Source organism: Erpetoichthys calabaricus, chromosome 4 (genome assembly GCF_900747795.2).
Source record: "Erpetoichthys calabaricus chromosome 4, fErpCal1.3, whole genome shotgun sequence".
In the NCBI taxonomy this organism is placed as follows: Eukaryota; Metazoa; Chordata; class Cladistia; order Polypteriformes; family Polypteridae; genus Erpetoichthys; species Erpetoichthys calabaricus.
Window position 1 is genome coordinate 147,505,458 of NC_041397.2, and position 72,089 is coordinate 147,577,546.

The window sequence follows — 72,089 nt, forward strand, 5'->3', positions numbered from 1 at the left end:
TCTTTCTTTGAGTTAAGCCTTCTGTTAAAATTGTGATATTCAAAACCTCACATTATGCCTGAGCTGTGGTAACCAAAGACTCTTACTAAAATGAAAATCATCATACAGGCAAAGAGTATATCATATGAACATTGGAAACATTTTAATGAGAACAGACCATTTAGCCTAACATATTTTATCATCCCTATTTAAATAGCATTAAGAGCAAACAGAAACAAAAAGATGAAGAGACTGAAAAACATTTGAACATCACAGAATGAGTAGGCATACTTCAGCTACACCAGACAATTGCCCATTTTCTTTAGTTATAAACCAGACATCTGTAAAGAGGTTTGCCTGAATGTTACAGTGTACAGGGTATTTGAAATTACTAGGTGAAAAGTAAAATGGAAACTATAGCATACAAGGTCTACTGTATTTGAAAGTGCCAAACAGTCACAATGTTTCTACTTTTACTGTTAGGGGAAGGAGGATAAGAGCCCGAATGACTTGAGCTCACTCAACATACACCGAATGGACTGTTATTGGAGCTAAAACCAAAAAACAGTTTTATATGAAAAACTATTCTAACTTGATTATCAGATCAAAGTCTGCAGAGATGTTAGCTCATCTTTGATTAACACCTCTAGCAATCAGGTAAAATTCATCAAGCAAACTGACGAAATGTTAGGTACCGGTAGATGTAGACCAACTCAGTCACTGAAGTGAGTGTCCTTTTAGTAGTTTATCGTGGCACAAAAAATGGCTACATGTTACATGTTGTTTGTTAGTCCTGCAAATAAAAATTTCACCCTGCACTGTATGTATGACAATGCTATTATTGTTTAGTATTATTTTAACCAAAAGAAAATTAAGAACTGTGTGTGACACTGTCAGTTAAATGATCCTGAAACCAAAATTTTTAAATGCTGTAGACAGTTATCAGCTCCAATATTTGTTACATTATGGTACAATAAGTGCATGATTTAGGTTTAAAAAAGAAAGATTGCTTTTAGTTATGAAAAAATGCAAGATAAACATAAGCTATGAACTGCACAGAAATATATAATAACCAGTGAAACATCTTTGGTCCTAAAGTAAATGCAAAAATTAACCTAGTTAAAGATAAGGAGGTGTTGATACTTTTTGAGTTTTCTAAATAGTTGCTTGTTTCACTTCTTGTGGAAGTTATAATGTATTTTATTACTTCTGGTGGTTTATACAGAGTGTCACGCACGCACGTCTAGGGGGCCGCGGAAAGACCCGATGAGCAGCGTACAACAGTCTGCCTGGGGATGGAGACGGGGCACTAACCTTTCTTTCTCTTGTTCCCGCAGAAAGCCAGACGCAGCACTGCCTTAAGCGTTCTCAGGACGCCATTTAATCCACCTGTAGCCACTTCCTCATTTCCATCCCTTCCTCTGGCCTGACTGTTGTACGCTGCTCATTGGGTCTTTCCATGGCCCCCTAGACGTGCATGCGTGACAAGAGCAAGCTGAAGTTTTGTATTTTGCCAACACATTCCTTTGTTTTCACTATGAAAAAATACAACTTCACAGGTGATCACATCGGTGATCTATCTTTTCTAACTACTGCTCTTCAAACAAACATTGATTTTAGGCAATGCTTACATATGGTCTGAAGTTCCTGTTATTTGACGATCTTCTTGTTTGTTGGAATGCATTCCCTCTTGTTTTACTTGTTGCATTCTGTATCTTGGACTATATCTTGCATGCCCATGAGTCATTGTGTTTGCCTGTCTCTCAATAGCTCTATATTCAGGATTACTTCTTGTTTCAGTGTATTGTCCTTCTTATTGTTTCTCATTCTTATTCACTTTAGCACATCCGGTGATTTTCTTGATGGTCAGTAGACGACCCTGCTCTGCTTCTTCTTTCTGCTATTCTGGTGGCTAGCAGTTTATTCTGCTATTGTTTGCTGTAAATATATGAACACAGGACATTTTCCTGTTCTTTATGCATGTTCGATAAAGTTTAATTTTTGGTGACTAATACTATAGATTCCAAAACCGGATGTTGTTTTCCTAAAAATGGATTGGTTGTGTGATGTAGTTATAATAGGCTCCAACTTTGGTACTTGCTTTATCCCCACATTCTAAAGACATGTATGTTAAATTTAGTGGTGGCTTCAAATAGTCTCTGTATAAAGATGTGCGCATGTGTATTGACTATAATGGCCTGGCACCCATGTCATGCACCCACTGCTTTTAAGAGTCTAAGTTGAAACTAAGCAGATATAGAGAATAGATGGATGAATACCCTGTTAATATAACATAAAGGAAATTACTGCAAGCATTTTCTTATGTAACTATTTATGATAATGCCAACTCTACAGCTTTTAAGCCAGTGATTGAAAATCAAAGTATACTGTAGGGTATTCTAACAGTCTTCTAATATTTGTACAACAGATTAAAAACACATGCACACATTTTTCCACTCTTAATTCACAAATACATGCCTTTGGTTCAAGGTATTCTAATTTGAAATTGCCTTAGTATGAGTAAGTACTGGTGCCCTATCCATAGTTGTTCTTGCTTGCACCCTTTGCTGACAAATAAGCTCAGTTTTGAGAAAATTTTGCACATAAGAGCAGTCCACATTATTAGTGTGCAGAACAAAAACAAATCAAAATCAAACTTTTTAAATTTACTGTATAAGCACACTCAGCACAGCTTTAGTATTTTTTTTAGTTTAATCTTTATTATTTTCTTAAATAAATAATTCTTCTTTCATCTAATTCCTAAACCCACTTAATCCAGATCAGGGTCATAGGGAGCTGGAGTCAATCCCAGTCATGCTGGGTAAAAGGCAGGAGATAGTACTGGACAGAGAACCAGTTCAATGTAGAGTTAAATAAATATGTACTTTTAAAAACTGAATTCAACTTTACAAAATAAACATACATTGCAAGTAAATTCAATGAAATGCCATCAAATGTTTTAAATTTAACTTTAATAAATATATGTAAGAAACTATAGCACATTAAATAGCTTTTTTTGCTTCATCAGTAGATTTGCACATTTATGACTGGAGTCCAGAATTCCTTATGAATGGTTATATAAATGAATCTGGTGTACACCATGAAAAAGACAATACAAAAACTAATAAGATTAATCATACATACAAAGCTTGCCATTTATTATTTTTTATTCATTTTCTCGCTACTCAAAGCACTTTACCTTGACATAAGGGAACCACTTCATCTGCCAGTAATACATAGTACCCACCTGGAGGATGGGACAGCAATAATTATTGTACCAGTACGCTCACCACACATTAGCTATTAGGTGGTGAAGGGGTAAGAGATTTAGCCAATTAGAGACAGGGGATAATTAGGGAGCAACAATGGACAAAGCCATAATGGGCAATTTTGCCAGACCATTGGGATAAACCCTACTCTTCTGAAAAGACACCCAGGGATCTTTAATGACTACAGAGAGTCACGACCTTGGTTTTATGTCTCATATATAGTTTGGCACCATTTTTACAGCAGTGTCCCCATCACTGCATTGGGGTTTGGGATCCACACACAAACCACAGGGCAAGCACCCCCTGTTGGCATCACCAACCACTCTTCCAGCAGCAGTCCTAACTTTTTCTCAATTGACTCCTATCCAAATGCTGCTGGGGCCCAAAATATGCTTATCTTCAGGTGGATGACCAGTTCTGAAGCACAGGTGGTATGGCGTTTTGGGTGGAGCATATCTTTTACCAGCACTGTTTAAAAATAAGGACTAAATTATACAGTTCAATGTTTGGTTTTTACATTCTTAATGTATACTAAAGCCTTAGTAGAAAAGCAGAAGAAAATAGTTCATTAAGGAAAAGGCAACGGATTTGGTCTTGATTTTTTTTTTATTATGTCTCATTGTGTATTTTAATCATTACTTGGTATAATACAAAGTTTCCAATAAAGCAAGAATTGTCATATAAAAATAATTACAAAAAAATTATGTTTGAAGCTAACAATGTGTGTTTGTGTGTGTGCATGTGTGAAAGAAAGCAGAGACAGCATCAGAGACAAGAGGACTGTCACATTTTTCATTGTAATTTCAAATAGATTCTTTCTTCATTCTAAACCATCTCCAGCTGGCCTAAAGGAAGTTAATTAGTAGCCCCACCAATCAATTAAAATCTTGTCCTGCTGGGCTTGGGAATAGGAAGAAACAAACTAAATGATCACTTAAACCTGCTTTTATACAAGCATTCAATCAAGGTAAGTTTCTTTTGTTAAGCTTACAAGAATAATGCCTCTACCAAAATAATGAAAAACTAGGCATTTTCCCATTCCTCTGAAACATTACTATTTTGCTTATTATGTATGATAATTACATCTTATGTAAAACACACTACTAGAAATTGCCTTAGTCACTGAACATGCAAATGCTAAAAGCACATGTAAGATAAGAAGATATACCCTGTACCATGAACAATGACTGTTCATTTTTATGCCGGGACTGGATAAGAATTTCTTCAATGAAATTTCAAAATGTCAATTTGCCTCCTGCAACAAATGATGGTGCACCACCTAAATAAAAAATTGCAAAATATACTGAATAGATTTAAAAAAATGTACAACCAATTTAAACATCTGTTCTTGAATACTTTATAATAATTTTATTTTAATGACAGAATCAAAATCTGTTTAAATTAAAAATCATAAATAACCCTGCCCGGGATTGGTTCCTGCCTTGTGCCCTGTGTTGGCTGGGATTGGCTCCAGCAGACCCCCGTGACCCTGTGTTCGGATTCAGCGGGTTGGAAAATGGATGGATAGAAACATCATTACCCATTTAATTCTAACATATTTGTCTAATTAACGGAATTTGGTGTTTTTAAGTTATTTCATGTGTATTTTGTAGAATGACTAGGAAATGCATGGAATGTGATGATTCTGTTATACTTCACCACAGATTATCAGGCATTGAATAAAATATCTACAAATTCTACAGTTTGATGTTTTTTCACACTCCGCTGTGATGAGGTTTCACCCTTGACCTCCTGGCTAAAGACAGCACACTAATTCAAGAGTAAGATGGAGTAGGTCTGGGAAAATGCCAGTTCTTTTAAATGTGACATACAGGCTGCAGCACATGGTTCATCATTTATATGAGTCGGAGTTTTCAGAAGTTTGTAACAGTGACTGAATGGAAGACTTCAACCTTTAAGGTTAACTGGTCACCTGAGTGCAGTATTTCCCAAAAACTCTTACACAAGATGTTTGGTAACCCAGAAGCAAAGTTATAGTTGTTCTGCCCCCAATAGTGATTCTTCATTTTGGTTGTAGGTGATCTCAAAGTATTTTTAACGGAACTTTGAGCCATAAGTCAAGTGCTGGGATGTATTATCATTGGGGGGAAGGTAGACAAGGTTTTTTTAAGGTAGACAACTGAGTACCACTCCATCACATAGACAGGTGATCAAAAACTGTATACTCAGGGCTGGCCAGATCCTAGAATGGTTGGAAAGGTTTTGTTTTATTTTGTACTTTGTACTTTCCTTTGTGTAACTCTCCCTGGAGTCTTTTATGAAATAAACAAAATATTTTTTTTATGTATTATATCTTCATTTCATTATTCTGGATAAGGAGGATAGCTAAAAGGCTACCATCCCTTCCTGTTACACCATTAACAAATGTGCTACAAGTTTCCTATTATCATCAAAACATCTGTTAATCTCCCATTCTTTAAGTTAAAATGTACAAAAATGACAAAAAACGTTGCAAAGGAAAGATTAGGTGTGTTGGCTATACTTTCCAAGGAACAGATAATTCATAATTGTAGGCTATCATTTATTCATTTCTGGAGAGCAACAGCAGGTGCTTCAAAATGGGTTTTGTCTAATGTGGAGATGATATCTTTATTCCAGAACTATTCCAACTATTTATAGTAATGTCTTGCAAATATATACCAAATATATACAGATCAATGCAAGAACTTTAACAAAAACAAGAAAAATAAGTGCAGGTGCTATAAAATTACAGTGACTCCAAAGCCAAAATTGATGACAAAAAATAAAAAGCCTTTTCTTCAATAGACATTTCATGAAGGACGGAAAGAATAATAATCAAAAACAAAAAGCGAAAAATCATGAACAACGACAATAATAGAAAAATGAGCACCCACAAACACAGAATACTTCACCCAAAAATAGATTAAAATCTGAAATAAACTGTCCTCACTAATACATGCAAATGTAAGTGTTGATCTCTCTGCTCCACTAACTTAGTAGTAAAGAAGTGTCTACAAGCCAGAAGATCAGTCAAAAGATGACACTTGGCAGTCTGGTCTATGGTTTTATATTGCTAGCCGTCTAGCCAATTATTACTCGCATCTTCTGTGATACCCCAATAATAAGCGATATCAAGTCACGCACCCTCCACCCTTCTTAAACCTTCACCTTACTCTGCACATGCGTATGTGTTTGCAACCATGTCACACTGGCTGCTTGTTCACCTCTGCAGGAAAGTTCACTCAGTGTTTTCATTCCTTATGTGCACATTTTCTCTGCCAGTAACCTCCTAATCTTAGTGCTTTGATCTGTTCTTCCTGCAGTGCCATCGGGCCACTTCAATTTGAAAGCACCCCTGGAGAGAATATAGTAAGCAGTCTAAGGTCATTGCCAAAAGACAGAGTAATCGACTGAACATAACCAATACACAAAACAGAGTCAAGGTTTCAAAAACAAGAAAAGTTACTGGCAGGTCTAATGAGACAATCCTTAAGCTAAACCTTCACATGGAGTTTGTCTTTTGGTTTTTATTTTTATCCATAAACTTGGACAGTTGTTGTTTTGCATCTCTGTCTTAAATACTTGAAAATGATATACCAAGGAATTGGTAAACAAGATGGCTACAACTAGAAAGAAAAACTTGAAATGGCAGTGACAATAAAAAAGATGGTAAGAATGACATCACAAAATTAAATAATAATATAATAATTTCAAAAAAATTGTAAATAAAATGGTGAAGCAAAGATAAACAAAACAGTTATATAATAATTAATAACAATTTAACCATAACCAAAAATGAAACTAGGAGGTAAAAATAACATTTTGGAAGGGTTGTGGAAAGCATACCCCCGGACACAGATAGACGTCTGTGACCAGAATGTCCAAAACACTTTTTTTATTTCCTTTAAGCACCACAATGCCTTCCTCCAACACTCTTTCTCTTTCTCTTTCCAACCTCCTCTCCCTTCCTCACAAGCTTCATCTCCTTCCTCCCAACTCTGGCTCAGCTTCTGGAGGGAGGCGGTCCCTTATATACCGACCCGGATGAGCTCCAGGTGCTCCCCCTGACAACACTTCCTGGTGTGTCGGAAGTGTCAAGAGAGCCCCCGGAAGCACTCCGGGTGCCCCTGGGAATTCTTCCGGCAGCACTTCCTGGTGTGGCGGAAGTGCTGCCATCCAGGACCTCACAGCTGTCTGGGCACCCCCTGGCGGTGGCCACATCCTCCGGTAGGGATGAGTGTCCCAGCTTCCGGTCCAGTGGCCCAAAAGCAGACCCAGGCGACTGCCCCCTCGTGGCCCAGGGTAGGTATTGTCCATCACGGGGACCATCCAGGTGTCCCGGCTGGGTAGGGTCCCCATCCATCTGGGACAGGGTAAAATGAAACTTACAATACACATAAACACAATTAAAACAATTTTATAATCAGGTGAGTCTAGTTTTTGTTCAATTTCTTGTGTTCATCTGGAAAATACTTTTGAATCCTACAAAAAACTGTACAAATTGTGCTATAAGCTTAGCGTTCAGTTCAACATTTTTCATGCAATCATAACCTGAAATATACATTTAATTTAATTATATTTCAGATGAATAATTTGTTTTTGTATTTCCATTATAGTAACACTTCCTCATTTGTAACCCTTCTTTTGGCAGATGGTGCTGTAAAGACATAATGCAAAGCATTATGACAGACTACAACACATGGTCAATTTCAATGAACTGTTGGAATCTTTATTACATTATTTTCTCTTTTCAAATAAAAAACGGTATTATTTTACATCCCTGTGAAACAAACACATTTCCTAACAGTAATACTGGAAATTAACAAAACAATTACAGCAAATATATAAATGCATACAGTTAAATATGTATGAATATTGAATTAAGGTCTTTTTTATTTTTTGAAAGAAATAATAATAAAAACAACAACAAACACAATCTTCTTCTTTCGGCTGCTCCCGTTAGGGATTGCCACAGCGGATCATCTTCTTCCATATCTTTCTGTCCTCTGCATCTTGCTCTGTTACACCCATCACCTGCATGTCCTCTCTCACCACATCCATAAACCTTCGCTTAGGCCTTCCTCTTTTCCTCTTCCCTGGCATCTCTATCCTTAGCATCCTTTTCCCAATGTACCCAGCATCTCTCCTCTGCACATGTCCAAACCAATGCAATCTCGCCTCTCTGACTTTGTCCCCCAACCGTCCAACTTGAGCTAACCTTCTAATGTACTCATTTCTAATCTTATCCATCCTCATCATGTCCAGTGCAAATCTTAGCATCTTAAACTCTGCTACCTCCATCTCTGTCTCCTGCTTTCTGGTCAGTGCTACCGTCTCTAACCCATATAACATAGCTGGTCTCACTACCGTCCTGTAGACCTTCCCTTTCACTCTTACTGATACCCGTCTGTCACAAATTGCTCCTGACACTCTTCTACACCCATTCCACCCTGCCTGCACTCTCTTTTTTACCTCTCTGCCACAATCCCCATTACTCTGTACTGTTGATCCCAAGAATTTTAACTCATCCACCTTCGCCAACTCTACTCCCTGCATCCTCACCATTCGACTGACTTCCCTCTCATTTACACACATGTATTCTTTCTTGTTCCTACTGACCTTCATTCCTCTCCTCTCTAAAGCATATCTCCACCTCTCCAGGGTCTCCTCAACCTGTTCCCTACTATCACTAAAGATCACAATGTCATCAGCAAACATCATAGTCCACAGGGACTTCTGTCTAATCTCGTCTGTCAACCTGTCCATCACCATTGCAAATAAGAAAGGGCTCAGAGCTGATCCCTGATGTAATCCCATCTCCACCTTGAATGCATCCGTCACTCCTACCGCAGACCTCACCACTGTCACATATCCTGTACAACTCTTAAATACTTCTCTGCCACTCCCGACTTCCTCATACAATGCCACAGCTCCTCTCGAGGCACCCTGTCATATGCTTACTCCAGGTCCACAAAGATGCAATGCAACTCCTTCTGGCCTTCTCTAAACTTCTCCATGAACATCCTCAGAGCAAACATTACATCTGTGGTGCTCTTTCTTGGCATGAAACCACACTGCTGCTCACTAATCATCACCGCACTTCTTAACCTAGCTTCCACTACTCTTTCCCATAACTTCATGCTGTGGCTCATTAATTTTATTCCCCTGTAGTTACTGCAGTCCTGCACATCCCCCTTATTCTTAAATATCGGCACCAGTACACTCCTTCTCCACTCATCTGGCATTCTCTCACTTTCCAAGATTCCATTAAACAATCTAGTTAAAAATTCCACTGCCATCTTGCCTAAACACCTCCATGCTTCCATAGGTATGTCATCTGGACCAACAGCTTTTCCATTTTTCATCCTCTTCATAGCTGTCTTTACTTCCTCCTTGCTAATCCGTTGTACTTCCTGATTCACTATCTCCACATCATCCAACCTCTTCTCTCTCTTGTTCTCTTCATTCATCAGCCTCTCAAAGTACTCTTTCCATCTGCTCAACACACTCTTCTCACTTGTGAGTACGTTTCCATCTTTATCCTTTATCACCCTAACCTGCTGCACATCTTTCCCAGCTCGGTCCCTCTGTCTAGCCAATCAGTACAGGTCCTGTTCTCCCTCCTTAGTGTCCAACCTCTCATACAACTCATCATACGCCTTTTCTTTAGCCTTCACCACCTCTCTCTTCACCTTGCGCCTTATCTCCTTGTACTCTTGTCTACTTTCTGTATCTCTCTGACTATCCCTCTTCTTCTTTACCATCCTCTTCCTCTGTATTCTCTCCTGTATTTCCTCATTCTACCACCAAATTTCCTTCCCTCCTTCCTCTTTCCAGATGTCACGCCAAGCACCCTTCTTGCTGTCACCCTTACTACATCTACTGTAGTTTCCCAACTGCCTGGTAACTCTTCACTGCCACCCAGTGCCTGTCTCACCTCCTATGTAAACTCAAACTTGCAGTCTTCCTTTTTCAACTTTCACCATTTGATCCTTGGCTCTGCCCTCACTCTCTTCCTCTTCTTGATCTCCAACGTCATCATACAGACCACCATCCTATGCTGCTTAACTACACTTCCCCTGCCACCACTCTGCAGTCTTCAATCTCCTTCAGATCAACATTTCTGCATAGGACGTAATCTACCTGTGTGCATCTTCCTCCACTCTTGTACGTAACCCTATGTTCCTCCCTCTTCTTAAAATATGTATTCACCACAGCCATGTCCATCCTTTTGGCAAAATCCACTATCCTCTGACCTTCTTCATTCCTCTCCTTGACACCATACCTACCCATCACCTCCTCGTCTCCACTGTTCTCTTCACCAACATGCCCATTGAAATCCGCTCCAATCACCACTTTCTGTCCCTTGGGAACACTGTTCATCACTTCATCCAACTCACTCCAAAAATCTTCTTTCTCATTCATTGCACACCCAACTTGTGGTGCATATGCACTAACAACATTCATCATCCATCCATCCATTTTCCAACCCGCTGAATCCGAACATAGGGTCACGGGGGTCTGCTGGAGCCAATCCCAGCCAACACAGGGCACAAGGCAGAAACCAATCCCAGGCAGGGTGCCAACCCACCGCAGGACAAATATTCATCATCTCACCTCCAATTTCCAGCTTCATAATCAGTACTTTCCCCGACACTCCTTTCATCTCCAAAACACTCTTGAAATACTGTTCCTTCAGAATAACTCCTACCCCATTTCTCCTCCCATCCACACCATGATAGAACAATTTGAATCCACCTCCAATCCACCTGGCCTTACTCCCCTTCCATTTAGTCTCTTGCACGCACAATATATCAGCCTTCCTTCTCTCTATCATATCTGCTAACTCTCTCCCCTTACCAGTCATACTGCCAACATTCAAAGTTCCTACCCTCAGTTCCACTTTCTTTACTTTCCTCCTCTCCACCTGCCTCTGGACACGTCTCCCCCCTCTTCTTCTCTTTCTTCTTCTTCTTCAGCCAACAGTAGTCCAATTTCCGCCAGCACCCTGTTGGCTAACTACTGGTGGTGGTTGTTGTTAACCCGGGGCTCGACCGATCCGGTATGGAAATTTGTATTGTTGTCCGTATATTGATTTGGCAAAATGTTTACACTGGATGCCCTTCCTGACGTAACCCTCCCCATTTATCCGGGTTTGCGACCGGCACAAAGAAACACTGGTTTGTGCATCCCCTGTGGCTGGGTTAACAACAATCACAATAATAAAAAGTATTTCATTTATATATTTATTTAAATACTGCTTTTCCCATGCTCATAGGATATATAATAAATAATCCATCAGAGTGAAAGCCTGGTAAGGTAAAGCTAGGGGAAAGTTGTAGGATACAAATGAAAACTAGTTGGCAGACCTGATATGATCTCTGTTTGGTGATGCAGGTGATTTAGCAGTCAGTCATGCACCTTAAATGAGGGTCTGAATAGCCCAGAACAATTTATTTTAACCAAAATGTAAACCACAGGATGTATTGTGAGTCTAAGCCCTTAGAGATTTTTCTTGAAAGATAGCATACCTCTTACCCCCCAAATTGAGGCTAAAGGGTTCAAGAAGACATGAGACCACCAAGACGGGCGCTCTGGAAAGGCTTTCCTGACCATGGATGCTGTTTCATAATTGCCCAGAAGTATGATCGAGAAGGAGCTTAAACTCTCTAGAGTTTTTATTATCTTTTGATGCAGGAAACACCCTTGATAGACCTGGATGGAGCTATGTATTTACTGTACTTGTTCTGCCCCACATGTTGTTAGCTGTTAGCTGTTATTTGTTGAACTATGCTCCCCCTTCATCTTGTCATTTATTAACACACCTGTCAGTCACGTCCCACACTCACAGTGGTGTCATAAATGTCTATGAAACTCATGTAAAGCATGTAGGTCCACTAACAATCATTTAAATATAATACACCCCATGTGTCTCACGTAGGCACCCCTTTATCTCTTGTTTCAGTCACGTCCGAAGCAATCTTTAAGGCATATAAACCTCTGGGTCTGGTTAGTTGTGGTACGCAGCAATATGCACCTCTGTCTACACGCTTTTCTTTGTCTTGTTCCAACTGTGGAAATCACTCGCCTTGTACAGTAAGTGTCTTTTAAAGCTTCATTGTTTAATGTATACTCTCTGCTATATATTGCTTTGTACATCATTCTTTATTGCCTTTGGTTCTACACCTGTATATACCTGTATGTTTCTTTTGTATATATTTCAGTTTACAACGTGGTACATCCAGTAAAAGCCTTCAAGAAAGCTCACCCCTTGTTGTTTTTATGTGAATGTGCCGAGTTGTTTAAGATCTCTACGGCCGCGTTGCACTGATAGCGTGGAGTGAGGCAGAAAAATACCGATCTTGAGTAAAAATGTGGAACTAGACAATGCTTTTTGTGACAGTCATTGAACCAATGTCAATTCAAATCCAGAAGCATTCCAAGGTAAAGGGAAACATTAGAGAGCCACTTCAACAGAAAAAAAATATTTCTTTATGACTGGACCAGACTGGATCACTGTTCTTTTGTAATATCAGCACAGTTTAAATGTTTGGGGATAACCATCCCAAGGAAATATAAAAATGTTTTTAAAACAATTATAGTACAACAGGAACAAGATTTTAAGATGGGCCCACCAAAGTTAGCTGAGAGAATTAATATTGTCAAAATGAACATGCTCCCAAAGCTCCTATGTCTCTTCCAAAATATCCTCATATGCACGAACAAACTAGCAATGTACTGCTTAACTTTCAACTTTACAATCTGGCTGCAAATTTTAACGTATTAAAATTTTAGAAAACAGCAGGAATCAATTAATCATCACCTGCTTGGTTTGTAATGGAAACCTGTTCAAAAGCCTCTTTTTTATGCTCTCCTCTGTGATTCACGCATCAATTTACCAACAATCCAGTTGTCCACCACATGCTAAAAGTATGAGACCAATATAGAACACTTTTATATTTTGCTTCTATATACCTTCATCATATTTCCCAGTCTTCTCTAACCTTTTCAGTATTCAACCATTGGAAAAAACACTTAGGATTGTGACATTTAGAGATCTCTATATTAATAATGTATTTGCATCTTTTGAATCTTCCAGCTACACATTTTTTTATTAAGCACAAATTAGAAACTAAGTTAAAAGTAACCTACCCAATTTACCTCGCCTCTCACCCATATCTATTCCTGAGGTGATACTTGATAGATTCCAACACCAGGTATAGATTTAGACACCATCCCTAGAGCATTAAATAAGAAAGGCACCTCTCTGAAAAGGAATGTAAATCAGCCATTAACAGAATACACTCTTCTTCAATATGCATTACAAACACCATAATTCAGCTAAAATATATCATCAATCACATACAGTATATATCACTTAAAAGTGTCTAAAATGTGTCCAGAGCAAGACTGAACTTGTGAGTGTATATCAAGCACCTCTCTAGGCCATATGTTATGGGAATGCCCAACAACTAAATTAATCTGGGAAAACATTCGGTCATATGTCTTGGATAACCTTGAATTTATAAAGACTTCTAATCCATGAACAGCAGTATGTGGTATGCAACAAAATGAGATTAAAGTAAAGTATGAGAAAAATGTTTTAACATCTTTTTCCTTTACTAGCACATAGATTTATTTTGCTAAACTATTAAAAATTAAACAACAACATGCTTTTATAACTACCATGCTTAAAGTTTTGCCTCCATCTCAATCAGCTCCTTTGTCTTCAGTTGCATTTCATGTCAGGTCAGGTCAGGTTAGAGAGCATGCACTGGTACAGCATGATGCTTCACCCACCACACAACAAAACAGCTATGTATCCCGGTTGGCAACCCTCCAGGCAGACACAAGGTCCAGTCCACCCTCCAGAAATTACCATCTATCTGCCGCAACCAGGTGTTATCTGGGGGGCCCTATAGCCTGATCTAGCTGCTCGGGTCCTCAAAAATGAGGATCCTGCGAGGCAGATCACCCTCCAGGAATCGCGTCAAATGGCCATAGTGCTGTAACTGGGGCTCCCTCACAATGCAGATAATGTGCCTCATTTAGGACTCCATGAGCAACCGCTCACTCGACACAAAGTCAGCCCAGCAGTATGCAAGGATTCTCCAAAGAGACACAGTACTGAAGGAGTCCAGTCTTCATCTCGGGTCACTGGATAGCGTCCATGATTCGCAATCATACAGCAAAACAGGAAGCACTAGGACTCAAAACACTTGGACCTTCGTCCTTTTGCAAAAATATCAGGAGCGCCACACACCCCTTTCCAACAACCTCATGACCCCCCCATGCTCTCCCAATCTGTCTACTGACTTCATAGGAAGAGTCACCAGTGACATGAATATCACTGCCAAGGTAAGTAAACCACTCAACACAGTTAACGCTAGCTCCGCAAACAAACACACTGCTTATGGCTATGCCCAAGACGTCATTAAAGGCCTGTATCTTGTTTTTTTTCCCCAGGACACTCGCAAGTCCAGACACTCAGACTCCCCACTCATTCTCTACAGAACCCTGATCAGTGCATCCATTAACTCAGTGAAGATCACACCATTGACCTCACATGGCAGCTCAATCAACTGAGTTGAACACTTTACGAAAATTGACAAAGGCTGCAAAGAAACTCATCCGATATTAATGTTTGTATTCAATAAGAACCCTCACTGTCAGGATGCAATCGATGGTAGACTTCTTCAGTCACCAGGAGGCCGGGCTGGAGAAATTCACCCCGCACACCACAGATCCCTGCAGCCTTCCCTGCAGCTGGTTCACCATCTGTGCAATTTCAGTGAGATTGGGTGGTTCAGAGCTAATTGGATGATCAGCTTCAAGAACTGTGGTCTCAGAGATGTGTAATGTCCTAGCTCGAGTATCAGCTTTAAATAGCCAGCCCAGTGGGTGACAACTGCAGTGTCATCAGTAAGGATTATTCCATGACCTGCTCTGACTGTGACTCTCTGAGGAACATATTCAAATGTGCATAACACATCAATTCCTCTTTAAGCAGGATGCATTTAATACATGATTTAATGCAATTCGTCACGAAAATGATACCAAGTATATAACTATATGACTATAATGTCATGAATGTAATGTATTATGTGTAGCCATAGATGGTGTGTCACTTGCTCATAGATTCCTCTAATAAACACCGATTTATCTGCCCTCAGAGCCCTCACAGCTTTCCTTCTCAGTTCCTAGTACAGACCGGAGTTGCCATCAAGTCATGCATTGCGACTCCTAATTCAGGGGGTCCTGTGAGATGAAATACCTCATTCTGGGAACAACAACAACACCAACACAACTCTCAGCAACCTTCAGGGTCTTGTCACGAATGTGCATGCAGACACATTAGAAACAACCTGATCTTGGAGCCTGGCCAAGTCCAGCATCATTCTCCTAGTAGGTGGTAGCCTACTGGGCCTAAACTGGATCTTCAGAGTAACAACAAGTCTACGATCAGAATTTACAAACTGGGCACCTCTGGAGATCCTGCAGTTCTGTAGGAGCCTCCCACATCTGCCCATAAGGATGTGATTGATCTCCTTCACCGCACCGCCAGTATTGGAGTACCAAGTCCAACAATGCAGCTCAGTGCACAGGAACCAGGATGCAGCAATTTGCAGTCCATGCCCTTTTGCAAAGTCAAGGGACATGAAGCCACTTTCACCATGATCGCCAGACCCATGGAGACTGACACAATCCTCATAGCAAGCCCTGTCAGTGCCAGCAGTCACATTGAAGTCACCCATGACCAGAGGATTGTCACCTCACAGGCATCCATCAACCACAGAGTGAAGTTGTGAACAGAATGTCTCCCTCACTGAGACATCACTCATTGCGTCCGGAGCATACACTAAGGCAACAGACAAGGCACCCAGAGAGTGCCGTAACCAGAATCTCATAATACGCTTTATGAAAAGAATGACATTGGACACCATCGGAAGGATCCAATCCACTGCAGGAACAGTTACTCCCTTAGTATGACAGGCATCAGAGTGATGAGACTAATAAAAGTCGGATCTACTTACAGAGATCTGCCCAGTCCCAGGTTGAGGTACCTCAGAGAGTGCCGCCACTGAAATGTGGAGGGTCATCATGCCAGAGAGACAAGACATTCCATGTGCCTAAGTGAACGGACCACCTCAAATTAGGACCCAAGTGCTGATAAACCAGTTCCTATCCCCCACATGGGCATTGAAATCTCTCAGCAGAACTATGGAGTCCCCAGCTGGGACTCTTTCCAGGTTCCCTTCCAGTGACTCCATGAAGGCCTGGTATTCCGAACTGACATTTGGTGCGTAACTATATATGGCAGTCAGAGTCCTCCCCTCTGCAACCTTCATCTGTACAGGGGCAGTTCTCTCATTCTCCAGGACAAACTCTAACATGGCATTGACTCAATAAGAAGCCCATTCCCACCTGATGCCTTTGCCCCGGGCAACTTCAGAGTAAAAGGGATTTGGTTTCAGAACCAAGTGAGTGGACATGAGCCCAACTATATCTACTTGGTAGCTGTCTGCCTCACCCACAAAGTCCATCTCCTTCCCCCTAAGTGAGGTGAGATTCCACTTCCCAAGAGTCAGTTTGTGTGTCTAAGTTACAGTCTGCCAGGGCACATTGCACCCAGCTCCTATTTCTCCTGTAGATGATTGGCCCACAGGAAGGCAGCACCTATGTTACGTTTTTGGGCTGTGTCAAACCAAGCCCCATGGTTGGTTCAGCTGCAAGCAGTTCTCCCAGGCCACGGTAATCCCACACCTACTGGGGTATTCTTTTTATTTTTATAGAGTTGCATTATTAGGGGATATGAATCACTTTTTGTCTGACCCCTTCACCTGGGACAAAGTTGCCTTGGGGGGCCCTATCAGGAGCTTCTGCCATGGACAACATAGCTCCCAGGGTCACAGGGGCACTCAAAATTTTCCACCATGATAAGGTGGTGATTCCCTGAGAGGAAGTTACATGATTGTAACTACAAATACAAAAAAAAATGCAACTAACTTATCAAGAAATGAATGAAGTGGAAACAGCCTTGTTAAGTGTGGCTCTGTGACTCCTGATACAGTCAGTGAATAAACCTATACTTAGTAATTACATTATACCAAAGAAAATGTTACTGCTACATTATCTGCAGATTAAAATGATTCCATAACCAGATATCCATCATGGCAAACAATGCGGGTGCAGCAAACAATTTTAGCTTGAGACTTTAACAAAACATTTTTAAGTCTTTCACTGTGTAAATGCTATGTTTAAGAAATTTGAAGTACAAGTACCATAGATCTTCTACAACCAATAATTTCTAATAGCATATCAATAATGCAATTTGTACATCTTTTCAGTTTGAATCTGCTGCCTGTGAAAGCCATTTCTATGGCAAGCCAAATTAACATTTAGAGATATCTCAAAATTAATTTCAGATATCTGGAAATGCATTTTAGATATCTCAAATTGAATTACAGATATCTAAAAATGCATCTATTTTAAGATATCTAAAAAGCATTTTATAATATCTCATATAGACTTCAAGATATCTTGAAATGATATGCTGTACATTTTGAAATATCTGAAATGCATTTTAAGATATCTTAAATGCAATTCAAGATATCTTGAAATAGGTTGCTGTGCATTTTGAGATATCTCAAATACATTTTGAGATATCTTGAAATAACTTCCTGTAAAATTTCCTATTCTTTGAATGGGACTTCCTGTCTATTTTAAGATATCTCAAAATGTATTTGAGATATCTTGAAATGCACAAGAAGTTATTTTAAGATATCTGAAAATGTATTTGAGATATCTTATGATGTGTAGGAAGTTATTTTAGGATATCTCGAAATATAATTAAGATATCTCAAAAAGCATTTAAGATAACTTAAAATTCACTGTTGTTTGAGATATCTAAAATACATTTTTAGATATCTAAATTTAATTTCATGATATCTTAAAATGGGTCTCTGCTCCATTTCAGATATCTAGCAATGTATTTCATTTATTTCAAGATATCTCAATAGCATTTTCAGATATCTACAATACAATTTAAGATATCTCAAAATCACTTCCTGCTCATTTTAAGATATCTCAAATACATTTTAAGATATAATACACGAGAAGTCCCATTGAAATAATAGGCAGTTTTACAGGAAATGATTTTGAGATATCTTGAAATGCATTTAAGATACCTTAAAATGCATGAAATGTCAATTTAAGATATCTGAAAATTCATTTGAGATATCATGAAATGCAGACACAATTATTTTGAGATATCTGAAAATGTATTGAGATATCTTGAAATGTGAAGGAAATTATTTTAAGCTCTCAAAGCAAGTTTGATTTAAAAAAAACATGTCGTATGTTCTCTATATTCTGTTATTACTGTAATTTTTACTCATTGTTCCAAAATATGTAATAAACAAAATGTTTTAACTCTTTGATGGAGCAACTAAACCAAAGTTAAAATGATCCAACTTTTCCCTTAATCACTATTACTATTGAACCTGTTCCTACCTGAATATTTTCTGATTATGGTCATGGCAAAGTACACCCTATTGGGGGTAACTGTCATATAGGCTATCTAAAGCTAAGCTGGACTGAAACCGTACTACTTTTAAAGTCAAGCTGCCTTGCTTTGCATCCAATCTACAATAACATCATATCCTGCCCGTCAGCTGATGTAACTCCTAGAAATTCAGTAACTGTGTCACAAAAGTGTAGCTACTGTATGCTATTTAAGATCATTTAGGATTTTTATTAATGTTGTTGCATTCTCTGTTCTTTGTTTTGTCAGAATTTTCGTACACAGGCAACAGAATTGATTTATTGCAAGCATACCAGAATGTGACAATTTAAAAAATTTTTTTAACAAATCTGTGCAAGATATGTGACTTTGAAAGCAAGTGCCCACACCAGCAAAGAAGAACAGGTAGAATAGCTGGTGTCCATACAATAATCTGGTATATATAAATAAGAAGCTCTTGTTCCCCACGCAATTATAAACACTAGGAAAAAACTGGAGATTTTAAGGAAGATTGTGCCAGTTTCAAAGATAGTATCCATTAATTGCAATACATACTGAAGTGGACCAAAACTGAGTATCAGAACAAGTTATAAATTAAAATAATCACCAATGATAGTTGAATTGTCTTGCAAGTCTTTCCGTTAATCATTGATCCCTTGCTTCTTGTCTGCCTAAATTAATTCTGCTTGATGTGCAAAACAATAAAGCAGTAGGCTGCATTAAGACAGCTAAAAATGAGCCACAAACTGCCCTTTATCTTTCAGGAGCATGATATATTGTTTATTTTTTGCATTCAGGGGAGCAAGAAAGTACTTGCATTTGTCCTTGCCTTTGCTTCTGGAAATCATATGTCATCCAGGTTAATCCAATTGTTTGAGGTACTTTTAATTTGATTTTGAAACAGGCAAAAGATTTCAGATGGACTCTGTAATCATTGCTTTAAAAGATATCAACTATGTGTTGCCTTATTGAATTCAGACCTGTGGCATTGATATTTGCCACAATAAAGGTACCTGAGCGACTTATAGTTGACCTCCTGTCTAATAACACCCTACCATTTTGAAAACTCTGAAAATATATCAGCAAAGGGCATAATTCCCCTGGGGATTCATGACATTTTCCAACTTCTAGAACCACCTAATAGGCATGTGGTAGGCACTGACAGCAGCTTTGCTTTTAACACAGTTATGCTTCTCAGGCTTTTTGACAAATACGGTTATCAGTCTGTACTTGGACTGTGTTCTATTTGACTTCCTTTCTGAAAAAAGCATGTACTGAAGCTCAAAGACATCATCTTTAAGCTTTTCATCCAGAATACTGGTGACCCACCTAGTTATGTCTTTTCAGCAATATTGTACATTTCATAAATATATAACAGTATATACATATATATATTCAGCAAAGCCCTTTGAAGCACGAATCAATGACATACTACTAAATTAATTACATTTGCTGGCCATTGTAACATGGATGTAATTGAAGGTTAACCTAAGACTTCAGCAAAAAATTGAATTGAATCTGTCAACAGATTAATGTAAAGATTAACTACAGTCCCAGATTTTTCCAATTTTGCCTAGTGAGAAAATAGGTGTCTAAATGACAAAGGCTTCTTTATTTCTTAATAGACAAAAAGAATGAAGTGCAACATATAACAGTAGGTACCAAAAACACTAACGTATGAAAACAAAACACTAACCAACCCTCATTAATAAAGGTTCCTTCTTCAATATAAATATAGTTTTAATTGCTGTACAAATGTTTGGATGCTGACTGCACCTTTCTGACATATTTTTTACTTATAGTGATGACATCACATATCATGTTTGTAAACTGTCTATCCATGTCCAGGGACCTGTAAATAAAATGGTTCCCAATATAACTATGAATGACTGTTGGTGAATATGATATCCTTACTCAGACAATAATTTTGCATTAAGTAGGTCATACAGATGAAACTTTTCTCAGTTAATATATTTTTAGATTTTGTAAGATATGGGGCACTTGAGAATTTTGATAAGAACTGGTTTGAACCCAATTATTAAACAGAATGATTAAAAATGATTAAACAGAATGCCTGCCTAGTTACACAATCACAAAACTTGATAATCAAGTGGTGACTACTATCTGACTTTATAAGTCAGAAGTACAGTTTGGTCTCAAACATCCATCCATCCATTTTCCAACCCGCTGAATCCAAACACAGTGTCACGGGGGTCTGCTGGAGCCAATCCCAGCCAACACAGGGCACAAGGCAGGAACCAATCCCGGGCAGGGTGCCAATCCACCGCAGGACACACACAAACACACACCAGGGCCAATTTAGAATCGCCAATCCATCTAACCTGCATGTCTTTGGACTGTGGGAGGAAACCCACGCAGACAACATGCAAACTCCACGCAGGGAGGACCCGGGAAGCGAACCCAGGTCCCCAGGTCTCCCAACTGCGAGGCAGCAGCACTACCCACTGCGCCACCGTGCCGCACTGGTCTCAAACAGCTCACAAATAAATCATAATATCATAATAAAAGACAAGTGCACCGTCTCAAGGGAAGAATGACACCTTAGAGCCCAGCTTTATCAGGTCAGACACTGAGCTGGAGCAGTAGGAAGAACACAACCACCAAGAGACCTTCATGTCACGTATCTCCTGAGCTACAGAAGCATAACCAGAAATGCTGAGAACTACCTGGATACCATTGAACATTCGGTGCATTGGTCAACACCGTCTGTGAAAACTGCTAAACATATAAGTTGTATTGCTTAATTGTCATTGTCATTTGCTTTGTTTCTGCTTTTTTCATATTAAGTTATGTTAAAGACTATAATGACTGTATAAAGTATCTAAACCTGCTCCCAAATTGTCTTGTTGCTCTATTCTCTCAATTCAGGGATAGATAAAAGGGGAGATGCCTCCTAGAAAGAAGGGTCACAGTAGCACTTAAACATGGGTGAAGTTGGTCTGTAAGTCCTTAGTGCAAGTGCATTGCCGCTGTGGTCTCTGTCTCCTTTCAAATGGGTAAGTGCAGAAATAGTGGAGACACATATAATTTTAGGTCTATGTGAAAAGAGTCTGCTAATTGAGATGAAGGATCTTTTAGGAGAGGTCATCACAAAACCTTTCCATGATAAAAATATGATATAATTCAATACATTGTAAAAATAAAATAATGTTAATGCTTACATGAAACAAAAAATATTTAGCAGAGAGTGATTCCAAATGAGGGTCACAACATTACCTATTTGGATAATGTGGTTCTGACTATGGTGTCCATAATCCATCAAAAATACTCCATCACACTATTTCAGACCGAGAGACTTCAACAACTATTTCATGGACATTTTTCAAGTATGTTTTTGATCATGACATGTTGTTCCTCTACAACCTGTGTCCTGCCAAGTCACCTGCTGTGGGGAAAAGTTAAATACTGAATATACTGGACAGAGACCATAAACCAGACCCAACTATTAACCATTTCCTTCAAGCAGCTGACTTTAATTATTCCTTTAAATGGGTTGACTGAAAAAAGTTATTGTCATCTAGTAAGCTCCTTAGTGACTGCATTAGACAAATGTAAGAAGTGGCAAGCCTTGGTGTCTCATTTTTGTCTCTCAGGCTCCATCCAGAGTAGAACTTTGATATTGTTTACAAAGTATCTTCGTCCACACTATAATGACCATGTGACTTAGACATTCGCCTTATTTGCACATTGGTCAAAAAAATCCTTGAAAGGATGATAACGCTGCTAGCCATAGGATTTATTGCAAAACCGTAGCAAATGGTAAATTGTTTTCCTTTTGCACGTGTATGCAATATTTAAACTACAAAACTCAATTTAGATGTATACAGATAAGCAAGCCATAAAGTGCCATGGAAAGCAACTCCACTATGTCTCCTCTGTTAGAATATGATTTCCTTCTGTGAAAGGTGATCAGTCAGGGAATAAGATGTTGTAATGTGCAGAATCCAGTCAGGGAAAGGCTATGTCTGTGTTTTCAGAACTGTACATTTTCACCCATTCACACTCAAACACAGAGCTGGAGTTTCAGAAGTATATGGTTCTGGAGAGTGTCTTCAAAAATCTCTGTTTTCTGGGGTTAAAAATGCCAGGGTAGAATGGACGAAAGATGAAAACAGAGATTAGTGTCTGTGTTGTGTTGACATAGCCTCAGACTCACCTCCTTATATACTGTATATACTGTATTATATATTATGTACTACTACAAGGTGTGAAACGATCTAACCAAGTGTATTATTTAAAAATATCCATTAACACAGAAAATCAGATAGATGTAAACACATGTTTTCCACATTTTGAATCATGAGAAAGCTAGAATGTAGCCCTGGGACTTTGCAAGGAAACCATTGGCTTTGGATCTAAACCTTTGAACTGATTTAAAAGTAGCCTGTAGATTGATGTTTCTGCTGTATAAGGTATGTGAATTTAGAGCTGGAAATTGAGTTAGTACATAGCAAGAAATCTGGAATACAGTAAATGTTCTTTTATATTACAATTATATGTCGCAAAAAATGGATGAAAAGCTGTTGTGATGGTTAGGACTTCTGCCTCTCTGATCCAATGTCCATGTTTCATATCCTAAGCTTGATTGTTGTCTATGTGGAGTTTACATTCACCCAATATCTTAGGGGGGTTTTCACCAGTTACTCAATGTTTTCTCTCCCTTCTTCTCAAAAATGTACACTTCATTTTAATTGGCAATTCCAAACGGCCCTGTTGGGTGTGACTGTGTACACAAGTGAGCCTTGTCATGGACCACTGACCCATTCAAGGCTAGTTTCCCACTCTCTGCCAGATATTGCTGAATTAGAGTCTGAACTTCATTAGGTCGGAGAATGTTATGCTATGTTATGACTTACTGCGTCAAATCCCATGGCCCTGCAAACTGGAATTTGTTGTATGAGAGGAAATGATAGAGGTGCCACTATTCTGAAGTTAAAAAAGATGGATTTTTTTAAAAAAGGAAATTCTAAGGGAAGGATGACTAAATGATTTTCAAATGATAAAAAAATAGCAGTATTCTCTTATAAAGGTGGATAAGGCAAAATATAAATTTAATTTTGCAGTCTGAGAATATTGTTAAACTAGATGGGATTAGGCATGGTTAAATGAATAAACTATTAAAATTAGTGGAACAATTAAAGTAATGCCAAAGATATAATTGTTTGATAGCATATTAAAGGGGATTTAACTGGGAATTTAACACCCCAAAGCACTAAACGTTTTAAAACGACAAGGCTAGCAATTAACACCAATCAATTAATAAACTCCCACTTGAGTGCCCTTTTTAGTCTTGTTGTTAGTGTTAAATAGTAGTTGAAAGCTTTTCAGATTAGAAATGCGTGATGGGTTTTTAAATACTGAAAAAAGATGTTAGGCCAAACCCCTTGTTGACTGTATGTGTTCCAAAAGCAAAACTTAGCAATGCTTCCCTTCAGGTTCCTTGTCTCTGTATTTTTTGGCTGGTTTTGTTTTACATTATTTTAACAATTCATTCCAAAATCAGTTTCTTTTATCCGGTCAGTTAATATAGTCATAAAATAAATTTAAAGATATCTTCTAGTCTGTTTTCTTTCCAGTCTACTGGCAATGTAGGCCACAATACAGCAGATACAGTAAAGAAAATATCCTTTTGAGTCATTATTTTAGAAAGTACTTAAAATTTACTTCAGTTATTTTTGGATATTAGAGCAAATTCTACTGAATGACCTTTCTGACCCTGTTCTAAATATTACTAGTTATGGAATGTGCTCAAAATAAAATACAAATTGCTTTAAGCACCTTGTATGAGAATGTTAAAAGGACTGGCAAGTTAATGTTATAAATTCACATCACTTGCTTAATTAACTTTATTACAGTTTGCAAAGTACCATAAAATCAATTTAGATTGGACTAGTAATTTAAATAGTGTATTGCATGCCCAAAATGGCACATTAAATTCAATTGCTTCTTATGAAGCACATTTTCAAATATAAAGCCAGGCACTAATGCACTATTTAAAAAACAGTATAACTAAATTAAAACAGACAATGACATCCAACAAATGTTGCATGATGGGTCACAAATGAAGGTCTTTTTATTTTTCTTCTGTGTTCTTTTTTTTTTCAAACTGTAGTAGTTACTTTAACATTTTCTAGGTTGTTTCCTTGATTTGTATTGTATTTGTATTGTGATTGAGCAATTCCCCATTAGCTTTTTGCCTAATAGCTTGCCCAGGTAATAAACAGAAAATGCTTCTAGTAGCTTAATTTATGCATGTAAATAAACAGAAACACATGAAGGACATGTCACACAGAGTGGACCCAGTGGAGCATGTGGGAAATGCCTCAGAAGTAAGGATCCAAGAAGTAATTTTTAAATAATGTCAGCAAGAGTGCTGATTTGGGATTAGTATAGCAATACTGATTATATAGATGAAACTAAGTATAGAAGTGTTTTATGAAAAATAATCAAAGTGATTATCAGGGAAAGGACTGTAACTTTATATACTTGCTTTTTTATTTCACTATGACCAATTCTGATTATTTTTTTAAAGTATTAAGTCATTTGCTTAGTCACTCTGATTTTTAATAAATGCCTTGAATCCTGCCTGCTTCATCCACCATGATACACTATATGGCCAAAAGTATGTGGGCACCCTTCCAAATTACTGGATTGAGGTATTTCACTTGCACCTATTGTTAACAGGTGCATTGACAAACATTTGCATCAGAATCGGTCATACTGAATAGCTCAGTGACTTTAAATATGGCACTGTCACAGGATGACACCTTTGCCAAAAGTCAGTATATAAAATTTCTGCTCTGCTACATCTGTCCCAGTCAATTTAAAGTGTTATTATTGTGGAGTTGAAGCATCTGGATGAAACAACAGCTCAGACACAAAGGGAAAGACCATGCAAACTCATAGAGCGGAGCTGCTGAGTGCTGAAGTGGATAGCACGTCAAAATCACAAAAGAGTTCCAATGTGCTCTGGAGTAAACATCAGCACAACAACTGTGCATCAGAAGTTTCCTGAAATGGGTTTTCCATGGCCAGCTGCTCTAAAGCCCAAGATTACTATGTGCAGTGCCAAGCATCAGATGAAGTGATGTAAAAACACACTGCTATTGGCTTTGGAGCAGTGGAAATGGGTTCTATAGAGTGATGAATCACACTTCACTATCTGGCATTCTGATGGATGAATCTGAATTTGGCAGAGGGCAGAAAGCTACCTTCTGGACTGCAGAGTGTCTTTGTGTAAAGTTTGGTGGAGGAGGGATAGTGGACTGGGGCAGTTTTTCAGGGTTTGGGCTAGAATACTTGGTTCGGGTGGAAGGTATTATTAATGAACAACTTCTTTAACAGGTTTGACCACCCTAACCCACTCTCACCTTGGAGTACTGCACCCTCCACCCATCCTTCTGCTGATACCAGCATAGGAAAGACATCCCCACTCACAATTACAGCAGCCCAGGTGAGCAGAGAGCTGAGGAGACTTCGTGCCAGCAAAGCAGCGGGTCCAGATGGAGTATCGCCATGACTGCTGAAGGCCTGTGCGCTGGAGCTGGGGAGTCCTCTACAGCGCATCTTCAACCTGAGCCTGGAACAGGGGAGAGTCCCGAGGCTTTAGAAAACATCTTGTATCACCCCAGTCCCAAAGGTCGCTCTGACGTCACATGTGATGAAAACCATGGAGCGGCTGCTGCTTCACCACCTGAGGCCACAGGTACGCCACGCCATTGACCCTCTGCAGTTCGCATACCAGGAGAAGGTGGGAGCGGAGGATGCCATCAGCTATATGCTACACCGATCCCTCTCCCACATGACAGAGGCAGTGGTGCTGTAAGAATTATGTTTCTGGACTTCTCTAGCGCCTTCGACACCATCCAACCTCTACTCCTTAGGGTCAAGCTGACAGAGATGGGAGTAGATTCATACCTGGTGGCATGGATCGTGGACTATCTTACAAACAGACCTCAGTATGTGCGTCTCGGGAACTGCAGGTCTAACATTGTGGTCAGCAACACAGGAGCGCCTCAGGGGACTGTACTTTCTCCGGCCCTGTTCAGCCTATATACATCGGACTTCCAACACAACTCGGAGTCCTGCCACGTGCAAAAGTTCGCTGACAACACTGCTATCGTGGGCTGCATCAGGAGTGGGCAGGAGGAGGAGTATAGGAACCTCATCAAGGACTTTGTTAAATGGTGCGACTCAAACCACCTACACTTGAACACCAGCAAAACCAAGGAGCTGGTGGTGGATTTTAGGAGGCCTAGACCCCTCCTGGACCCCATGATCATCAGAGGTGACTGTGTGCAAAGGGTACAGACCTATAAATACCTGGGAGTGCAGCTGGATGATAAATTGGACTGGACTGCCAATACTGATTCTCTGTGCAAGAGAGGACAGAGCCAGCTATACTTCCTTAGAAATAAGATGCTGCAGATGTTCTATCAGACGGTTGTGGCGAGTGCCCTCTTCTATGCCGTGGTGTGCTGGGGAGGCAGCATTAAGAAGAAGGACGCCTCACGCCTGGACAAACTGGTGAGGAAAGCAGGCTCTATTGTAGGCACGGAGCTGGACAGTCTGACATCCATGGCAGAGCGACAGGCGCTCAGCAGGTTCCTATCAATTATGGAGAATCCAATGCATAACCACTAAACAGTGTCATCTCCAGACAGAAGAGCAGCTTCAGCGACAGACTGCAGTCACTGTCCTGCTTAACTGACAGACTGAGGAGATCGTTCCTTCCCCAAACTATGCGACTCTTACCCGGGGGGGGTAAACGTTAACACTGTTCAAAGTTACTGTTTGTTTTTACCTGCATTTTTATTACTCTTTAATTTAATATTGTTTTTTGTATCAGTATGCTGCTGCTGGAGTATGTGAATTTCCCCTTGGGATTAATAAAGTATCTATCTATCTATCTATCTATCTATCTATCTATCTATCTATCTATCTATCTATCTATCTATCTATCTATCTATCTATCTATCTATCTGTCTGTCTGTCTGTCTGTCTGTCTGTCTGTCTGTCTGTCTGTCTGTCTGTCTGTATGTCTGTCTGTCTGTCTGGCTGTCTGTCTGGCTGTCTGTCTGGCTGTCTGGCTGTCTGTCTGTCTGTCTGTCTAATGCTACAGCATATAAAGACTTTCAGACTATTCTGCACATTCAAATATATGTGGCAACTGTTTGAGGAAAGCCCTTTTCTTTTTAGGGCTACTTTATAAATGTATTGTCCCAAAAGTCCATATAGGTGTTATGGCCAGCTCTCTACAAACTTTTGGCCATACAGTGTATGTGACTATAAACCCTTGCATGTCTCAATTCAAAAATTAAACACTTTAGAACACAAAAAACTACAATTCTTTATATACAAATAAATATGTGTGTATCTAAATGTTTTAACAGAAATTGTTTAAACCATAAAAAAATCAACTACAAGATACTACTCAACTACTAGTCTACAGTGTCTCATTTATTTCCAAAAAATCCATGAAATCCTCATTAATGAAATTGAATCAGGCTTCCTTTTCACACTTCTTATTTGCCAAAATAGTGATTGTTCTTTGAAAAAGTGAGTGTTGATACTATTTTCATTGATTCAATTTGTGTAATGTCCATAGTATGCTTTGAAGAGAGATTGTTAAATTGCTTGATATCTTTATTCAATTAAGACTGTAAAACATATGGCTTTGTTGTACTTCATTTGATCTTCAGAATTGATTTTTTTGTGATTTTGGTTATTGTATTATGCTTGTTGAATGTGTATTGAGATTTGTTTGCCTTGGTTTGCCATTTAGGTAACTCCTTTTTAACCTTTTGGATATTTTTTTGTTATTTTCTATTTTGTTCATAAATATTCATTTGTAAGGATACTCTGTTTGACTTGTCTTTTCAAGCCAGAGATTTATGGAGCTCTCCCATATGAGGCATTTTTGAGTTATATTTTTTTATACTTTGCATTTCGTAGTTTTAAGGCCAGCTCCCTTTTTTGGTGCCTGTTTCAGCTGAAGCCAGCAGGTAGCAATTGAGACATAGGTGTCCTGAAGTAAGCCTATTACTGACTGGCCAGAAAAGGTGCCCAGTCTGCTTTATGTTCATTATGGAGGCCTTGGACCCCTTTTTACCATGTTTATGTCTCCAACTCACAGTCAGCTTCTTGTATGTTTACTTGAACTTGCATTTGGGATTTCTGTATTGGGATTTGATTGCTTTGAGTGAGTTCAAGCAGATCCTATTTTGGTATTTTGAGCATTTTTCTGTTTTTCCTATTTTGTTAAATAAATTCTTCCTTTAGAAAGATTGTCCCTCTGTTTACAAGTCAGGGGTTTGCAAGTATCACATCCCTTGTAAGGCATGTTTATATATATTGGGATATTTCTTTATATTTTGAATTGTTAAGCCAGTTTTCCAACCTTTGGGTGGCCAGCTGGTAGTTGACAAGCTGTACTGAATGTGCCTCATCTGGCATGGCTGGTGAAAGTACTGGCCTGCTATTATGGGTCTTTTCGAAGGCTTCAGCTTATTTTCACCATTTTTGTGACTCCTTCTCACAACACATGAATTTTATATAGTGGCTAAAAGTATGAAACTGTGAGTACAAATAATCAAAAATTCTTTCCTGTGCTGGGTTTTTAGGCTTATTCTGTAATAGGGTGGGGGGCTTTACAATATCCAATGACTTCAGAGTGAATCCACTGTTTCTCCAATTCAAGAGGACCTAATGCAGGTATTCTGAGCATGTAATTATAATGTATGTAGGCTCATACCAGGCATTATCTACATTGAAAAGACACAGAAATAGATCCAGGACATACTAAAGACAATAATATATGCCAACTGACCTAGTCTCATTTGGGAAATCTCCAGGAGGTGCTGAAAAAACCTCCTTAGAATATTGAGGCATGGTTTGCACAGCTTGGCATGCTGTGACTGTGGCTCATTAGAAAAAAACAAAAAACTGAAGATCAAGAAAAGTGAAGCAAAACAGCTAGGAAATAGACAACAGCATATACTATACTGAACAAGGAGGTTCAGAAAATAGATGGATACTTCAACTTGCAAAGGACAGATCAAGATGCAGATCTGCACTCAGGCATTCATCCAGATTCTAGACTGAAATGATATACTAAAATGTGTTAGTCAGGGGTGGAATCCCTCTAAGAACATATGAGAGATGTACTTTTGGGGTTGGGTCTTCTGTAACATTGTTTGAGATTGTTTGAGATATGCAGATCCAAAGGCAAATGTAACTAATGATGATTTCCTCTATGTTTACTGAATTTTCACAAGAGCATGAAACTAGTGGTGTAACCTACCATAAGCTGTTGCTGTTATTCATTATTTGTAATTAACACTAGACATATCCTGAATTATCTGTAGAGATTATTTTTTCCATTTTAGAGCATACTAAAATAAAATTCAAACAAGTCAGGATTTTTAAATATAATATCTCATGTATAGTCCAACGCAAAGAAGGTAAGAGGTGTTGCAGTGGCTTTTCATCTCTCTTTTTTACCCTTAAATCATGAAATGTACACGATGGAGAAAATTAAAATGAAGCAAAGCAATATTCTGACCTCTACAAATAAGATTTTAACAATCTTCAATCAAACAAAGCAAACACAGAGAATGATGATAGTGCTTTGGGATTTGCAAATTTTTACTGTAAACCTCATTATTTTAGACTGATTTAAAAAGGTCACATTCTTTTGAACTTTGAGTCCTAGTGAAATGATGATTCTTTTTCATACAATTGTGCAATGATATGACACAATACCAGGGTAAATATTTTCAGCTAATTTACAGTAAGTAAAACACACAAGTAAAGATTTCTCTTTTTAAAATGCTCGATCCATATTTTTCTATTCTAAACTATAAAGGCGAAATCAGGACTGAAATCATTATTTACAAATATTGGTAATTATTACTGGCGAATGAGATGGTCTTAATTCATTATTTTCTTAAAGTCAAAGTCTACATACATTGAAAGAAATAATGAAGTACACCTTTTTTCCTGGATTAGCATGCCTTTCTCCAAGGGCACTTTAAAACTGAGCCAGCTTTGACACACAGATGAGTTTTTTTATCAGAAGTTCTGTTTCATAATTCTGTAAAAGTACTCCAAAAGTTAAATGACATATAAAAAAACATTCTAAAGGTTTATTTTAAAATTAATTGCATTACTTTTTGCTGGGCTGTATCATGGAATGTTCTGAGAAATTTTAAAGAAGCTCTGCTGTTTTATTGGCGCTTACTTCCAGCTGTAAGACTTGAATGTTTACAGAAACTTTCCAACGGACAACAGAGGCATTGTTTGACATTCTTAAGAACAGATGAAGTTCTTCTCAATGTAATGTACGCTCCAGTCATTAATGTTTTAAGCCCGGATGCATTTACAGGGATTTGAACGCTGAGCACAGATCACTTTGTGAAAAAAAAGAAAACAACTTAAGTGATTCTACATGCTGCTCTGGATTCAAGCCTAAATGAATACAAGTGTAAAGTAAAACTCAACATATGGTTAATGTTTTTTTGCTTTATCAAGTGTAGTGTTCAATTATCAAGAATGAGAGAAGAGAGAGAGAGGGTTAGAAACTGTTAAAACTATGCCTGGTTGTTTGCAACCTTTATTTGGCCAAGAAACATCTCACACCTCATTTCCATAAGTGAGTAGGCTTCAATGGGGAGGAAAACAATTTTGGTCTCTTTCAACGCTACCTGTCAGGTAGAACGGATTTATGGCAACAAATTACATACCCTTTAAATGATTCTGACATTCTACAAAATTGCCAGTGTACTTGGCAGCCTACCATGTTTTTCTCTGTCGCCTGGGAAGATAAGAGGTTAGAGCACAAAAGGCATGTATATCAGACTATGAGTGGAGATGAGTCTGGTGTGTCTCAGTGCCTTAAATAGCTTAGTAAAAAAGAGAACTGTGATCCCCAAGCTGCAGTGTGAGTGCCAGAAGAGAAGACAGGCTTATATGCCTTACAGCTTTCAGAGCATCAGCACGAAAGGGTGATGCCCCTTTGCTCATCATTAGTTAAACAGCATGTTATATCTACTGTACAATACTGCTGTCCACCTGATAGGAAAGAAAAAGCCATGTCATGTGCCACGAGGAAGAGGACAATCAATACTGGCATTCTGTGTGCTGTCTGAACTATGGTGAAAGCACACTAACTAATGCAAGCTGACCTTCAAGACCTGAAACCCTCTTGAAGCAATCACTGGGAATTGTATGAAGGTAACAAAGGAGTAAGTGATTTTGTTCTGCTATTTATAGCTTTGCCTCCTTGGTTATAACAACTGTGTGTTCTGTTAGCAGAGTGCTCCTAAAGTGCATAAAAGCTCCCATAAAGATAAAAACCACTGTCCTATTATTTGTTTGGCTGGAACGAATATCAGAATGGTGAACTTTGGAAATGCTGCTTTAATGAAATGAAATAAGAAAACAAGTACTTCCTAAGTTGTATGTCTGTTAAGCTACTTGTTTGAATGCAATTGAATGCCATAATGTATGCAATATGATTTTTTTACATTGCCCTGTGTAAAGGCATCTGCTATATAAATAATAATGTCCTTTAATCAATTAATATATTTAACCAAGTAAACAATACATTCACTTGACTCATACGTTCATTTCTGTTCCTTTAGTTTTACCTAGTTTTTATTTTATAGAGCATAAATACAAAACTTCTGTGGAAGCATTACTTCTGTTGAACTTTGCAATGAGGTTTTATCATCAAACTGCTTCTGTGCAGGTCTGTAACGGAACAGGATGAAGGTAAGTGCATGCACTATTCTGAAGCATCCTCAGGTCTAGGCTGTAAGCAGGGTGCTGAGGAATTCAGATTTGACTACTAGTAGTATTATCAATGAAGTAACAATAATGATAAAGAATAAAATAAAGAAAAAGAGATTTGCAATTTGAATGGAATATTTTACAGAAAGAAGGCATAAACATATCACCTTTCATTTGTAAAATTGCATAAATTAACAGAAAAGAGATAAGATGTATATTCAGTTATGAACAGTTTCACGTTTTCTAATTTTACATTCTACTCCTAACAGCAGTTGTAGTATTGTCATGTATACAGAATTCACCAAAATCCTTACTTGCATGCTCAACCAACATACATCATTTTACATGTCAGCAGTCATATTACAATGAAATTATACAGTATATAAAGTGCATAGGAAGCTGAGTAGTGCAGAGATTTGGGAATGGCTGTCATAGTTTCATGCTGCATGCAAAAAATAATGAGTGTGATACCAATGAATTACTGGATCTAGGGAGTAACTGTGGCATGCTCTGTAGCATGAAGTAATTCACTATTTAGTACTTTGATTATGCTGATTTAGATTAGAATTGAAAAGTCTGAACAAGGTGGTTACAAATTAGTAATGAAAAGAAATGTGCTGAAATACTACCAATTTCCATTACCAAAGTCTACTATGGCTGAATCTGTCTGTTCCAGTCATCCAACTACCATAGAACTGTATCCTCACCATTCCACTTGCAGGTGGTGAGCCAACATGGTGCGCTCCATTCAACTTGATTAGATTGAGCTGAACCAGGCTATGCATGTCACCTTGACACCAGCAAACACCATCCGCAGGCTTTGGAACTATCAAGAGTATGATTTATGGATTGTTCTTTGCTGTTAGAAAAATCAGTCATGAATACCCTATAGGGATCATTAAGACACATAAAATCTTTTCTACAATGCCATGATCTTAATCCTAGGGTGGAGTTATTATGTTATGAATGTTATTCTAGTTTTTTTTTTGCTTTGCTCACACTCAGAAATTATGCACTGTGCCAGTTGTGACATCTAGAGCTCATCAAAGCCTGTTTATTGTGAGACTGAGGAATTGCAATACATTTATAACACATTGCAGTTTTGGACTCACAGAATACTGATACTACATGTATGTTATAACATTATGCCATAACAATCATGCATTGTTTAGGCCATTATCTTCTTTAATCATCTTCAGGCATTATCATTTCCTCCCAGTTTCACAAGATGTTGTCAAAATGACCAGTGACTGTAAACTGTCCTATTGTGGTGGAACATGCATGTACTTACAGCAGAGTCAAATAGCAAGTGCACTGGGAACATGTCTGCTTTCATTTCTAAATTTTAACTAAATTTTAGGATTGGGCATGACTGAGGGAAGAATCCTGTAAGCTTATTTAATGTCTTTACTCATTTTATAAATGTAAGGCTGACTGCCTTAACCCCCTTATTTCCTTGCTTACATGAGATTTATATGGGATATCACGTAAGAGATCAATAATCAAGTACATGGTCTGATATTTCAGTAGTAGTTTGTGTTGTATTGGATTGTCAGAACTACTGTTATTAATATCAAAACAAATTGGAGATTCAGGTCTGTTGTAACCTGTACTACATGCAATCTCCACAGCTTCTTTCCTCAAAGTATTCAGATCCTAAACAAGCGTGCATTGGGTTACTCCGAACTGTTTTTGCAACATATAAATGGTAACTGTGCTGTTTGTGTATTTGTAAATACTTCACATTTGTTTAGATTGTACTATATGAATCTATTATTTTCTATAGTTTTTCTTGTTAGTGAGTTAACTTATTGGTGTTTGCAAATGTTTTATTTAAGAAATTGTTATACTGTATTTGTGTAGTGGTTGCAAAGTGTTTGGTTAATGATGGGTTGTAATTGTGCTGTTTTTTGTTGGTAATATCTTGCATTTCATGTTTGCACCTAACCAAAGTCAATTTTGGTATTTTTCACAAGCTAGCAATAAAGTGATTCTAATTCTGTAATGTAAAATTCGGTTACTTAAATGGAAAGGGAAGACAAGCTGAAAAAGGAAGTATATCAATTGCAAATATGGTGAGGGATATGAGTAGGGCAGAATTTAGAGTGATGAAATTTCTGCTACTTAAGGCACGTAGACACATACTCAAAACGTATTGAAGAAAAAGAGATCTTACAGGAAAATTTCACTTTCCCCATTGTAATGTCTCTGACTTTTTTGGCAGATTTGTAGTTGATTATATTTAAATTCCAGCTGTTATGGTGAGTTTGATGTTTTCTACAGTTGTTACTGGTACTGTTAAAAAAACTAATAAATTAGCTTCTTTGGTAACACTTTTGCTCTAGGGGCTTCTGCAGCCTACTGTTGTGGAGCTTTCTTTAGTGCATCTGTTAGTCAATTATTGCTATGTAGCATAAACAGAACTTTTTAAGGTCTTATTTTGTAGTAATATGTTACTAACAGAGATATTATTTCTAGTTCATATTTTAAAGTTTTGATATAACGTCAAACAAAATATTTTTTAAAGTCCTTCTATATGCTAAAAGATTTACGTAGGCAGATCCTGTTCTTGTCTTTGCAATAAGGTACCATCTTGTTTTTAACATTTTATCTGATGCATTAGTAAGCTAAAAATAAAAAAAAGACATAAAACCTTGCTCCATATATGGAACTTAGAGCTGTCCTCGTATGGTTCATTAACTGTGTTCAAATACTGCTGAGTAAGTAAGTCATTCTGAAGCATTCCTCAGAAGATTGTTAATGTGAGGGTTGTGAAGGGCACCATGTCTATTACATATAAATACTCCTGTGCAATGCATGAGTTTATAGATAATCAAGTCATAATGGATTTAAAGGTTATGTATCATCTAATTAAAGTGCTGAAAAGATAATGTATCCGACAACCTCTTACAATTTCGAAAGAAATGGAATGAAACTACTCAAAAGCTATAGTAGCAACATAATTTAACTGTTACGTGTACACTTAATTTTCAGTTTTTCAAATAAAAACATTATACACATAAAATAACTACTGTTTACATTTTTCAGGATGCCTGCATTCACAATACAGCAAGAAGCAAATTCTGCTGAAGATTTCTGAAATTAAACCATCCTAGTTCCAATCAAATTAGTAAAAACTCAAATTTTTATATCAACCCATTTTATTATTAATATTTCATTACTGAAAGCTTTGTTCCTGTACCAATGAAGTGGCATTGTTGTGTTAGGTACCAATGAAGTGACATATGATGTTATTGGGCATCAACTATTTAAAATGGTGAAGTGGTATGCAGTATACCCCAGTGTTTGAAAACAATCAAATCCTTTTTTTGCATGTTTAATAGTTAGAGATCTTCTCTTTGTTAGTATGGCTACTCATTTTTTCTCTGTAGTTCTGGATACAATTCTCTCTCAATAATGTTTGTTTAGTTTGCTGGTTTTGTTATCTCTCTGGTATTCAACCCCTGCTTATGACTAGACAATATAATAGCCTCTCCCCAGAAAATAATTTTTCATTTCCTTATCTTTCTTCTTTTAAAAATTAACTCGCTGGTTCAGGCTGCGTGTCTGTTACTTGCAATAAGTTAATCAAACAGCACATTTTTGGGACATGGAAGGAAAATCAGAGTAACTAGAAAGAAAACACACTCAGATATGGGGAGAACCAATGACAATAACAGCACCACCATTCTATTTCAAACAAATGGTAGCCTTTTAAATTCAGTCCAACCTTAAACATTATACAATGAATTATTCCCAATAGTCACTGCATAGAAATAGCTTTAGCTCAGATTGTCAAAAACAACAAGCAGGAAAACCTACAAGTGTAAATTTTGACAAGATTGATCACACCATTCTTGTACTGTACATAGGACTTGAGAGCAATGTTGGACCAGTAGGTACCGTTGACTTCATGCACTATTAAATCACTCTTTACATGTCCAGAAGTGACATATCATTGCTTTATTGTCTATGCTGTAGTTAGATATGGTGGTCATCAGCTTTCAGAGTTTTTTTTCTCTTTATATTTTGCCATTAGTTGATATAGTTTGGAAAACAACATCACATTTAATCCATCTACTGAATGCTCATAAATCTAACGTACATCTTTTGAATGTAGCAGAAACCTGAATGAACCTGTAAAATGCACAAACTCGACACAGAAATTAAATGGGTATGAATGAAAGCATAGGTCTCTGAAGCTTAGCTCTGAACATACCTTTGCTGCTCTACTATATTTTTAAAATCTGCAGACATTTAAGGTGCAGCCTGTCTTTTATTTCATTGCTTTGAGACAAAATGGTGTTTTAGTTTCCTCATTATTATTTGCAGTTTAAAGTTTAAAGTTTCAAATACAAAAAAAAAGGAAATGAAAATAATAATAGCAGACTGAAGTAAGTAAATTGAAACAGGAACTTTCATAAAAATCTGTGTGCCAAAATGGGTAAAAGAGTCAAACAGTCAAGTTTCTCACATGAAGCCAGTTGGCAAACTGAAAACCATTCCGATGGCAAGTCCATCTGGCAATTTAGTTGAACCGACAATTCGAATTTCACAGTAAATATTGCATTTAAAGTTGTCAAAAAGTGTTTCAGTTCCCAGGAGGCAGACTGTTTTTGATCTGCTATAATAATATCAGTGTGTGAAATGAACATAACTTTAATGCGTTCAGAGCTTTTTTCTACTCTTTAAGTATGTCATGATTGATGAAAGAGGCAAACAGATCTTAGATAAATTATAACTTCTGTTCAATACTACATTTGGTTTTGTTAAATCTGCCTAAATATTATGGTCTTTGTAATAAGTTTTACTTTCAAATTCACCTCTAAATGACATCTTTGAACTTAAATTTTATTGCCAATCCCTAGTTGTTAGGAGAATGTCTTGGTGTTCTAGTCATAGATACAACAAATTGAAAATGAACAGTTGCCACAACTCATATTTGGATGAATTCTGGACCTTATTTAAATGTTTTGAATGTTGGTGCATTTTTTTATTATTTATTTATTTCATAGAGATAGGTATTACATTTTTGTTAATTCAATATTTTGTAACAATCAGTCATATTCAAAAACAACAGAGATAATAAAATGAAATTATATGTATTAGCAGAGTAAATAAAATAAATGTTTTTAAATAGCATTTTACAATATCAGTTACGTTTCATTGACTAAAAGGAATGCACAAGTCCAAATGAGATGTTGGGGTGCCAACTGAGTCATGCCATTTATTGAATTAATCATTTGGAACCAAAATAAAAGACTCATGATGGCCAACAAAGTAGCAAAATGCGGCTTCATCCATTGACTGTTGTAAAAAGGCTCTGAAGAGCAGTCAGGCTACAGGAAGGAGCTTCGTTCAGTGGGTCACTAGTACCCAGATGAGGCATCCTACTCTTATAGTTTGGGGATCAGAGGGGGCGTAGTCAGTTTCCATCTCTGGGCATCTTCTTGGAGCTGTGGAAAAAGAGATAAGACAGGCACCATTTAGGCTGAAGCTTGCAGGAAGTAACAAAGTAAATTAGAACAATAAAAAAACTAAAGATAATTAAAAAACAATTACAGTAATCCCTAGCTATATCGCGCTTCGCCTTTCGCGGCTTCACTCCATTGCGGATTTTATATGTAAGCATATTTAAATATATATCGCGGATTTTTTGCTGGTTCACGGATTTCTGCGGATAATGGGTCTTTTAATTTCTGGTACATGCTTCCTCAGTTGGTTTGCCCAGTTGATTTCATACAAGGGACGCTATTGGCAGATGGCTGAGAAGCTACCCAGCTTACTTTTCTCTCTCTCTTGCGCTGACTTTCTCTGATCCTGACGTAGGGGGATTGAGCAGGGGGGCTGTTCAAACACCTAGACGATACGGACGCTCGTCTAAAAATGCTGAAAGATTATCTTCACGTTGCTATCTTTTGTGCAGCTGCTTCCTGAAATGACATGCTGCACGGTGCTTCGCATACTTAAAAGCTCGAAGGGCACATATTGATTTTTGATTGTTTGTTTTTCTCTGTCTCTCTCTCTCTCTCTCTTTCTCTGCTCCTGACGGAGGGGGTGTGAGCTGCTGCCTTCAACAGCTTTGTGCCGCGGTGCTTCGCATACTTAAAAGCCAAACAGCCCTTTTGATTTGTTTGCTTTTCTCTATCTCTGTGACAATATCTGCTCCTGATGCGCACTCCTTTGAAGAGGAAGATATGTTTGCATTCTTTTAATTGTGAGACGGAACTGTCATCTTTGTCTTGTCATGGAGCACAGTTTAAACTTTTGAAAAAGAGACAAATGTTTGTTTGCAGTGTTTGAATAACGTTCCTGTCTCTCTACAACCTCCTGTGTTTCTGCGCAAATCTGTGACCCAAGCATGACAATATAAAAATAACCATATAAACATATGGTTTCTACTTCGCGGATTTTCTTATTTCGCAGGTGGCTCTGGAACGCAACCCCCGCGATGGAGGAGGGATTACTGGTAACAAAAAAAAATTACAAAATTAAACATTAAGATAATTTAATTAACACAATTTTTTCAGCAAATGGAACAAAGCAATTTACAAAGTTGAACAAAACATCTAGAAAACAATAAATAAAACTAAAGCCAGTGAAGTGGCCCAAGTAAAAGCCTGGTAGGGAGGTGCTGTACATTACCTAGCTTGATTTGTACTGAGCACATTATACCATATAACCTGGCCCTCCCAAACACATTGGTATACTGTCTTGTTGTGGACAGTGATGAGTCCACTTTGATTCCTAAGTAATTTTTATAAGGTATACTTCACACTCCCTTTATGTGCAAAACGTTACACTTTTTTTTACATTAAGCTACATTTGGATCTTTTTTTTAAAAGTCTAAATTCTATCCTGGTCTGTCTGTAATAAATTTTCTGACTCTAGCATATGCAGCATATTCTACCACTGTAGTTTAGTATTTTTGTTTGATAAATTTGATTTTATAAAGAAGAACTAATTATGTCAAGCAGGATATGCATACTCCCTGGAAATGTCTTCTTTTTCTTTCAGCTGCTTCCATTAGGGGTTGCCACATTGGATCATCTTCTTCCATATCTTTCTGTCCTCTGCATCTTGTTCTGTTACACCCATCACCTGCATGTCCTCTCTCACCACATCCATAAACCTTCGCTTAGGCCTTCCTCTTTTCCTCTTTCCTGGCAGCTCTATCCTTAGCATCCTTCACCCAATATACCCAGCATCTCTCCTCTGCACATGTATTCTCTAAAATTTGATTTAGGTTTAAAATTATATGTCTCTGCTCAGAAACCATGGAGGATTTATTACACAATTTGGTATTTAAAAATATACTGTATATAACTTACATTCCAAGATACTTTCACCCTTCCATGTAAAGTAGGATAGTACAGATATTTTTGATCTTTTAGTGGGGTCTTCTGCAATTGTATATCCATATTCGGGAGGTTTTGGAGGCATTTTCCTAAGCATGGGCATCAGTGGATGTTTCGTCTGACCATAGGTGAGCTTTAAATTCTGAAGAGCTTACATTATCTTTAATTAAAATTTTAGTAATGGTGAGAATACATTTTCTGCTGACAAACACTGTACATGTTAGGAAACAACTTAGTGAATTGCTTTAACTGCCATTAACTCTTTTACGCTTTTTCATTTATTTTATACATTAGCCTTATCTATTAACCTTAAGCTTATCCATTGACCTTAATGTTCAGTTAATGCTTAGATTGTGGTAATCTCTTGTTTTCTTTAGTTGCCCTGAAGTACCCTTCTGCTTCTAGTTTCAATTAGCAAGTATTTATTTTTAAAGTATGATATACAGTGTAGTTCTAAAATATAATTATATATGTATGTAAAGTAAAAAGTACATTAAAAGCAACCAGGCCAGTAGATGTCAATGAGACATCGATTACTAAATATTTTTCATCACTAGCAGCAGTAACATTCACAAAAGGAATTTCAATACATTTTTTCTAATTTACTCCATTTATTTTTCTTTTTTAACTTACTAGGTATTTCAAAGTTAAAAATAAACAGAATACACACTTTTCATCTTTCCAAATTGATCTCACTTGCTGTCCATTCCAAGCACCCATGATAGAATACCACAAAATTCTGTCACTGGTGGCAACCACAGAGTGTTTTCAATACAGGGCTTAGCACTGAAATTTTAAAGTCATTTCTGCTTTTTCACCATTTTACTACATTCAATTAATCACATAGTAGAGGTTAGTGTAATCAACATTCTAGCAAAAAGTAAAATTTTTAGTAAAGCAACAGCAACATTTAAGAATTGCTAAAGTATTTCAAGGTGCAAAGGTTATACAAAGCTATGCCAATTTGTACACACATTTCCTTTAACTATAAATGGAGGTTCTTAAGTTAAGCAATTACAGTAGTAGATAGATAGATAGATAGATAGATAGATAGATAGATAGATAGATAGATAGATAGATAGATAGATAGATAGATAGATAGATAGATAGATAGATAGATAGATAGATAGATAGATAGATAGATAGATAGATATTTTATTAATCCCAAGGGGAAATTCACAATTGTACACGGAGCTGCTGAAAAGGCTGCCACTCTCGGCGGCGCCTGAGTCATACCAGTCATAGTACAACAAAGCTGAGCCTGGGGGCAGGACCTCTGATAATTGATAAATAATTGGTTACCATGGCCTTTATACAGGGCAGGGACTCTGTCCAATTGTAATGATATTTGTCTCTTTGAAGTGATTATATATTTTTTCATGATTTATAGATTATTACTGCATTCACTAGTTTTGTGTTTACAGTAATCCCTCCTCCATCGCGGGGGTTGCGTTCCAGAGCCACCCGCAAAATAAGAAAATCCGCGAAGTAGAAACCATATGTTTATATGGTTATTTTTATATTGTCATGCTTGGGTCACAGATTTGCGCAGAAACACAGGAGGTTGTAGAGAGACAGGAACGTTATTCAAACACTGCAAACAAACATTTGTCTCTTTTTCAAAAGTTTAAACTGTGCTCCATGACAAGACAAAGATGACAGTTCCGTCTCACAATTAAAAGAATGCAAACATATCTTCCTCTTCAAAGGAGTGCGCATCAGGAGCAGATGTCAGAGAGATAGAGAAGAGCAAACAAATCAATAGGGCTGTTTGGCTTTTAAGTATGCGAAGCACAGCGGCACAAAGCTGTTGAAGGAGGCAGCTCACACCCCCTCCGTCAGGAGCAGAGAGAGAGAGAGAGAGCGAGATAGAGAGACAGAGAAAAACAAGCAAGCAAAAATCAATACGTGCCCTTTGAGCTTTTAAGTATGCGAAGCACCGTGCAGCATGTCGTTTCAGGAAGCAGCTGCACAAAAGATAGCAACGTGAAGATAATCTTTCAGCATTTTTAGACGAGCGTCCGTATCGTCTAGGTGTGCGAACAGCCCCCCTGCTCAATCCCCCTACGTCAGGATCAGAGAAAGTTAGCGCAAGAGAGAGAGAAAAGTAAGCTGGGTAGCTTCTCAGCCATCTGCCAATAGCGTCCCTTGTATGAAATCAACTGGGCAAACCAACTGAGGAAGCATGTACCAGAAATTAAAAGACCCATTGTCCGCAGAAATCCGCGAACCAGCAAAAAATCCGCGATATATATTTAAATATGCTTACATATAAAATCCGCGATGGAGTGAAGCCGCGAAAGGCAAAGCGCGATATAGCGAGGGATCACTGTATTGAATAGTTATTTTAGTCATTATTTTATTAGTTCTGTAATTATGTGTTCTATGTTATGGGTTTTCACTCTTAGTTACTTCTCTCTTTTATTGTCTTTTTTCCTTATATGTTTATATATATATGGTTTATGGGCATATATGGTTTATTTCTAAATATACTCAATTACTAGTTTTGAAGCTCTAGTTCAGGTTATTATCTTCTGTGTTGTTTTATTTCAGTTTCTTTTGGAGCAGTAAAACAGTTTTGATATAAAAGGCTATTCAGAAGAATAAAGCTCTGTTTTATTTACCTTGTGCTTTAGTTCTCCTTTTTAGTATTCTTAATCTTATTAACAAAGCATAGTCTATATGAATTTGTATGTTTTCCTCACCCATTTCAAAGACATGTGACTTTGGTGACTCTAAACTAGCCCAGTGTGCCCGAGGATGCTGAAACAGAGAGCCCATCAACCAAAAACTCATCTGTCTGAAAGGAAAACGTGAACATTCCAGGATATTAACAGGAATCCAGGATATTAACTAGCTCCATGAAGTGACATTCTGGGCAGCACACAAAGTTAGCACCAGCAAAAGCTTAATGCACCTGCTCATGAACTGAAGGTCAAATCAAATGTTTTAATATTCTTTGTAATACCTTTAACTACTAAAATGTAACACGTCATATCACTTTGATTAAAGTAAGTAATATACAACTCTATGTTACCGGTCAACAAGTAACATTTTAACAAATCAGTTACTTGAATTTAAAATAATTTATACTGCACAAAGGTTTAATAACACATTTTACCAGTTAGTATTGTATGTTTTTAATGTTATAAAATGCTTTGCTTAATTAACTATTTTTTATTTTGTTGGGGCTGTAGGGGCAGAAAAACTAATACCCAACTGCTTGGAAGAACAGCATTTTCCCCTTCAATTCCTAAATATTTTTATTTCTAAAAAAAGCGATTAATATGGCAAGCCTTTTTGAATGAGGAAATTTAGTGACAGTGGAATTTACTTCAGTATTTTGCACAGAATACTACATACTCTTGCCCTCAATCCTCCATTAAATGATGTTTGATTTTGCAGGCGACCTTGCGGATTACATTTCAGATGAAGAAATTATCCTTTTAACTTTCTTTTAAGTTTATACTTGGAACATGATATATGTGCTCCCCCTAGTGGTTATTTTATACAGTGTCCTAAATTTATTTAGAGAACTTAAAATTGTGCTGAATATTAAAAACCTGCATTTAAATTTATAATGCCACTGTTTTTGTTTTATTTGTGTTAATTAATAAATATATCTTATACTTGGTCCTGCGGTGGGTTGCCACCCTGCCCAGGATTGGTTCCTGCCTTGTGCCCTGTGTTGGCTGGGATTGGCTCCAGCAGACCCCCGTGACCCTGTGTTCGGATTCAGCAGGTTGGAAAATGGATGGATGGATCTTATACTTGTTTGTTTTAAGTATTGAAACTGATCCCATAATTGCTGATGCTTCTCTGCTTTATAATTTGTGAGGTGTATATAACAATATTTATATATATTTAAATAAACTTTTTGTGAATAAAATCAGGCTTTAATAAATCTGTTAAAAGCTGTGAAATTAAAAATTAGATCTCACAAGACAAAAACATAAAAGGGAACATTTACAATTATAAACATCATAAAGCCATACATAAAAAGAAGGTTCAATGTTTGAAGCTTGTCACGTATACACATTGCAATGCAGTGCAATACAAAAATCCAAACAATAGACTAATATATATATATATATATATATATATATATATATATTGTGACGGGTGGCCAGGTCCCATGCCTGGCCGGGACGCTCCTGCTGCATATTTTCAGGGGGAGCAACCATGGGCAGTTCAATACCTCTCCTGGGATGCTTGGTGGCAGCCTCCCAGGCCAACGGTGATTCCCCAACCTCCCGCAGGGAGTTGGGAGGCAGGGTGGCTAAGTGTCTGAGAGTGATATATTGGAGTATAGTGGAGTGGAGGGTGCTTTGTGCACATTTATTATTATAATAAATAACATTTTGGATTTTTATCTGGTGTCTCATGTTTGGTCTGAGGGTTCAAGGGGTCATGGGGACCCTTAAACTGTCACAATATATATTGTCAGAAAAATGACCACAAGACATCGAGAAGGTTTAGGGCAGCCACCCATATAATTGTTCTCGGCTGCAAAACTGATTAAATAATAGAGACATGCTCATTCAACAGAGTCCAAAACAGAACTGACTTCCATGAAGCAAGATGGCAGCTTTAAAGGCCCATAGCGGAAGTGATGTCATAAATACCGGAACCAAAAGTGACGTCAGTGGCTACCCCAGAGCCGGGCAGAATTTCCCTAGAATGGTCTGCAAAAGATCGAGAGGGAAAATTAATGCACTTCGCCACCCCCTGGTTTGGCATGGAATTACATGTATTTAAGCCCTTTAGCTGTCTCCTAAACACACATGTGTGACAGGGCCCCCCCCCTTAGCCCAAACCCGTCGGGTCAGGCGTTCTGCACCGAGAGGTCGTGAACGCGGGAGACAGCATCGGCATTGGCGTGTAGAGAACCCTTCCGATGAATGAGCGAAAACTTATAAAGTTGCAGATCGAGGAACCATCTCGTGACTCGCGGGTTAGACTCCTTGTGCAGGGCCATCCACTGTAAAGGGGCATGGTCCGTGACTAATGTAAACTCCCAACCCAAGAGGTAGTACCTCAACTGTGTAATCGCCCACTTAATCACAAGAGCTTCTCTCTCCACTGCCGCATATCTGGTCTCCCAATCCAGCAGTTTCCGGCTCAGGAACATGACGGGGTGTTCAGCACCATCGACACTTTGGCTCAACACTGCCCCTAGGCCTGTGTCCGAAGCGTCCGTCTGGAGGATAAAAGGCTGTGAAAAGTCAGGCACCTTTAAAACAGGTGCTGACGTCAGGGCCCTTTTTAAATCACTGAAGGCTGCTTCAGTCATATCAGTCCTTACCACAGTGTTAGGAGCCCTCTTCTTTGTTAAATTAGTCAAGGGCACGGCTCTCTCCGAAAAGCATGGTACAAACCAGCGGTAGTACCCCGCCAATCCGAGAAATGCCTGGACCTGCCACTTGGTTCGCGGACGGGGCCATGTCAAAATGGCTTCTATTTTAGAGCACTGTGGCTTCACCGTACCACGACCCACCAGGTAGCCCAAATATTTGGCTTCCTCCAATCCAAAGAAACATTTCTTTGGATTGATTCGATGACCGGCTTCACCCAGCGTCCGCAATACCGCTCCAATGTGCTGTAGGTGTTCCTTCCAGGTGGTGGAATAGATGACGACATCATCCAGGTAGGCAGCACTATATGTGTTATGGGGGCAGAGCACTTTGTCTACCAGATGCTGGAAAGTTGCAGGAGCCCCATGTAACCCGAATGGAAGGACACGATACTGCCAGTGCCCACTAGGGGTGCTAAACCCTTTGGTCATGTCAAGTGTGGTCAGGTATTCTGCTTGTCCAAGCTTTTCAAGGAGGTCGTCCACTCGAGGCATTGGATAAGCATCAAATTGTGAGACCTGATTAAGCTGACGGAACTCATTGCAAAACCTCCAACTCCCGTCAGGCTTAGGAACCAAGACAATTGGGCTGGACCAGGGACTATGACTCTCCTCTATGACTCCTAGATCCAGCATGCGCTTGATTTCCAGTTCCACTTCAGCTTTCTTTGCCTCAGGAAGTCGATAGGGCCGTTCTCAGACTATGACCCCGGGTTCAGTCACAATATCATGGGCAACCGGAGAGGTCCTTCCTGGAATTTCGTCTACCACCTCCGGGACGGATGAGATAACTGCTTCTAGCTCTCGCCTCTGTCGGTTATTCAAATTAGACCCGAAGTTAAGTGTGTTACTTTGAGCAAAGAAGGAGCGGGGCTGGCCGGAGGTGGGATCAGTGTCCCTTTTCTTCCACGGTTTCAGCAGATTCACGTGATATATCCGCTCACTTGGTCGACGATTGGGTTTTTTCACCAAATAGTCGACGAGTCCCTTTCTCTCTTTAACTTCGTATGGCCCTTGCCAGTGGGCAAGTAGTTTAGAGTGGGAGGTGGGAACCAATACCATGACCCGATCCCCTGGCTGGAACTCCCGAAGTGTCATGCCACGGTCATAATAGTGGGCCTGTGCTGCTTGTGCTTCTTTCATGTGACTTTTTAATATGGGCCGAATTTTCTCAAATCTATCGTGTAACTGCGTGATATATTCCACAATATTAGTTGAGGGAAGAGCCTCTCCTTCCCAACCTTCTTTTAAAATGTCTAATATGCCCGGGGTTTTCGTCCATATAATAATTCAAAAGGTGAGAACCCCATTGAGGCTTGAGGGACTTCCCTGTAGGCAAAGAGTACAAGGGGGAGGAGTTGATCCCAATTCCTCCCATCCCCGCTGACCACCTTGCGAAGTATCTGTTTGAGAGTCTGATTAAATCTCTCTACTAAACCATTGGTTTGAGGATGATACACCGCGGTTCTCAAGTGCTTTATTTTAAGTAACATGGCCGTTTCCTTGAACGTCTCCGAGGTAAACGGCGTCCCTTGGTCCGTAAGGACTTCTTTAGGGACCTCAACTCGCGCAAAGACTCCCAATAGTTCCCGTGCGATGGCTTTAGAATTAGCTCAGGACAACAGAACAGCTTCTGGATATCGGGTTGCATAATCTATGAGGACTAATATATATTTATGTCCTCGGGCCGAGGGTTCCAGGGGTCCTACTATGTCGACCCCTATCCTTTCAAAGGGAACATCAATTAAAGGAAGGGGAACGAGAGGAGCACGGTCCCTCCTAGGAATTTGCCGCACCTGACATTCCGGGCACGAAATACAGAAGCGCCGAACCTCCTCGTTAATTCCCGGCCAATAGAAACAGAGCTTAATACGCTCTAAAGTTTTTTCGGTGCCCAAGTGGCCTCCTAGGAGATGGGCTTGTGCTAACTCACAAACTTGCCGCCGGAAAGTTCGTGGGATCAGCAACAACTTCCGCACCCCCCCCTCGTGCTCACTGACCCGATATAATAAGTCATTTTCTATCACAAAGTGGGGTCCTTGTGGCATGGGCTGAATGGTGCGTTGGCCGTTGATGAGGACTACTACATTCTTAGCAAACTTAAGGGAATCGTCATTCCATTGTTCCCTTTTAAATGATGCCGGTGTTTGTCTGAACTGAAAGCTCAGATCTGAGAGAGGGTCTGGGCTGACCTCAAGGGGTGGAGAGTCCTCCCGGTCTGGCGAGATGCGGACTGATGATGTATTAGTCCGTGACGGTCCAGGAAGTTCCCCATCCTCCTCGTGGTTTCCCATACCTCTCTCCACTGGCTGCGTACACGTTGTGGAGACAACCTGAGACGGTGGATTCCTGTCTGTTACTAGGCCCAATTTCGAATAAGGCAAGATCAGTACTTCACCGCTTTTAATGTCAGACCAGTCCCGCCCGAGAATCACAGCACACGGTGGATTTGGAAGGACCGCTACAGTGAGTTTTTTGAGTGATCCTCCGTGGCAGATGAAAAATCGGGCGGTGTTATAGGAGCGGACATCGCCGTGTACACAGGTAATTCTGGTCTTTGTTTTTAACCACTGTCGCGGTAGTACGTATTGGCAATCAACAATAGAAATGTTGCTGCCGGAATCAAATAGGGCTTCCACCTTGTAACCATTTACAATGACCTCTCCCTTATGAGCCATTAACAAGGGGTTTGAAAGTGCACACAATCCATCCCTCTCTCTCCATTTACATTCCGCCTCGCCTCCGAGTGAGGACCGTGCCCGCGGAATCGGGGACTCCGGTGCAAACTCCGGTTTATGTCAAGAGGGCAGTTTAAGAGGGCCGTAATCTCTATGGCATCCACTTAAGGACCGTTCCGCTCTCCCAAATTGCGAGGCTGCCCTAGTCGTTTCAATGAGCTCAATGAGCTCGTTTACATTCGAAAATTCTCCCCAAACCGGCTGGGTGAAATGCTCTGGCAGGCTATTTAGAAATAGAAAACAGGCCACATTTTTCACTAATTGGAAGGGGGTGCATTCAGCGGGCCTTAACCAAGCCTGCCACCTCTTCCCAGAGAATGTCAAGTTGTTCTCGGGTAGACCATTCAGGGTCAAACTTCCAGTTTTGTACTTTCCTCACCTGCTGGTCTGGGGAATGTCCACTTTCCTCTGGGACCTTAGCCCCAGTGGGAGGGACAGCTCTCTGCTCCGAGAGAGCATAATAAGTCCCCATCGTTTCCCCCATAGAGACCAGTCCACGACTGTGTGTCCCATCGACACTCTCCCTATTTAATTTAGGTGACCCAGAGATAGACAAAGGGAGTGGAGTCTGCACCGGTTCTTTCCAAAATCTGAGACGCACTCCCCACCCGAAAGCTCGGCCCAGGTACTCTCCCACCTGGACATAATTCAGGTCCGGTCCCGTTCTCTTCAGGGTTTTCTCCATCCTACCGACTATGCCACTGTCAGAAAAATGACCACAAGACATCGAGAAGGTTTGGGGCAGCCACCCATATAATTGTTCTCGGCTGCAAAACTGATTAAATAATAGAGACATGCTCATTCAACAGAGTCCAAAACAGAACTGACTTCCATGAAGCAAGATGGCAGCTTTAAAGGCCCGTAGCGGAAGTGATGTCATCAATACCGGAACCAGAAGTGACGTCAGTGACTGCCCCAGAGCTGGGCGGAATTTCCCTAGAATGGTTTGCAAAAGATCGAGAGGGAAAATTAGTGCACTTCGCCACCCCCTGGTCTGGCATGGAATTACATGTATTTAAGCCCTTTAGCTGTCTCCTAAACACACGTGTGTGACAATATATATACATACTGGGTGACACACAAGATGGACCTGCATTCTGGCCAGGAGTCAAGAAGATACCTTACCCGGACAGGAAGCCTCGAGTGGACAGAAAGGCATCCCAGCTGAGACAGGGAAGGACGTCACACCCAGACAAAGCTTCCCTAATGGATAGACGGACATCCCAGCTAGAAAAGAAGATGGTTCCTTTCAAGGGCAGGAAGCCCCAGAAAAATGAAAAGGTGTCCCGGCATGTGCGAAGCACCTTCCCTGGCTGGGATTAAAGAGGAGGAAAGGGATGGTCTTTTCTGGGGGTTATTTATTCCCCCAAGTTGCTAGATGGCAGTAGCCCTTGATATCTGTGCCCATTTGGGAACCAGCAGGGAATGCCAAGAGTTGTAGTCTGGCAGCACAGCCCTGCTCGGGTCCATGGATACTGCAGGAGGTCACTGCAGGGAGAGGTACTCCCTATTACTTCTGTGTGACCCGGAAGTGATTCCAATGGGCAACAGCCCTGGCACCCAAAGTACTCCTGGGTCTTCGATAAAAGGGACCACACTCCCTTGTCCAGGCAAGTCAGAGCTGGGAGGAGGATGAGCAACGCTAAACTGGAGATCTGGAGATAGATAGATAGATAGATAGATAGATAGATAGATAGATAGATAGATAGATAGATAGATAGATAGATAGATAGATAGATAGATAGATAGATAGATAGATAGATAGATAGATAGATAGATAGATAGATAGATAGAGTGAGTACAATCTCATATACATAGACAGAGACATTCACGCCTTTTTCAGTAGCATTTCATACCTTTTCAGTAACATTTGGATAAAGAAATAGTCTGAATTTATTGGTGTGAGTCTTAATGATCATGGACCATTTTTCAGAAATGGAAGAATGAGAAAAGTGACAGTGCAGGATGATTAAAATCTTTACAATTTGCATATTTGTGTTTGTACATTTAATGAACAACAAGTGCACCCACTTCAAGTAATTCCTCTAAAATATTTAAAGCTGCTTTGTATCTCACGAGTCAATTTTCCAATGTTGAATGTAGTGGTGTCTGATTCCTGCTTTCTGAACCATATGTCCACCACTTAGTTTTACAAATAATAGGGCAGAATTTGCTGTCCTGGTAACACTGTGTCAGAAGGAATATTTCTTCTCTGTAAGAAATCTCATACTTGTTAGACATCAATCCTACAATGGTGGTGTCATCAGCAATTAAAAATGGAGTTACAGCTGGGCTTGGCTACTCAGGCCCAGAGGAACATGAAGTACAGTGGGGGCACACCACACTACCATATGGGGTGCCCACGTTATGGATGGGCCAATGCTGCTGATCCACACATGCTGTTATCTACTAGTTATACTCTAAGTCCAAAATGCTGTGCTGTAGTCTATAAACCATATTCTGGCATATGAGTTTTTATCCAGGTATAACAGGATGGTATAAAATCTAAGGAATGTAGCATCCTCTGTGGACATCTGTGTTGATAAGCAAAGTGGAATTGGTCCAACTGTATGGAAATATAGAGTGCATCCGGAAAGTATTCACAGCGCATCACTTTTTCCACATTTTGTTATGTTACAGCTTTATTCCAAAATGGATTAAATTCATTTTTTTCCTCAGAATTCTACACACAACACCCCATAATGACAACGTGAAAAAAGTTTACTTGAGATTTTTGCAAATTTATTAAAAATAAAACAATTGAGAAAGCACATGTACATAAGTATTCACAGCCTTTGCCATGAAGCTCAAAATTGAGCTCAGGTGCATCCTGTTTCCCCTGATCATCCTTGAGACGTTTCTACAGCTTAATTGGAGTCCACCTGTGGTAAATTCAGTTGATTGGACATGATTTGGAAAGGCACACACCTGTCTATATAAGGTCTCACAGTTGACAGTTCATGTCAGAGCACAAACCAAGCATGAAGTCAAAGGAATTGTCTGTAGACCTCTGAGACAGGATTGTCTCGAGGCACAAATCTGGGGAAGGTTACAGAAAAATTTCTGCTGCTTTGAAGGTCCCAATGAGCACAGTGGCCTCCATCATCCGTAAGTGGAAGAAGTTTGAAACCACCAGGACTCTTCCTAGAGCTGACCGGCTATCTAAACTGAGCGATCGGGGGAGAAGGGCCTTAGTCAGGGAGGTGACCAAGAACCCGATGGTCACTCTGTCAGAGCTCCAGAGGTCCTCTGTGGAGAGAGGAGAACCTTGCAGAAGGACAACCATCATTGCAGCAATCCACCAATCAGGCCTGTATGGTAGAGTGGCCAGACGGAAGCCACTCCTTAGTAAAAGGCACATGGCAGCCTGCCTGGAGTTTGCCAAAAGGCACCTGAAGGACTCTCAGACCATGAGAAAGAAAATTCTCTGGTCTGATGAGACAAAGATTGAACTCTTTGGTGTGAATGCCAGGCGTCACGTTTGGAGGAAACCAGGCACCGCTCATCACCAGGCCAATACCATCCCAACAGTGAATCATGATGGTGGCTTCCATTTTGGAATAAGGCTGTAACATAACAAAATGTGGAAAAAGTGATGCGCTGTGAATACTTTCCGGATGCACTGTATGTTTAATGTGTTCTAGCACCAGTCTCTTAAAGCATTTCATCATGTCACTGGTCTGTTTTTATGAGGCAGTCAACTTTTGATTTTTGACACATGGACATTTGTTTTTGTTTTTTTTTTTTTTGAAGCAGGAACACATCATTGACGATGATGAAAATGCCAAGCAATTAGTCACTACACATTTTTAAAAAGGATCCTGAAAGTTCCATCCAGACCAGATACATTATGGATGATGGCTCATTAAAAATTCTCCTTCCATCAACCATAAATCATGTAGTGCTGCAGGCAATTGCATGGAAAGCATTAAATGAAAGCATGGAAATACTGCAATCAAAGCTGACATGGAAAACATTAAATGAAAACTCCACCCAAAAATGCTTGCTTGGAATAATGGCTGAGAAAAATTGTTAATCTCATGTTTTTATGGAGATCAGAGATAAAGTTCCTTATACAACAGGTCACATCCCCCCATATTACGTTGTTTTATTTTGCAGTCGGTTTTATGGATTCAACATTGAACAAATACTGTAGCAAATAATATCAAAACATCTATTAAATAATCTATAATTTACTGGTACTCATGTTGCATGATCCATATGTCAGATACCCAGTCATATGCTCATAATGTCCCAAGCATATCATGAGTGAGCTTTAGAGCTGAATACATGCCATCCACCATTCATTGGTTGTTAAACCACAATGCAGTATATTCTCGGTATTTTTTGACATTTCTGTTTGACCATACTTTATATGCTGAGGTATGACACATAACTTAATTTACTATTGGTTAGTGCTCCTATTTTTAATGGTCATGATTTTTGATATGATTCATTGTGTTGTATTTTTATATAGTTCTGTGCAAAAGTTTAGACACTCCTGGTCAAGTTACATGGTTCATTGACATTAATAGTAAATGGAAGTTTGACAGCAAACAAACTAAAACAGGGTGCTCACCAGCTTTACAAACACCCAACACAAACAGGCTCAGGACACAAAGTAAATACCAAAGCGTCTTTGTTATTGGAAATTCTTCCCCAAAGTGTTTCCCACCACAGCCACAAGTATGCACAAGCACAATTAGGCAATACTTTGTTGTCTCTTTGTTTTCTTTTGGTTGCTGCCTACTCCACACCTCCTCACAAGATTTGTCCATATCCTCCTAATTCTGGCTCTCTGATGTGAGGCAGGCAGCTCCTTTTATTTAAGCTGCCCCAGAAGTGCTTCCTATCTTCCGTAGTGGTCTGTAAGCACTTCTAGATGAGGTGAGGTAGGGACTCCCCAGAGCTGCAGCTCCCTCCAACAGGGTTGTCCTCCGAGACTACAATAACCGGCATGCCCTGTGGGCACTCATGAGGGAATCTAAGCCTGGGCTCGCTGCCATTTAGTGTCTTGGGGGAGATAAAGCTCTCTGTAAGTTGTTTCCCCCTGTCCTTCCATCCTGAAGGTGTCCTGGCTGGGTATGGATGCCAGCCATCCGTCACATAATGTACAGTTACAACTTATTTGATGAAGTGAAAAAAAATTAAAAATAAAAGAGTAAATGTGACAATTGTTAACGTTTTAGCACCTGTTCAGTTTGTAAGGGGTCAGAACTCACAAGGTTGTAAGTCTGTTCTGGCTTTTCTGCATCACTGTCCGTACAACGTGACTGCAGAGAGCTTAAACAACTCATCACATCCACATAAAAATGACAAGGGGTGAGCTTTCTTTAAGGCTTTTACTGGACATACCTCGTTGTAAACTTAAATATATATACAAAAAAAACATACACATATATATAGGTGTACAACCAAAGACAATAAAGAATGGTTTACAAAGCAATACATAGCAGGCTGTATACATTAAACAATAAAGCTTTAAAAGACACTTACAAGGCGAGTGATTTCCACGGTTGGATCAAGACAAAGAGAAGCGTGTAGACAGAGGTTCAAATTGCTGCGTACCACAACTAACCAGACTGAGGGGTTTATATACCTTAAAGATGCGCTTCGGACGTGACTGAAACAAGAGATAAAGGGGTGCCTATGTGAGACACATGGGGTGTATTGTAATCAAATGTTTATTATGGGACCTACATGCTTTATGTGAGTTTCATAGACTTTTATGACACCACTGTGAGTGTGGGACATGACTGACAGGTGTGTTAATAAATGACAAGATGAAGGGCGTGCACAGCTCAACAAATAACAGCTAACAACATGTGGTGCAGAACACTGGCTTAGCTCATTATGTGTTAATCTGGTCAAGAACTGCCATTAGGAATTGTCAGTTGATAACAAGTTGAGTGCCAAATAAATCCTTTTGACTCTTAATTATTGTGCAACACTCAATTACCAAGAAATTGTGGCTAGGAAAAAGCAGGAGGTCAAGAAAAGATCGGGAAGAGCAAGAAAACTGACAGATAGAACAGCTCTTATACTGTGTAGGAAGGCAAAGAAAAACCCTACTTGACTGCAAGGGAATTGCAGGCAGGTGTACTTGAGAAACAATTGGTGGTGAACTGCTTTGCCTTCAGACCATCAGAAAGAAATCTTATCTGTGGTCTCATCACAAAAAAACAACAGTTTAAGTATGAAAAACAACACCTGCATAAGACAGAGGCATTTTGGAGTTACAGTAAGTGCTGTAGAGAGATGAAGTTAAAGTCGAACTCTTGACCACAACCACAAAATGGAGAATAAAGGAGAAGAATTTGAAGAACACCTTGTAGAGAAAAGCCAAGCAAAATGACACCTTTTATTGGCTAACTAAAAAGATTACAATATGCAAGCTTTCGAGGCAAGTCAGACCCCTTCTTCAGGCAAAATGTAATCAAGAACACCTTGTAAATGTTTAAGTTTGGGTGTGGATCTATTATCCTAGTGTCCAAACTTTTGCATGAAACTTTATTAGTATTTAAGTTAAATAAAAATAATTTTGTATTTGTTCAAGAGGATGGGTTGGGTCCTTCAATATGCATGTGTCCACATTTCAGTTAATTTGACATAAAGAAGATACAGGTTATTTTTCAAGGCTCACAAAGGCTGAAATTTGAAGAGCTTTACTTGAAATGCTTCAGCTGGCATTGATATAAAAGTAATTTAGAGTGACTTTGAAAGTTTGTGCTAACATAAGACCTATTATCATAGGTTTTTGCAGTAATCTACAAAAAGCTCTCGGGGCACAAAATGCATGGCATTTGATCTTTAAATACTCCAGATTAGATAAGCAGTTTTTGAGACAAATTTAATATCAGTGCACCACACCATTTCCATTACACACACACCACCTCCTTTTCTTTTATCTAAGAAATCAGTCAAGTCTCTTGTCAACAGAAAAAAACATCTAGCTGTATTGTGGTGCCTGGTGTCTCTGCATTTAGTCATGGTTTCAAGAAATAGAACACCCAGCAGTTTCTGAAGTCTCTTGGTTAAGCCAACATGCTTGAATATCATGTAGTTGTTATCCAGTGACTGGAATTTTGACCAGAAAATGCTGGACAGGGAAGCTGGGTAGCTGTAGTGTTTTATGCGCATTAGGGAGACCTCCACAACTCTTTTTATCCAGTTGTTCTCAGTTCAGATATAGAACATAGTCACTTTTTACTTTTCCAGTCAAACATTAGCATTATTCCATATCATGCGTCACTCATCACACATCACTCGTTGCTACTTAGTAGTCACTCATCACTACATAGTACTCCCTTATCACTCGTTACCCCATCACGCACCACTTCTCAGTAGTTGCTCATCACGTATCACTCCTCACTACTCAGTTTTTGCTTATCAGGTATCACTCATCAGTTCTCATTTGCCACTTATCAGGCATCACTCTGTATTGCACAGTTATTTTTCCTTTTTTTTTAATATAAAAGGAATAATCTAGGTTTAAGCGATAGCAAGGGGCATGCAGAATGTAGATTAATAACAAATGCAGCCCTTTGGCTTATTAAAATATCAATCAAGTGCTTCTTGTTTGTTTATACTTTCATTTTAGACATTGCTGTCAGTACTGTGATATTGGTATTAAATGATTTAGGTTGTTTGGAAGGGAATGTTATTTTTAAAAACAAGCCATTAATTTTAATTAGTAGTAACAACTGATGGATAAGTGACAACTGATGCTTGATACAAAGTCAAACTGATGTTTGATGAATGGAGAAGTGAAAAGCGATGATGTCCTAAAATTGGTACAGTAGAGTTAGCTGTAGATAAATATAGAGCTACTATCATCATTTAATGCTAAACGCATCCGAAATATTCGCTCCTATGTTTAAAAGGGTTTAGCAATTATAAGTAATAACTGTAGTAACAAAAAGCTCAAACCATAAAAACAACAAGATTATACAGTTAGGTCCATAAATATTTGGACAGAGACAACTTTTTTCTAATTTTGGTTCTGTACATTACCACAATGAATTTTAAATGAAACAACTCAGATGCAGTTGAAGTGCAGACTTTCAGCTTTAATTCGGTGGAGTGAACAAAATGATAGCATAAAAATGTGAGGCAACTAAAGCATTTTTTTAACACAATCCCTTCATTTCAGGGGCTCAAAAGTAATTGGACAAATTAAATAACTGGAAATAAAATGTTCATTTCTAATACTTGGTTGAAAACCTTTTGCTGGCAATGACAGCCTGAAGTCTTGAACTCATGGACATCACCAGATGCTGGGTTTCTTCCTTTTTAATGCTCTGCCAGGCCTTTACTGCAGCGGCTTTCAGTTGCTGTTCGTTTGTGGGCCTTTCTGTCTGAAATTTAGTCTTCAACAAGTGAAATGCATGCTCAATTGGGTTAAGATCAGGTGACTGACTTGGCCATTCAAGAATTTTCCACTTCTTTGCTTTAATAAATTCCTAGCTTGCTTTGGCTGTATGTTTTGGGTCATTGTCCATCTGTATCATGACACGCCGCCCAATCAATTTGACAGTATTTAGCTGGATTTGAGCAGACAGTATGTCTCTGAACACCTCAGAATTCATTGGGCTGCTTCTGTCCTGTGTCACATCATCAATAAACACTAGTGTCCCAGTGCCACTGGCAGCCATGCACGCCCAAGCCATCACACTGCCTCCACCGTGTTTTACAGATGATGTGGTATGCTTTGGATAATGAGCAGTTCCACGCCTTCTACATACGTTTTTCTTGCCATCATTCTGGTAGAGGTTGATCTTGGTTTCATCTGTCCAAAGAATGTTTTTCCAGAACTGTGCTGGCTTTTTTAGATGTTCTTTAGCAAAGTCCAATCTAGCCTTTTTATTCTTGGGGCTTATGAGTGGCTTGCACCTTGCAGTGCACCCTCTGTATTTACTTTCATGCAGTCTTCTCTTTATGGTAGACTTGGATATCGATACGCCTACCCCCTGGAGAGTGTTGTTCACTTGGTTGGCTTTTGTGAAGGGGTTTCTCTTCACCATGGAAATGATTCTGCGATCATCCACCACTGTTGTCTTCCGTGGACGTCCAAGTCTTTTTGCATTGCTGAGTTCACCACTGTTTGCTTTTTTTCTCAGGATGTACCAAACTGTAGATTTTGCCACTCATAATATTGTAGCAATTTCTCGGGTGGGTTTTTTCTGTTTACGCAGCTTAAGGATGGCTTCTTTCACCTGCATGGAGAGCTCCTTTGGCCGCATATTGTCTGTTCACAGCAAAATCTTCCACATGCAAGCACCACACCTCAAATCAACTCCAGGCCTTTTATCTGCTTAATTGATAATGACATAACGACGGACTTGCCCACACCTGCCCATGAAATAGCCTTTGAGTCAATTGTCCAATGACTTTTGAGCCCCTGAAATGAAGGGATTGTGTTAAAAAAATGCTTTAGTTGCCTCACATTTTTATGTAATCGTTTTGTTCACCCCACTGAATTAAAGCTGAAAGTCTGCACTTCAACTGCATCCGAGTTGTTTCATTATAAATTCATTATGGTAATGTACAGAACCAAAATTAGAAAAAAGTTGTTTCTGTCCAAATATTTATGGACCTAACTGTATATAAGAAAATAAACAAGTCTGTAAGGACCAACATGCAGCATATTACCACTTTCTAAAACCATGACAGATTAAAAGCTTTGTTGCAAAAATTAACCAAAAGATATTTAGAAATGTTCATAATTTATGATTTGTTTTATGGAGTTTTCTGTTTGTTTCTGTATGTTTGTTCTCATATACCTCCACTTATGCATTCATTCATCAAACTATTTAATCCAGTTTACAGTGTGGGGACCACGAAAAGCTGCAAAATACTGGAGGCCCTTGACAATCTGCGACCCCTTAATAAACCCTATAGACCCCCTGAAAGCCTCAAAATCAAAATTGTTATAGTGTTATAAATACTGAGATGGCAAGAAAATCATATACTGTATCAAAGTGCAGAAAGTGCTTTCCAAGTAGGACTGAAATGCTGTCTGTTGTACATCACAGGCTAGATGAGACAAGATGAGTTCTTGCTGTTGTATGTTGTTGTTCAATAAACAATTATGTTACTAGATGAACTTATGGCAGTGCTACAGAGAAGACTTAAATTCCCAGAAGTCAGCAGGTATGTGCAGAGGCCAACAGGAGACTGATAAGCACTTTAAAGAAAGTTGGAGGTCAGAGAGAGAAACGATCCAAAAGGAGCTGCAGCAGATCTTTGACAAACAACATCTAAGTGCTTATGTATTATGAGAAGCGGGTTTTATGACAGACAGACGGACGGACGGACAGACAGACAGACATCTGCTGGTGTGGCTTTGTTTGCAGACTATGGATCTATATATGATGCAAGTGCAAGTCATCTACTTAAGCCAATTCCAGCAACATCAGTTTTCTCAAAATAATTTATACATTTTTTATATTAGTTTCTGTAAAGTTAGTTAATATTTCTAAATATTTTGGCTAGAATGTCTTTAAAAACATTTTATACTGTACTGCTTCCTTTTAAGCACACTGTTCTCATACCTTTTGTCCTTCATTGTGCCCATTTAAATTGTGTCACTTCCCACCTTTTTTTAAGACATACAAGAAAAATAAACCTGCTCTGGCATTATTCCTCACATCTTTTAAAAAAGTTCTTTGCATCATTTTTGTGAGTCTTCTGTGTTGTTTTAGTTTGTTTTTGTAACATTTTGAAATTTTGGACTGTTTCGTGTGGAGTTTTCCATTTCCTTTATGTTTTTTGACTTTTTAATTAATAGCTGCCTCTTACTTTAACCTCTAGCCTGTTCTTGATCATATTCTTGCATTTGGGTTATTTTATTTTTTTACTGCTATTTTCCGCCTCTTGTTTTTAAAATGTCTCCATCTTCTCTGCTGCCTGCCAGGCTCACCAGCCTTGCCTACTAGACTATTCTATTATAATTTTTTTTTTTGTTATTTATTGGTTTCTGTTCCTCTTGTTGATTCCCATACTCCATAATGGCCACTGTATTATTGCAATTGGTATGGCGCATAAACAAATCATATCACAGTGTCTCTTATCCCAAACAAATGAGTCCTAGGTACATTCCATGTTTGTCACCTCTTCTAACACTTTTCTATCATTCTGCACTTTTTATTAGACATTTTTTTAAATGTCCCTCTGCTTGTGTGTTGACACTTAAAGCACAGATTGTGTAATGGCTTATTTTTGTTTGGTTGGTTGTTTCAGCACTGAGGGCTACTTTTGATAATGCTGATCCTCTTTCTTTTGTGGTTATTTTGGAGAATCCTGACATTTCTAAATTCATGCATGATATCAAGATCAAGTCCTTAATAGACACTTAAGTTCATATTACAGTATATTTGCACTCTGTCAAACTTGATTCTATTTCTAGATAATAGGTTAAGAAAACACAAAGACAGATGTCATTGATTAAACCTTAATACAGCTGGACCCTACATAAATAGAAAAATGTTCTTTTGGTACATAGGGATTACATTTTTATTTACCCTGCAGACATTCATTTCTCAAAGTTCTGATATTTCCAGTGAGGCCCTTGATAAATTGTGCATGTAGTCAGCAGCTGGAAAAAAAATACAGAGAGGACACAGATTTTGTACAGTTAATTGTTAAATAAGGTAACACAAACAACCAATTCTAATGGAAATAATTTTTAAGCTATAGAAGTAAGTTTCCTCCTGAGGAGCTCAAATGTATATCACTCACTATTTACTGACTTAGTACAGTTAATAAAAATAAATGAAAATTGCATTATATTCATATCAGAAATAAGCTGGCATGAAAAAATATGCTGTGCTGCTTCACTTAATTTGTTTTTATTGACAGAGTCAAACAGCAAACCCTTACGCTAATCCTAACCAGGAAATTGTAAAGGGCACACCACAAATTGAACCACAAGGGTCTTTTTCACCTCTTCATCCCTGCAAAGCCAAAATCTGCAATAACAGCAACTTGCTCCAAAGAACAGTCAAACACCTTAATATGGATTCTAACCATATATTTGGTCTTTCTACCCTGCAGGGATAAGTTTGAGACTAATATAAGAATATGACCACTGTTACTATACAGTGCTTTAAAAAAACTATTGAGGTAAACCATCTATGAAATCAATCTGAATGTGTTCCAAGGATCCTCTGAAAAAAAGCTTTGAAAACCTTAATGGATTAGAAAATTACTTGTGTCCTACCGGATTGAATATAAAATTCTATGAATAACCTACAAAGCTTTAAATGGCCTTGCACCGGACTACATCAGTGACCTTCTAAATCACTATACTCCTGTTCGCCTACTAAGGTCCTCTGATTCTGGTAATCTTGTTGTGCCTCACACTAACCTGCACTCTATGGGTGACAGGGCCTTCAGCTCCATAGATAGATAGATAGATAGATAGATACTTTATTAATCCCAATGGGAAATTCACATTCTTCAGCAGCAGCATACTGATACAATAAATAATATTAAATTAAAGAATGATAATAATACAGGTGAAAAAAACAGACAATAACTATGTATAATGTTAAATATTAACGTTTACCCCCCCCCTGGTGGAATTAAAGAGTCGCATAGTTTGGGGGAGGAACGATCTCCTCAATCTGTCTGTGGAGCAGGACAGTGACAGCAGTCTGTCTCTGAAGCTGCTCTTCTGTCTGGAGATGATACTATTATCATATTATAGCACCCAGACTTTGGAATGACATCCCGGAATTAATTACATCAGCTGACTCCATTCATTCTTTTAAAAAACAACTTAAAACTCATCTTTTTAGGAAGGTTTTTAACTTAACTTAACATTCTACCCTTTCTTTCAGTTTACCTCTCTTTCCAGATGCTCAGGATAATTTGCGTGTCTGTTATATCACAAATTAGGTTATTTGTTAGGTTTTTCCTTTAGTATTGAATTTAGTATTTTATTCTGGTTTATTGTCCTTTATTCTATTTAATGTTTTGTTATCTGATTCATTGTTCTATTCAGGAAAACATTTGCATCCAATGTTACATATACCCTACTGTTTTTTCTAAGACTCTGTGAAGCACCTTGAGCATGGGAAAGGTGCTATATAAATTAAAATGTGTTATTATTATTAGAACATTAGAACAATGATCATAAAAACATGCCAATCAGCTCTGGCCACTAAGGGATGCTGCAGCCTCCTAAACCTCAGACACCACCACACAAGAACAAGTCCCAGGTTCAGAAAAGTAATTTATTAACAATAATGCTTTTCCAATGGCTCTCAATATACACAATTCCTCTATTATATCTCTTTCCTCTCTTCCACACCTCCAGGTGAGCTTTATCCTGGATGAAATCAAGCAGTTTCTTTTATCTAGGACCTGGGAGAGTTTCTGGTGGTAGGGCGTACCCTGATGGAAGTACCTCCGGGTCAGATCACAAAGCAGGAGATGAGGAATCCCTGCAACACCCCATGGCAGTCCCCACGGAACCTGACAGGGCTCTTCTACAGAAATGCAATATCCAAAGTACCTTGCAGGTTTCCGCACAGGTAACATCACCAAAAGAAGCTGCCTCCTATTGTCTCGGGGAAGCCTATAGTACTTCCAGGTTGTCTTCCCCTGTCCTTCCATTATACTGGCCTCCTGGCTGGGTATTGTTCCTGGGTCCAACCCAGCTAGTGTGCCAGTGAATCCACTGTTGAATTGGCATCTTCTGCCTGTCTTCTGGGTGAGACAGGAAGATCTTTGTCCTACTTCTTGTGATTTCATAAGGCTGGCCTATTGTCCAGTTAAGGTACAATGCTCCATCCCTGTAGGGATGCCCACCCATGTGCAGCTTTCATCACACAGCCCATCAAAATTAGCTTATACATCCAATTTTATAAAATAACACTGATTCATGTCTTGATTATCCCATTGTACGACTGGTCATCACACTAATTGGAAACTTGTTCCATGTGAAAGTCCTTTACTTTGAGAAGGAATACTTACTTGAGCAAAATTTGCCTTTTACCAGTTTCTATGTGTCCCCATTTTTCTGTTGTTGAACCCTTTTTAAAATAACAGGTATCATCCACTATAGTAATCCCTTACATAATTTTAACCATTTCAATTATGTCACCACTTGATGTACATTTGATTAAACTGAAAAGGTTCGGGTACTTCAATCCTCCCTCATAGCTCATACCTTGCAGTCCTAGAATCAGCCTAGTCTTTCTTCTCTGCACTTTTTCCAGCTCTGCTATGTAATATGGGGTCCAAAACAGCTCACAATTTTCCAGATGAAGTCTAAACAGTATACTTAAGCATAATCTCCCTTAAGATGTACTCCAAATATCTGGTGTGAACCACCAGGGAGCATACCACCTCCCAAACCCCGACACAGACAGGCTGAGACACAAGTTCAAAAGAGCACATGCTTTATTCAGGTGGGGAAGCGTTGTGTGTTGCTCCACACTTCACACCACAGTACAGAAAGTACCCAACACAATGCAATATAATGCAGCCCTTCTTCCTTTTCTTTCTCTCTCTGTCTTCTTCTGTCACCTCCACTCCTCCTCGCAAGCTTTGTACTCTACCTCACGACTCTGGCTCCCTGACTGGTGGTGAGGCGGCTCTTTTTATAGTGCACCCAGAAGTGCTCCAGGTGTTTCTTGAAACTTCTTCTCGCTGCACTTCCAGGTGTAGCAGAAGTGGTTCCTCCAAGGACTCAGCTGCACCTGCAGCACCCCCCAGCGACACCTACAGAACCCAACAGGGCTGCTCCAAGCTACAACTCCCAACATGCCCTGCGGGGATCCGTGGTGCTGTAGCAACCCAGGGGGCTGCCCTCTAGTGTCTTGGGGAAGATAGTGACTCCAACATTGTCTCTCCCTTGGTTCTTTCACCCAGCCAGTAGCATCTTATGTGAGACCATATCAAAAGCCTTCTGAAAATCAAGATATAGAATGTCATATGTGATCTGATTGTATGCTTTTATTGCTTCTATACCCAAGTACTTGTTGACTGTTCGTCAATACACCTGTTCTTGCCATGTAATGCACCATCTCTTCCTTAACAATTGTTTTCATTAATTGATCAGTGATTAGTTTTAAGTAACCTGGCCTATAGTTACTTACTGCAAATCAGCCTGATCGCCTTTGCACAATATTTGTTAGCATAGAATCTGTAAGATTTCCCAAGTCTGCAATGAATTCTGAAAAATAGATGTCAAGGGTTTACATACTGTATGTACTCACTAAACTCCTTATGCACTCATATCTGAAATTCTGGTCCTGAGAACTTATTTCACTTTAGCCTTTTTAATCTAAGAATCTCTCTCTCTCTCTCTAAATGTTTCAAATCAGTGAATTACTACTTAATACTATCAGTTTCTTTGGATATTTGCTGTAAACATCACTGGCCATATTTATCTACCTCTCTGCCCATACAAGGCCTTCAACCAAATTTTCCAATGCTGTCTTCATATGTGGATACTTTCGTTTTTTGTTACAGATATTAAAGTTTGTCTAGGTGAGAGACACTACCAATGCAAAGGAATTCCTAGGCCAGATTGCAGGTACACTAGTACCACAGCTTGTTGTGTCCTGCTCAGTTACTCTTTCACAGTACACTTCTTCATTCCTGTCACATAAAAAACTGTTTAGTGCCTTTTGAGTTTAGAGCCATAGCAGGTAATGCTCTCTGTGGGTCTCTGTAGCTACTTTTTCCTGAGCTCCTCTCGTCTGTAATCATGCCTGCTTTTTCTTTAGCTGAAGAACCACTCTGGTTATTCTAGTTTATTTGTAGCAATTTGCTTAAAGTCAGCCCAACATTACACAACTTTTAGTCAGAAGGGATGTTAAACTTGACGACTGCAATTGCCGAACTCATCGCCTGAAGACAAACAGCCAGATGTCTAATTACAGTGGGTTGAAAAAATATTCAACCCACTCTGGAAAGCCACCGTATTTTATATCATTACAATGTATAAAAATCACAAAGGCAGGAGTATCACAGTGAACTTTTATTTCACTGTGTACACATTTAGAGCTTGGTCTGGATTCAGATCCGGACTGTGGCTAGGCCACTGCAAAACCAGGATCTTTTTGTCAAACCATGCTCTGGTTACTTTTACACAGTGTTTCAGGTCATTGTCCTGCTGAAAGTGGTAGCATTGTCAGAGTCCCAATTTCATGGCTGACGTTTGAAGGTTTTCTTCCAAAATCGAGATATACTTCTTACTATCCATTCTTCCTTCAATATGGACAAGGGACCCAGTGCCTGCCCTAGAGAAATAGCCCCAAAGCACGATGCTCCCCCCCATCATGCTTGATGGTATGTATGGTGTTTGGCAGATTATTGCCAGACCCTTCCATCCGCCAGACAAACGCCATTGTATTGAGGCCAAAAGGTTCAATTTTGGTCTCATCAGACCACAGTACATGGCTCCAGAATGCAGGACTCTTGTCAAGATATCTGTTAGCGAATTCTAATTAAGCGTTCAAATGACATTTTTTTTTTTTAATAGTGGCTTTTTTCTGGCAACTCTGCCATACAGCCCCTTTCCGTGCAAAACCTTTGATATTGTAGTCTTGTGCACATCCACTCCAGCTGCAAATATTGAGTTTTGCAGGTCACTGAGAGTTGCCTTAGGATTTGCTTTTACTTCTGACTAGTTTTCTTGATATTTTCTTTATTATTTTAACAGAGCGGACTGACCTAGGCTGTTTCACTATGCTTCCAGTTGTCTTCCACTTCGCTATGATGGCCTTCACAGTGGACACACTGAGGCTAAGGAGCTTGGCAATATTCTTGGCACCATTGTCATCTTTAAACTTCTTAATCACAGTGGTTCTCAAGTCATTAGACATTTCCCTTGTCTTCATTTTTTGAGATTTTACCAAATCAGCCATTTGTACCTATTTCTCAGTTGTATGTTCCTAAGAACTGGCCTAAATAATCACTTAAAGACCAGTCAACAAGCTAGAGGATTCATTTCTTGATTGTTTACACCTGTTTTCAGTGCCCTTATTGCATTGTTAACAATCATACAGTCTCCAAGCTATTAGGGGTCAAATACTTACTCAACAGCAGATTTCACTGACATGTTCTTTATCGTAGCAGGCCCTCATTTATATGTAACAGTATGAAACTAAAGATGCATTTTCAAAGAAAAATATTACAGGAAATTTAAACTTTGTCTAGGGAGTGTAATACTTTTTCAACCCACTGTATATGACTTATTATATGACTCCCTGGCAACTTTTCAGCACAGTATCAAATATCGAAAGTACTGATTTTGTCAGAGTGATTTACAGACCGATTGGATTGAGTCCTTGGTCTTGTCAAACTGTACAGCTATAAATCATGGGGTCATGTTGCTCCTGACTCACTCACATTATGTAAATGAAGTCAGTGATTGTAAATACCTGGAAAAATCTTGTAGAATGAATGTGCCTTAATAGAAGAGTAATTACCACCACATATGGCTATTTGTCCTCTCTGATAGATCGATAAAGATATGAAAGGCACTATATACTAATTCAATAGATAAATTAATATCTATCTATTTGTCCCAAGGGGCTTCACCCTGACAAAATTTAACTATATGTACTTGAAAATGTTAGGTTTACAAAAGAACAGAAGTTGCTTATCATCATTTAGTCATACACTGAAGTAATGGAATTTTTATTACTTTCCACATATATAGATAAGTTATTTATTTAATTGCAAGTGCACCACCTAGTAAAATGTACTAATTAAATATGTTATGCAAATGTATCTGAAAGGATTTAAACGTCTTAGCAATTTAAATTATATTTGAATATAGCCAAGACCTTTGAATGAACTCTAAGAGAAAATGGCAAGTATTTAAAATCTAAATGACGCATAAGGCCAGAAAAGCCAGCAATGACATCAGGCTCTTTGCCACACAATATTAACTCTTACAGAGTGTGAAATTGAAATAATTAAACGTAATTAGACCTATGAACATTTTATGTTATGAAGGGTTCTATGTCTTGTTTAATGCTCATTAAACATGTGCACAATGCCATTCTACTTATTAAAGATGTACAATGCTCAGAGGTGACATCTGGGCAAATGTGATACTCAAAAACAAATTTGTAAAACTCTTGCAGAGCTTGGCAAGGCATATTAAAATTATGTAGATTTATTTACTTAATATTTCTGGTATATTTTAAAGTACTTATAGCTGAGCTGTAGAACTGAGTACTAAGTAAGGTTATTACAATTAAACATTTTGGCTAACATCGGTACCTTATAAATTGGGTACAACAGTGTTCCAAGTAGATCCTGAACATAATAAATAAACGAATAACTAGTAAAATGTCATAATAACTTTGATTTACATTTCAAGCTAAGCCCAGTCGGTATATGCTAGCATGATGTCTTGTGAGATTTTTGTATGCGTTCTGGTTTCTTTCATCATCTGGACCATATACTAGTTAGTTTAACTGGTATCTCTAAACTGTGACTTAGGTTGAGTGTTTGATAAATTATTGTTCTATACAGAGCTAATTCCTTATTTACACCTAATACAACTGGGATAATATCTGGTTGCTCATGATAATATGAGCATAACAGAAAAAAACATTTACAAACAGAAAATAGTTAGATGGCTAGATGCATGGCTTGACACTACACTGCCCATTACTCTACAATGCAGTACAACCCTGCAGCTAAGTGATGAAATATCCAAATGCCTGTCACAACTAAACATTCACACTTAACTCCATGTCTCTTTTTTTTCATAAAATATTTTATTGATTTTAATGGTTTCATTACAATGAGTAAATTACATATCAGTGAGACAAAGAGTAATATGTCTTATTCAGATCAAATCAGATATTTCTGCCCATAGAATGCAAAGAAAGAAAAATACTTATTATGAAGTAATCATTCAAAAAAAATGAAACATTCAAATTGTTGGCAATAGTTCTTCAAGCTCTGTTTATTTAGTACAACATTGATAAATGTCTGCCAGATTCTAAAGAACTTTTATACTGTTTTGTAAAATCAATATTTCCCATTTTTAAAGAAAATACATTAACATCTTTTTACCCACTTCTGTTTAAAATTACCTATCAACACCAGATTCAGATGGCACTAACTTGAAGCAGTCCTTAACATTTCAGGGCAGCACTATAAATGGCCATCCGGCCTTTAGTGTCTATGGAGCCAAGGATAACAACCTGTAGATAAAAGGTCAGGCACAAATGGAGTAATTACTCATGCATAACTACATGTAACATCACCTCATAAATATATACCTGTGGACACTGGCAGATGCACTGAAAAACACTTACTTGCACCAGAGGATATTCTTTGTCTATATGGCCCCTCAGAAATGCTTAGTCCACAGCCTGGACTATGATTTCTCCTGCCTATGCGAAACATTTGCTAACACTCTGCTCTTATGTCATACAGGTGGTTTGGAGAAAAGGTGAATTTCAATTAATGATCAAAATCAAATGATCGATACAATTTGTTTACTTTCTTTGCCTTTCAGACAGATGTACAGGTTTAGGTTTAGGTTTCTTTATTTAGTCATGTTTACACAAGAAAACATGAAGTTTGCCTTTTCAGTTGCATCTAATAACAGGTAACAGACAGAATGAAATAAAACAGACAAATAGAAATAAGAAAGGTTAAGGTAAGGCAGTTAGATAAAACATATTTACACCAAAAAAAAAAAAAAAGGTAACAGGATATATATCAAAACCTTAAACATTATCTCCGATATTTCTTATTGAAAAGTTGTATGGCACTAGGAAGAAAGGAGTTTCTGGTGCGATTTGTGTGGGTTTTCAAAACAACTATCCTTCCTGATTTACTGAAGTTTAGTTCTACATGTAATGGATGTCTGTCATTAGTTGAGATGATTTCCAGTTTCTTTAGCATTGCCCTCTGACACACACTAGTCAAATCATCTACATCAGCCCCAATAACTTTAGCTACATACTTCGTAATCTGCTGGAGCTTTTTTGAGTTTTGGTTTGTCAGACTATTAAACCAGGCAATGAAACTGAAAGTGATCACAGACTGGATCATACTGCGATAGGAGGACAACATGAGGTCCTTGTCTACTTTAAATAGTTTGAGTTTATGGAGGAGAAAAAAAATAATGTATAATAAATAATACACTTTCAATAACCCAAAAATGCTTGCTTTAATGAACAAGTCATGGATTCTCCATACTCTTTCATGTCTGTCACATGTGCTCAGTGTGAACCTGTTCTCATCTGTGAAAAGCACAGGGTGCCAGTGGTGAACCTGCCAATTCTGGTATTCTATGGCAAATGGCATTTGAGCTCCACATTGCCATACAGTGAGCGTGGGGCCCACTAGAGGACGTCGGGCCCTCAGGCCACCCTCATGAAGTCTGGTTCTGATTGTTTGGTCAGAGACATTCACACCAGTGGCCTGCTGGAGGTCATTTTGTAGTGTTCTGGCAGTGCTCATTTTGTTCCTCCTTTCCCAAAGGAGCAGATACCCATCCTGCTGATGGGTTAAGGACCTTCTACAGCTCTGTCCAGCTCTCCTAGAGAAACTGCCTGTCTCCTGGAATCTCCTCCATGCCCTTAAGACTGGGCTTGGAGACACAGCAAACCATCTGACAATGATACGTATTGATGTGCCATCCCGGAGAAGTTGGACTACCTGTGCAACCTCTGTAGGATCCAGGTATCGCCTCATGCTACCAGTAATGACAGTGACCATAGCCAAATGCAAAACTAGTGAAAATAAACAGTACAAAAAGATGGAGGGAAAAATGTCAGTAGCCTCCACCTGTTAAACCATTCCCATTTTGGGGGTCATCTCATTGTTGCCCCTCTAGTGCACCTGTTAATTTCATTAACACCAAAGCAGCTGAAACTGATTAACAACCCCCTCTGCTACATAACTGACCAGATCAATATCCCAGAGGTTTCATTGACTGGATGCTATACTCTGATTAAAAAGTGTTCCTTTAATTTCTTCACAAATGTTCTATAGTTTTTTTTTATCTCTAACACATCTCTGAGGCAGTCGTCAGTCCCAGCATGCTTCTAGTCGACCACCAGTGCCGAAGAAGTCATCAGTGACATGCTTGAATGACTACCAACCAGTTGCACTCACGCCAATCATCATGAAGTGCTTCGAAAGGTTAGTCATGGCGCACATAAAGACTAATCTCCCTGCCCCCTTGAACCTCTTCAGGTTGCATACTGCTCAAACAGGTCAACTGAGAATGCCATATGCTCTGTCCTTCACCTCTCCCTGACACATCTGGATAAAAAAACACATATGTCAGGATGCTATTCATAGACTTTAGCTCCGCCTTCAACGCAATCATCTCTCAAAAGGTGGTTGTAAAATTGAGCAGGTTGGGCCTGAACACCACCCTCTGCAATTGGATCCTGGACTTCTTGACAGAGAGGCCCCAGCATCATCACACTGAGCACTGGAGAGCCGCAGGGCTGCATGCTTAGTCCACTGCTCTTCACCCTGCTGACTTACGACTGCTCAGCCATGCACAACAACCACCACATCATCAAGTTTGTGGATGATACAACGGTGCTGGGACTGATAAGCAGGAATGATGAAACAGCATACAGAGATGAGGTGGAACGACTGTCTGCATGGTGTGAAGAGAATCTCTCTCTCAAATTCGACAAGACAAAAGAGATAATCGTGGACTTCAGAAAATCACATCATGCCCACATCCCACTCAGCATCAACGGTTTAGATGTGGAGACTGCTAGGAGTACCAAGTTCTTCGGTGTGCACATAACTGAGGAACTTACGTGGACGCATAACACCTCATCACTAATCAAGAAAGCCCAGCAGAGACTACACTTCCTGAGTTGGCTGAAGTGAGCAAGTCTTCCCCCTTCCATCCTTACCATGTTCTACAGAGGCACCATTGAGAGTGTTCTGACTAGCTGCATCCCTGTCTGGTATGGCAACTGCAACATATCCGACCGCAAGCGCCTGCAAAGGATAGTGAAAACAGCAGTGAACATTATTGGGGTGCCTCTCCCTTCACTATAGGACATATATTACAAACGCAGTGTCCGCAAGGCCTGCAGCATTGTGCAGGACCCCTTACACCCCTCACATGGACTTTTCACACTTCTGCCATCCAAGAGAAGATACTGCAGCATCAAAGCCAGGTGTGCTAGGCTGCAGGATAGTTTTTACCCCCAAGCTGTCAGACTCCTTAACACCATGCTGCACACTGGGATCTTCCACACGGCCCCAACCACCTCTAAAAACACTTTCCTGCAAAGACTAGTGTGCATGTAGAAAACTGAAAATCTCATACTGACCTTTAAGTATTTTGACACTCTTGATATCGTTCTGCTGTGAAACATTCTGACCTGTCATTGTTTACATGTCTTAGACAACTTTTATCATACCCTGATAATTTCTGTATTATCTATATCTGTTATTTATTATTTGTTTATTTTATTACATATCTATTGACTATATTTATGTATCTAGATTGCAAATGCCATACATTGCATCAATGTTCATATTGCTTACTACACCTTCAATATTGCTGCTAATTCTTTGTCTTGTCTTTGCACAATGTCGTGTCTTGTTTGTGTTTTAATTTTAAATTTTAATTCTATTTTTAATTTATTATTTGCACTTCATGTTGTTACACTGTGGACCCTGAACTTCGCAATTTTGTCTATCTGTATACTTGTATATGGTTGAGATGACAATAAAGTTTGCTTTGACTTTTAAGCCTGGCTTTGGCTGGGCCACTCTAAGACAGTCAGAGAGATCCTACTCTGCTGGGCTCTTGAGCAAGACCCTTAACCTGTAATTGCTCCAAGGGTGGCTGTACAATAGCTGACCCTGCGCTCTGACCCCAAGGGATATGCGTAAACTAACAAATTCCTAATACAAGAAATTGTATAAGGCGAAATAAAGAAAAAACAAAAAAAAAATCCACACCAGCATTGTCTGGACTGTATGATTCATTTTACTGCCATGCCGAAAGGTGAACTGTCACCTCAGTCTGAGATAGTGTGTACTCTGAGGCAGGTTTTCTTCCTTAACTTGGCTGTATTCATCCTTACCTCAATTCTGACCAGTCTACCTCTATGCCATTGAGAAACCCTCCCATAACATAATGCTGCCACCACCATGCATTGAGTTATGCCCAAAGAGTTCAATTTTTGCCTCATCAGACCAAAAATGTGTTTTCCTTAAACTTTTGGAGTCCTATAAATGCTGTTATATGCCATTTATTCAAGGGTGGCTTCTGTGTAACCGTAAATGCCCCGTATGGAGTGCTGCTGAGATGGTTGTCCTTCTGACAGGTTTTCCCACTTTAGCAAAGGACTACAGCTCTGTTAGAATGATCATTGTCTTCTTGGTCTCTTCCCTGACTATGGCCCTTTTGCTTTGTCTCCGTTTGTCTGGACAACCAACTGTATGATGAGTCCTGGTGGTTCAAAACTTCTTACATTTCACAGTTATCACGGTTGCATTCTCCTGGGAACAGTCAGCCCTTAAGAAATTATTTTATACCCTTGCTTTCATCTATGCTTCAATACAATTTGATCATGGATGTCTACCAAGAGTTCCTTAGACTTCAGGGCTTGGTTATCGTCCTGACATGCAGTTTCAATTATGGGACCTTATATACACAGATGTGTAACTATCTAAACTATGTTCAATCAATTCATTTTGCCATGGGTGGACTCCAATTAAATTCTAAGCACATCAAGGATGGTAACATCCAACAGGGTACACCTAACCTAAATTTGTGTCACAGCACAGGGTCTGAATACTTAAATAAATGAGAGATTTAACTTATTGATTTTTAATAAATCTGCAAACCTTTCTGAAAACATTTTTTCACTTTGACAGTATAAGTTATTGAGTGTAGATTGATAGGAAAAAACAGCAAATGCATCCATTTAAACTTAAATTTACAACACCATAAAGTGTGAAGAAAATAAAGAGTCTGAATACTTTCTGAATCCACTGTATATATACATACAGTACATATATGAAGTGTGAGTGCCGCAGGGGATGGAGAAGCATCCCAAATAGTGATTCTTTGCTCGGACAGTTTGACAC